Here is a 72,089-nt window from a genome sequence, read left to right on the forward strand (position 1 = left end):
GACAGTATTTCAACCAAGGAGTGAAGTGCATGACAAAAGCCATCAGGAGCAGGAAGTCTGGGACATTAAATCCTACAAGTAAAATTTTGCTCTTCTGGAGAGCCTTTACTCCCCTTGAGATACCATTTCTAGATTGCCAGACGTCTCCGAACGCCCTAGGACTGTGGGAGAACTGCACGTTCAGCATTACCTAATTTCCTCATAAATCACTCGCCTTTTAATCAGCTAAGTGGCTATCTGCTGAAGTTCCCTGATTTATGCGTATCTTTTGAGGGCTGAGGATGCGTCCAGATACTAAGTGATTAAATGTGGATGAAAATGGCACATCACCATAATAATGACAGAAAAGAGAGTCGTGACTAGGCAGACAGAAGACCTCAGAGCCAATGCAGACGGCGTCGTAAAAGGGCAGGCTCCAGAGCTGCAGGGAAAACGGCACGATCAGGCTGGTTTTTACATGAAAATCTTCCCAGCTCCTCTCACTAGACACGCACCTGCTGGCTCAGCAGCTCCAGGGGAACCGTAGCCCCTCAGAATTCAGTGTTTCAAGAGCCATGGGGGCTGCAAGCTGCCAAGCTGAAAGAAATCTTGGCATCTGTGTTCCCGCAAGCCACCAAACTCTGCCCTGCAAGAGAGGTTTCCACTTCTCTGAGAATTCTATCCTTCACCTGCTCATCAAAGCCAATCCCTGCTGAAGGCAGTCATCAGAATACCCTCTTTTAAAACAAAACACTTCGATTTAATAGGATATTACGGAGGTACTATAAAATGACAATGGTTTATGTCACAGGTCTCTGTAAGGAACACCTGTTAAAACGCCACCTGCTGGGCACACCACAGATAACACATACAAATTCTCCACGAGCCACTGGTCCCGGAAGGGTGAGAAATGTTAACTGCCTGTCCACAAGAGAACCTACTTTCAGAGCGCAAACAGTGAAAATGGCACCAGCAAAGACTGCTCTCCTTCCAATGTTACCACAGTCCAACTGCACAATTTATTACTTCTGTACGACACTAGAGAACAACTTAGCAGCCCTATTGTAACATTTAGGAGGGTTTTTTTAATGGTATGAATATCTACCAAAAAAAGATCGAAACATCAATACTGTTCTAATAGGCTGGAAAAGTATTTACAGGAGGTTCTCAATGTAAGAACGTATTGTGTTTCAAAAGCTTGTGTGTGAGCCGGATATCTGAAGACACATTTTCCATGGAAGTGTTATTATAGAGACCGGGAAGTGACAGTCTTCATGAACTAAATATTGAAGCCAGGACGCACAGCTTTGTGGTACCATTATTTAATTGCTGAATGTCATTCACAGCATTGCATCTCTGGAAGACCGAATTCTAAGTTTTAATTCAGGATACTAACGTGGGAATTCCTTTGCCCCTGCCTCTCCAGAGGGAGCAGGAGATGAGAAAAAACACCAGGTTTAGGGGGATGGGTGGAAAGGGCAGGGCAGGGCAGGGTAAGATAATACTGCCTAAAAGTATCTGCATAAAAACCCTTACTTTAGATCAGTCTCCCCTTAAATTCTCTAAACTGGGACCAAAGACAAAGTTCACTTAACAAATGCCCAAGAGGTGAGATGACCAAGGTCTAGAAAGATGAACAAAGGCCACAGTGGACCTGAAAGAGCTCAGCCCGTGGTGAAGAAGGGCAGGTAAACAGCAAGCGCTCAGTAAGTGCTACAAGAAGATATGAACAAGGGCCCCGGTAGCCTACAGGAGCAGAGGCCCGGCCTGGATGGCCTGAAAAAGGCTTCAGAGAAAGAGAGGACAGTTGAGCTAAACCTTAACAGACACGTGGGATGCTGTCACCGGAGATTCTCCATTTCACTGTCCCTACATACAGGTTTATGCCAAAGCAAGATATTTTAAAAAGGTTTTTTTTTATGTTTATTTACTTATTTTTTTAAAAAGTTTATTTATTTTTGACAGAGAAAGAGAGACAGACAGAGTGGGGAAGGGGCAGAGAGGGAGTGGGGAAGGGGCAGAGAGGGAGACACAGAATCTGAAGCAGGCTCCAGGCTCTGAGCTGTCAGCACAGAGCCCGACGCGGGGCTCAAACCCACGAACTGCAAGATCATGACCTGAGCTGAAGTCAGACGCTCAACCAACTGAGCCACCCAGGCGCCCCTGTTTATTTACTTATTTTGAGAGACAGAGAGAGAGAGAGAGAGAGAGAGAGAGAGAGAGAGAGAGAGAGAGAGAGAGAGAATCCAAGCAGGCTCCATGCTGTCAGCGCTGAGTCTGATGCAGGGCTCGAACCCACAACCCGCGATATCATAACGTGAGCCGAAATCAAGAGTCAGATGCTTAACCGACTGAGCCACCCAGGCACCCCCCAAAGAAGGATATTTTAAGAAATAATGTACTAATCAAACTGAAAGTCTTCCCCAAAGGACCAAACACTGTAACCTAAACTTGTCCACTCATTGGTAGCTGTGAATGGTACAGAGCAAAAACCATTAGTTTTAATCAGCTGCAGAGAATAAAAGTTTATTTCACTCAAAAAAGTAAAAAAAAAAAAAAAAAAAAAAATTAGAGGTGTCTGGGTGGCTCAGTCGGTTAAGCATCTGACTTTGGCTCAGGTCATGATCTTGAGGTTCACAGGTTCAAGCCCCATGTCGGGCTCTACGGTAGTGCTACAGAGCTGGCTTGGGATTCTCTCTCCCTTCTCCATTTGCACTTGCTCTCTCAAAATAAGTAAATAAATTTTTTAAATACATATTTAAAAAAATTTTAATTAAGATAATTCAATTTTAAAAAGATTATTCTGGCAAATGATCTGTGGGTTCACTCTGAACTTCCCTCCATCCCAACACAGCCCCAGATAGGTCTGCCACCTTACAGAAGACATGATCCTAAAATGTTGGGTGTGGAGAAATCTGGAATATATAGTTATTAAAAAAAATTTTTTAACATTTACTCATTTTGGAGAGACACAGAGAACAGAGCGTGAGTGGGGGAGGGGCAGAGAGAGGGGGAGACAGAATCCGAAGCAGGCTCCAGGCTCTGAGCTGTCAGCACAGAGACCGACGCGGGGCTCAAACCCACTGACAGTGAGATCATGACCCGAGCCGAAGTCGGACGCTCAACAGACTGAGCCACCCAGCCGCCCCTAATAAAGTCATTTAAAATCCAGAAGGGGAACTGGTTAATCAAAGAAACCACACAGTGAATGTATTTCCATGACATCAAAATCTTTTAATAACATGAACGTTTACCCTCAATTTCTTTATTACATTAGAAAAAAGTTTACATACACAGTTTTTGTAAAGTGGCATAGTGATAGTTGATGTCTCATGGCACGTTACAAACACTTGGTGAGAAATAGTGTGGCACCCTCTTTGAACAACGGAGAGAGGGTTCCTCAGTCTACTGTATGGACCCTTCTTTCCTACATCTACGATACTCACACTTGTATCTCAGGATTTCTCAAGGGCTACCCCACCCATGCCGCCATATGCAATGACCAGACCTCACTGTGGTATAAAGGCCACAAGGCTTGTGGACAACGACTGTCTCAGCGAGACAAAACCCAGAAGCCTCTAACTGTGGAAACCGACCCCAAACCACACCGACTCCCCCCAACTTCTGACTGCCCAGCCCAGCTGGACAGCCCACTTTCAGGCCCTGTCCTGAGGCTGGATCGTGCCTGGTTGTCTCCCCGCAATGCTCTCCCACCTGTGCCTCCGAGACCCCAGTACGGGGACACAGCTTGTCTCCCTGACACTAACAGGTATTGGTTCTCAAACAGAGACACGATCCCAGCCACCCTGTCTTCTGTTCTATTTTCATATTTCTACTTTTGATACATTATTTTGTATTCCTTTGTAAAATTTAACCACTGGATCCAGTCCAATGCTACGGGGCTCACTCCCCACCTACCAATTTTCCAAGTGTCCCCTCGGTGCTCAGCAGGCTCTGCTTGCCCCTGGCGACGGCTCCCGGCTTCCCAGGAAGCCTCAGGCGTGTGCGCCCCTTCTTGTCCAGCTACAAGGCGGCCGAGGAGGTCTCCTGCAGGTTCTCCTCGAGCTTCAGTCCTAGGTTGTCGATTCCGATGCTGGTGATGGGCGGCACGCTGCTCTCTGCTGGCTCGGCTGTGCGCGTGGGGGTGGAGCAGTAGAGGACGAACCCCACCATGATGACGGTGAAGGACAGGAGGTAGAGCCCCGAAAACTAGGAGGAGAACGGGCTACGGGTCGTGGTCTCTGACAAACACACGATGGCTGCCGCCCTTTGCCAACTGTGCTTTCAGGGTGACCCTCTCACAATCCTTTTTTCCTGAAAGTTGCCTAAGGAGACACTCGCTCATGCCCCAAACCCTCCAGTACAGATGCCGGTGATCGTACGCACTCTGGTGTGGGGGGCCGGGCCCCGGTGCCAGGCTGAGACCGGGTCGAGCAATGTTCCCCGTTGACTCAAGCCAACCCGGTGGTCCCCCCTCCCATTCATGTGGGAGGCCGGGCCCCGGCGCCAGGCTGAGACCGGGTCGAGCAACGTTCCCTGTTGACTCAAGCCAACCCGGTGGTTCCCCTCCCATTCCCCCACTTTCAAGGGCATACGAAAGCCTTGTCAAGGCTGAGAAAGTTAATTCCTGAAGCCTGTGGTCTGCAGGTGTTGGCAGTAATGCTACCTCCCTTTTTCTACCCCGAGTCAGATAGAAACAAACATGGGAATTGTGTTTTCCTAGCGATCTTATCAACAAGGTCTTGTGACCTGTCTAGAAAATGCACAAGAAACACAGAACTAAATGTTTTGGTGGGCAGCAATTATGTGAAACCTGTTTATTCTTAGAATGACCTAACCCATAAGAGTCTGGTTATAAAAGATTGTGTACAGCAACAATAAAGCCATCACTTGGGCCATCAGCCCAGGGGACCCTCCTGTTCCCAAACTTTCTCTTCTCTCTTTTTTTCTTGCATTCCCCTACCCTCAGGACCCTGACCTCGGTGTTTGTCGCGCCGGCCGCGACACTCTGGCCACAGCAGCTGGCGCCTCAGCCAAGGGGACCCTTGGATCTCTAGAGAATGGAAATTTTGCCTTGCTCTGTGATAGCCCAGCTGTACTCCCACCTTGCAACCAGTCCCACTCAGTGGAGAGAATCGAAAGTCAGCCTGGACACCATGAGAGAGTCAATTTCAGACCATAAGCACAATTTATAATACTGATGTGAAACAGAGGAAGATAGGACCTAAGATACAATGTGGATGTACAGATGTGACAAGTTCTCAACAACCCTTCATGTGTGAGAATGTGGTGAAATCCATTTTGGGGGCACCTGGGTGGCTCAGTCAGTTAAGCGTCTGACTCTTGATTTCGGCTCAGGTCGCGACCTCATGGTTTATGGGTTCAAGCCCCACATCAGGCTTTGTATTAATAGCTCAGAGCCTGGAGCCTGCTTCCGATTCTGTGTCTCCCTTGCTCTCTGCCCCACCCCTGTTCATCCTTTATCTCTCTCTCAAAAATAAATAAAAATAAACTTTAAAAAATGAAATAAAATCCACTTTGTTAAAATATAATAAATTATCTTGTCCCTGCAGGCAAGTGTTACATAATCAAATTTATGGTGGACTGAGCAGATTCAGATTTTTAGAGCTCGAAAGACCATTTCTCAGCAACACCTCCAACCCAAAGAAGTCACTGCTGTAAAGTGCAGGTGGACAAGCACAGGGAAGGGAGCCCCTACAGGAGGAATCCCCTACCCTCTCTGCTCCCAGAAGGACTGATTACAGCAAGAACCCGTTCTGACAGACACACCACCGAGACATGGAGTTCCTGGTGGCTTTCTCCAACCTGCCCCTCTCTGTTTAGGAAAACAACTACCCAGAGCAAAATGCAGTGAAGACACAACACTAATTCACTGTGTATTCTTACCAAAAATGGCCTGACATACCCCCAAAGTTTAAATAAATATGCACTCTGTATATTCACTCTTATTGGAGTTGAGGATCCATACAAAACGTCAAGTATTAAGGAAATTAACATTGTTTTTAACAGCACCAAAGATAAAACACAGAAAGAGAAAAGCTAAAGACTGACCAAGGATGGTGCAGTAAAACTTAGGGAAACTAGGCAGCACGATTTATGTGTAATTAAGTGCCTAGGACCATTTTTTTCCCTTGCAACAAGCGAACTCAACTTATGAATGGTCCTGCTAACCTGATTTTAAAGTTAAGAATGGGGTGTGCTATTTGCTCAAGCCAATAAATATTTTTAAACTAGCTGAGATTTCATAGTGTACCCCAAAGAGTTCTAATGTCTAAAAAGAGTTCTAATAAGGGGGTGACAAACAAAAACAATCAGAAAACACAACAGGTTGGGAAAGGAGATGAGGAGAAAGAATCTAGATACACTCCCAAAGGGGGAAGGAGGAACTAACCAGGGGTGTGAAATGAGCGTTAAGAGCATTGCTGCTCACCTCCAGCAGTGGGCTTCTGCCAGTCACCATTGGTTTCCACACGTTAATTTTTTAAAGGCTCTCGATTACTTCTTCCCCTTGAGCCTTTAGAACTCTTTAAGGAATGGAAGAGCCACAGCCCTCCGCAAAGTGCGGAAGCCTTCAAAGTCAATGACAATGATGCAAAGTCAGTGTTGATGTCAAGCTGAACAGCAGAACCTGGCTTTAGTTCTGGGATCCAATACTCAGCACGATCCTCAACACACAGCTGGTATTTAATAAATATTTGTTGGGGAGAAAATATTCAGAGTATATTAGGGAAAGTTAAAGCTATTTAGAGTACCCTAAACGTTTAAAGTCAGTGTTATAAAGCCAGTACTTACGTTCGTCTATAAAATGTTCACTGTTACTTGTGGGTAAATCTACATAACTTGGTCAAAACACATCCTCTTTAGTTTGGTGGTTTTAAATGTTTAGAAGAAAAAGTAACTTTTCCTTTTAAGAAGCAGGTGATCAAATGGAGACACTTCTCTTAGAGGGGAGAGACTCTGAGGAAATGGGGTTTCCTGAATTAGAGGCTCTTACCTTCACCTTTTTTCTTACTTTGAATTCTACCCTTTGTATCTGGATCTATGCAGGAAGTTTCTTGTAGCTCCTCTGGTCGGTAAGTATTTACTCAAGATCAATTCCAGAGGAGGCAAAATTTTTAAACTTTTTCAACTCTCTGATTTTTTAAAAAATCAGAGCCAAAGTGGGGCGCCTGGGGCTCAGCTGGTTAAGCATACAACCTCAGCTCAGATCGTGATCTCATGGTTTGTGGGTCTGGGCCCCGTGTCGAGCTCTGTGCTGACAGCTGAGAGCCTGGAGCCTGCTTGCTATTCTGTGTCTCCCTCTCTCTCTGCCCCTCCCCCACTCATGTTCTGTCTCTCTCTGCTGCCCTCTCTCAAAAATAAACATTAAATAAATTTTTTAATAAAAAATCAGAGCCAACATTATTTCAGATACTACAATTGTAAAAAAGTGGTAGTATATTGGGCTTATAATCCTGTCTTTAAAAACCGGTTCTACAACACTAGGTATCTTCTTTAAGTTCTGAATGGTTTTCCACCTCTGTAATTTACTCTGAAGATCACAGCAGATCTGCTCTTTGCTCTACAAGCCTCAAAACAGCCTTTGACCTAAACAACCAAGTCTGATCTAAGAGTGAGCTGCTAGACATGCAGGGACAAGAAACATACAGCAAAAGAACTGGGAAGGAATTTTAAAGTCTGCATGCTCCAATTTTGAGAATAACAATTTAAAGGTATGTGGTCAAAAAAATGGCTTTTTCATATAAAGTTAAGAGCAGTGAAAGAGGAAATATCTGCATGAAGGGAGCTTATAATAAGTAGTGCCAGGTGTATTTTCACTTCAAAGCTTTTATTTCTTTAACCTTACTTCTTCCTTCCCACTTGGGTATTATTTTACTTAGAAAATTTTACTTACTTGGGGCGCCTGGGTGGCACAGTCGGTTAAGCGTCCGACTTCAGCCAGGTCACGATCTCACGGTCCGTGAGTTCGAGCCCCGCGTCAGGCTCTGGGCTGATGGCTCGGAGCCTGGAGCCTGTTTCCGATTCTGTGTCTCCCTCTCTCTCTGCCCCTCCCCCGTTCATGCTCTGTCTCTCTCTGTCCCAAAAATAAATAAAAAACGTTGGAAAAAAAAAATTAAAAAAAAAAAAAATTTTACTTACTAAAAAGAAAAAAGTACAGGTGAGTGAAGTTGTATGTAACACATAACCTGCCAACTGCTAAGTTTAACTGCAAAACAGAAACACCATCACCTCCTAGTGGTAGCTATGTGAAATGCAAGCACAGCATCAAACTTTCTTGCCTCCCTCCCCAACAACTCACTCACTTTGAAGGCCTACTTGGTAGCCCTTAGCAATTGTTCTCATTAAAAAAAAAAAAAAAAATCTAGGCTTGTTAGATCACTTCTCCGATGCATTTTGACATGTTATTTTTTAATGATGCTACCAAGAAGCTATAAATACCCTTTCAGTTTTAGTTCAGGAATACCTTAACCAGCAAGTTTGTAAAGATAACAGCTAGCTCCTATTACATGTAACCTTGCAGGGCAAAAATGGTTTATGCTTCTTTAAGCAGAAATTTCTGAGAACGCACGGAACTAGGCTTTGTGAGTTCACAGCCAATTCCTGGGAATAGTGTAAATCTGTGCCAAGCAATTTCTGCCTGGATACAAAATTCTACAAGGACAAAGGACTGTAGTTGTTGTTCCCAAATGAAACTAAAATTATCAAGCAACAGCCAACATTCTAACTATTTGTTCAGATCGCTTGCTGTGATGGCAAGCTTGTCAACAGGCATCTACTGAAGGTACAACTAAAGAAAGACGGGTTTCTGATGCAGCAGTTCTCAAGCTCCCAAGACCTTCGAGGGGACCCAAGACCCTTTCAGAAGTCTGTAACATCAAAAGTCTTCTTATAATACTAATAAGATGCTACTTGCCTGGAGCGCAGGGGGACTTTCCAGTGAAATTCTTTTTTTTTTATGTTGATTCACTTTTTGCGAGAGAAACAGACCGAGCACAAGCAGGAGAGGGGCAGAGAGAGAGGGAGACACAGAATCGGAAGCAGGTTCCAGGCCCTGAGCTGTCAGCACAGAGCCTGACGCGGGGCTCAAACTCATAAATGGTGAGATCATGACCTGAGCCGAAGTTGGACACTTAACCGACTGAGCCACCCAGGCGCCCCTGTCAGTGAATTCTTGCCCCAAAAATGAGGTTTAATTTTGGATCTAAAATATTAAAGAAACCCGTTACTTCTTTTAGACCAAACAAGTGTTCCTATTTGCTTACCTTATAGCCAAACAGAAAGAGTCCAAAGAAAAGACTGTAGAGGTCGGCTGTCAGGATGCCCAAGTTCACAGAAGTGGCACTAGTGACCTGAATCACCAGCGGCATAAAGCTGTACAGGCAAAACATACAGAGGGCAAACGCCACAAACAGCAGGGCTGTGGGGGGACACAAAAGTGGAATATCGAATATCACAGGAAGAAATCAGAAGTCAAAGACACTCTGAAGGCTTGGCTGCCGTATAAAATTCCCTAACTGTTTAACATACTATCTACAAAGTCTCTTGTTAACACTCAGCATTGCCAATGAGGCATAGAAAGCTCTCAGGAAAAATATAATAATAAGACATGACATAGAGGAAGGACTTCAAAACTCCAACAGGGTGTTAGAGGGGGAAGGGCACAGAAACTTGCTCACAGTGGGACTGGTTCAACAGCTCCAGCCGCCCCAGGCAGAGAGATCTTGTGATAAAAGGTCAATAAAAGCAGAATAACGATCAAGAAGAAACACCCATTATCTTTTGTTCATCTCATTAAATTCAGTGTTCCCAGAAAGCACAGTATAACCATCCTCTATTGGACAGAGTGTGGGTGCTCACTATTTAGCTTTGCAACCGCCTCTTCAATCTCACCCCCATACCCGACACACACCCACACACACCCACTCACACCCTGGCAATCGAAGTTATTTAACTGAACTAAATTATCCAAGCCCGGCAAATGAACACAGCATTTTACGTACTGCTTATAACTTCTTTCCACCCATCATTAAATAAGGTTGGAGTCTTTCCTGTTTCACCACTGTTTTCTTCTACATTATTGATTAGTGCAGATGCCCAGGAATACCAGAGAGAAGCAATGGAAGGTGGTGGGTAATTACGCGCCATCAGATGATTCGGGTTAATGTTTCACAAATTACATCAAGCAGACAACCTTCACAAGAGCTTTGAGGACTCGTGATACAGATCTAATTGACAAGGAGTGTGACCGAAGGTCAGTCTTGCTCTGAATTCCTAGGACAGCAAAGCTATTCCTGAAGGTTAAGGTTAAGAATTAACTCCTGTGGAAGGTTCATTTACAAGTTCTCACGGAAAGCTCCCTGTAGACCACTGGAGCCCTCTGTGTACTGAATTACTCTGTGATTTTACAAAAATGACTAAATATTATGTAAATGAAGGTATTTATTTCTTGATGCGTGTTTTTGTCACTTAGAGGAAAAGGATACTGACCAAAAAAAGGATGAACATTTATGAACATACCGATTTTCCAGTCCCACTGAATGCTGGCAATATCCTTACATTCAACGATCGATCTAAGATTAAAACAAGAGGTCACAGTGAGATCTTACTCATTTTCACTTGTTTATAAGCATTTTAGTTGCTATACATCAGCTAAGGTGAAGAATTATGTTGATTCTTTTTTGAGGATTACATTGATTTTTAAATTTTGGTAAGTATGTTTAATAAAAATGACATAGAATAAAATCAAAGGGGCCCATAAACATGTTTTATGCCTGTAGAAGCAGTTTTCAAATAGTGGTCAGCTATAGAAGGAAAACATGACAGTGTGTCTTCCATTTGAATAGGGAGATAATAGTTTCTGGAAATCATTGAAAAAACAGTCTTTCTTGGTAATGCCCCAACCACACCGTAAGCAGAAATCCCAAGCATCATGCACACGTAAGAAAATGAGGCATAGGGGCGCCTGGGTGGCTCAGTCGGTTAAGCGTCCGACTTCGGCTCAGGTCATGATCTCGCAGTGTGTGAGTTCAAGCCCCACGTCGGGCTCTGTGCTGACAGCTCAGAGCCTGGAGCCTGCTTTAGATACTGTGTCTCCCCCACTCTCTGCCCCTCCTTTGCTCATGCTCTGTCTCTGTCTCAAAAATAATTAAAAACATCTAAAAAAAAGAAAGAAAATTAGGCATATTTTTTGCCATTTCTAGAATCTTCTAGGGGTGCTGGGTGGCTCAGTTGGTTAAGCATCCAGCTCTTGGTTTTGGCTCAGGTCATGATCTCACAGTCTTGAGTTCAAGCCCCACATTGGCCTCTGCGCTGACAGTGCAGAGCCTGCTTAGGATTCTCTCTCTCTCCCCCCCACTTTCTCTGTCCCTCCCTACCTGCTCTCTCTCTTTCAAAACTCATAAAAATAAACAAAAAAACAAAAGAGTCTCCTCATAGATAGTTAGCAAGTCACCGATTTCAAATCGGAATCTGGGCCAAATCAACAATGAACAGTAGTAGCTGGAGTGATCATGTATGATAAATGTGCTTCTTTGGTTTTTTGTTTTGTTTTGTTTTGTTTTAGTTTATTTTTGACAGAGACAGAGGGGGAACATGAGCTGGGGAGGGACAGAGAGAGAGGGAGACACAGAATCCGAAGCAGGCTCCAGGCTCCAAGCTGTCAGCACAGAACCTGACGCGAGGCTCAAACTCACGAAGCGTGAGATCATGACCTGGGCCGAAGTCGGACGCTCAACTGACTGAGCCACCCAGGCGCCCCTACTTCTTTGGTTTTTAAGGGAAATCTTACAGCTGTATGCCGCTGATAATGGTTCCAAATAGGCCCACCATTCCCAAAAACTCCTGCCTGCTCAGCTTCTTCACGATATACTCTTCACACACATTAGAAACAGCATAGAGAGAAGCTCCAAGAAGGACCAAGATGTCACCAATCAGCACGTCACTACCTGCAGGAAGACAAGGCACAAAACACAACACAGTGTCAATATAGGGGACCCTCGCTTGCTCGCTTCCAGCAGTTTATCTGGTTCACGTTCGTTTAAGTAAGCCTTTATGGAAGGACAAACCCTGATTTCTAAAAGTTTAAGGACCCTTCTTCTCAATTTCTGGCACAATTCTGCCGTGATTTTTCTCACAGTTCAACCCCTCAGGAGACTATAAGATCAGAAAATGGAGCCATAACGTAAGGCCTCAGGAAATGATTCTATGACAGGGAAATTGATGGAATTTATGGCAGGGGATTAACTGAAAACTACAGGGAAGGAAGCTACCCAGTCAAGGTTATTTTCTCTCAAAGGGCACAATAAAGTCACTCGGAGGTTGGGTGAATTCGACACCGTATTTAGATTTTATACCATCAATTGCCTGAACTTTGGCCCAAAGCATGTCCACGTCCACATGTTCTCATCCATGGAGCCACTGAAAAAGAGGTCAGTCATCCAGTGGACATGAAACTTCCTTTTGATAAAAAAACCCAACAATCTACAGTAGCTTTTCCAGTAAACTAATCTCAGTGTATGGGCTCAAAGATTAATTGTAAATATATCAACAACTGTCTCTCTCATGAGACGAAACAAAACTATTTATTGTGACAAAAAGGCACGAGCACCGTGCACAGGTAAGAACATAAAAAACTGCTTTGCAGGGGCACCTGGGTGGCTCAGTCGGTTAAGTGTCCGACTTGGCTCAGGTCATGATCTCAAGTTTATGGGTTCGAGCCCCACGTCAGGCTCTCTGCTGACAGCTCAGAGCCTGGAGCCTGCTTCAGATTCTGTGTCTCCCCCTCTCTCTGCCCCTACCCTGCTCGTGCTCACTCGCTCACTCTCTCTCTCTCTCAAAAATAAATAACATTAAAAAAAAAAAAGCTGCTTTGTGGAAGTGGTTACAACAGCAGAAGCAAATAGATCTCAAAATAAAAAACTTAAAAGACAGTTTATAACCAAGACACGTTTTCTGTCTTTTACCATATATCTTTGCAATATAAAAGCAAAAACACGAGGCGCCTGGGTGGCTCAGTTTAGAGTCCGGCTCTTGGTTTTGGCTCAGGTCATGATCCCAGGGCTGTGGGATCGAGCCCCGCGTTGGGCTCCTCATGGAGCATGGGGCCTGCGTGGGTTTCTCTCTCCTCTCCCTCTGCCCCTGCCCCCTACTCCCATTCTCTCTCTCAAAATAAATAAATTAAAAAAATTTTTTAAAAAAAGCAAAAATACAAGCAAAATTTTTTTCTGGGACGGAACCAGAAACAAAGTAGCACAGCCTCACCTGAATTGTCTTCTCTCCCTGCGAGTATGTCAGCACCGACCATCGTCCCCACGCCCAGCAGACAGACAGCTACAGCAATCAAGTGGATCACTCTGTATCTTGCATAAAGAACAAACCACGAGAGCGCCATCAACACAGGAATCCCAAAGCAGTCCAAAAGCTGCATGGAAAGAGAAACAAACAACTCAAACCATCTCTCCTCAGCTAAACGATGGAGTCAGCACCTAACTACTACCAGCTGTGTACATTTCGTGTGCATTTCACGGATTTACCCCATTGCCTGGACTCCCCAGTACCCGGGTTAGCTCATCTAACCTTCACGATTCTAGGAGACTGAAAATGCATTTCCCATTTCACAGAGCAGGAAAACCAAGGCGCAGAGAGGTCACGTGAGCTGCCCCAAATCCCACAGTCAGAAGCGGGAGAACCGGTTGCTGCCCCCAGGAATTCCTCCCAGCAGCCGGTGCTACCTCGACACTCCCGCCTGTGTTTACCCGTAAGTCCAGGAGGCAGAGCTGTGGGCCCTCGTGCACCCTCCACCCGAGGCAACAAATACTTTCGCCCCTCCCAGGTGGGAGACGCTACAAGAGAAGCTGGAGACGAAGGTGTGAGACACGGCCCTCAGGGGCACACAGAAAGCCAGACGCAGGTGGAATAAGTCATCACACAACCAGATACTTCAGTGCCTTTGGGCCAAGAGCTGCAGAGAAGTAGCAGGGATTGTCAGAAGGCCCCGAGACACCAGCGCCCTGAGCAAGTGTGCGGCCCCACCACGTGGGGCAACACCTGCTCCTGGCAAATCCTCTCGCTCATCTCCATCATCTACTCCTAAACACTTGCCACGCCTCTGATACTGCCGGGCGGAAAGGCAGGGGAGTGAACAGTGGCAAGATCCCAGCAAATCCAAAATCGGTGGCAAGATAAAGAAAAAATGGGGCATTTTATTCACTCGATTCTCGAGGTCACAGATTTTGCAGAGTGCATTCAAGGATAAAATACATGCCATACGCTAATAATACTCCTGAAACTGTTTTATTGCTCACTCTGTTTTTTGTTTTGTTTTGTTTTTAACCTTGTCGCTGATTCGCTCTGTAGCTCTCTGGTTTGGGACAAGGCAGGCCCCTAAATCTCCAGCAGCCTGTTTCATGCTGTCCACCGCTGTTTAGTGATTGCCTTTCACTGCAATGTCGTTACTGGAGGCGGACGCGCCGACATGGGAATGGGCACTGCGCCTTGTTATTTATTCCAGCTGCAGAACGCTAATCCCCTAAGTGCTTTACTGAGCCTGCCGGAACAACAAATCATTAAGCGATGCACATGGTAATAGCCCGTCCCAGAAGACACCAGCAGAATCCAGCCATGATGACTTAACAAAGTCTACACTAGAATTCCTTCAACAAAGAGTACAAAAGGTCACTCTCAAAAACTCTCACAGGAAACTCCCTATCCTGGAATCGTGTCTTCAAATCAAACTCATATTGGCTCTATTTTTTAACAATTTTTGGCGGCCATATAAGGGAGCTGCCCATGGGGTACAGCCACTGACCAGCCGCGTGCTCCCCAGCCGGTCCCCCTCTGCGTCAAAATATGAGAGGAAGAGAGCAGACCCAGATGATCTCACGGGTCCCTTCTTACCATAACGTCCCATGACTTCTCATCTGATACCTAGCACATATGGCCTTCTAACTACATCGATTCTCCTTTTCACAATGTACTCTTGGTGATGGAAATCTTCTCTTTGCTACTTTCAGTCCCAAGAGCCTCCCTATTTAATTTAATCTTTAAAAATTATTGGACAGCCACAGTAGACAAGGCACTATAAGTAAGACGCTGGGGGAAGCAGAGGTACAAAAATGAGTTAGATTTTATTAGAAATACCTTATTAAAGACGGAGCACAGAGGAGAACATGAGATTGAATCAGACCTTAGAGAATGGAGGATGGGGGCTTCAAAAAGCACTGTGTTCTAGAAAGAATAGAGCTGCACAATGCAGGAGAAGCTGGCTGAGGGTGGGGAACCAGCAGAGGTGGCTGTAAAGTGAGAGGAAGCACGAGTACCAAACTAGCCCATGGGGTGTCAATGGCCACGTCATGAGCACCATATTACATTACTGGTAATTACTACATTACTGGTCATAATTACAGAATCTTTTTAAATTTTTTTTAATGTTTATTTTTGAGAGAGAGAGAGAGACAGAGCACAAGCAGGGGAGGGCAGAGAGAGAGGGAGACACAGAATCTGAAGCAGGCTCCAGGCTCCCAGCTGTCAGTACAGAGCTTGTGGTGGGGCTCGAGTTCACGAACTGGGAGATCATGACCTGAGCCAAAGTCAGACACTTAACTGACAGAGCCACCCAGGCACCCCCGTAATTACAGAATCTTTGAAGGAATCCTTAGGGAGGAGGTTCAGAGACCATGTGGCCCAAACTCCCTTTCACCCAGGCCACAGATTTACTCAAGCAGAGACTTGGCTGGAAGGATCCCAGCGACACGCACCCTCCGCGGAGCTGGGAGCTGTAGCGGTCACATGCCCTTCTCGTACTGCACTCCTTGCGAGCACCGAAAAGCAAACACCTTTTGACAACCAAATGCTTACATTTTCCTAAGAGGCTAGAAGTGAAAGAAATTCTTTTCAGTGGTAAAGGACATGAACTTCAGTCAAAAAGACCCAACTGTAAGAGTTCCACTTAGCTGTGTTTAGACCTTGTACCATTTCAAAACTTGTCATCGTCAGTCGTCAAGAGATCAAAGTTTCTGGGAGCTCTAATCAAGTAATTAAATTGTGCCTGAAATTATAAGGATAAACGGGACTAGAAAAATGCCATCTTCCACACTCTCATACCCTCATTACCCATAGCTGAAAGCACACATAATCCTATTCATGATGAATTTCATTCTTTCAGTAACTCCTGGTCTTAATTGTTATGAAATCCTGGGTTTTTTACGTGCCTCCTGTGGTATCCGTCTTAACCCATATTTCCCCAAGCCAGTCAAAAGCCAAAAAGTCTGCTGAAGACAATCCTTAGCACAATTAGTACAATGTTACAGAACAGAAAACACTTAATAAGATGCATTCAGCATTTGGGGCGCCTGGGTGGCTCAGTCGGTTAAGCCTCCGACTTCAGCTCAGGTCACGATCTCACGGTCCGTGAGTTCGAGCCCCGCATTGGGCTCTGGGCTGATGGCTCAGAGCCTGGAGCCTGCTTCCGATTCTGTGTCTCCCTCTCTCTCTGTCCCTCCCCCGTTCATGCTCTGTCTCTCTCTGTCTCAAAAACAAATAAACGTTAAAAAAAAAAAAAATTAATGTATATTCACATGGGAAAAATACCAAATTTTCACCAATCCTTTTGTCTTCCAAGTGAAATAAGTCCAATTTCAGTTCAATTTTTTCCATGGTCCTAAAATGTGAAGACGAAATAAACACATCTCTGTATTTTAGGGGCAAATGGGTGGCTCAGTCAGCTAAGCTTCCGACTTGGACTCAGGTCATGATCTCACAGTTGGTGGGTTCGAGCCCCACGTCGGGCTCTGCGCTGACAGCTCAGAACCTGGAGGCTGCTTCGCATTCTGTGTCTCCCTCTCTCTGCCACTCCCCCACTCACGCTCTGTGTGTGTCTCTCTCTCTCTCAAAAATAAACATTAAAAAAAAAAAATCTCTGTATTTTAAATAGTGAGAAAACTGATGCATCAGAAAGTTATAAATCTAGGGGCACCTGGATGACTAAGTCAGTTGAGCATCTGGCTCAGGTCGTGATTTCACAGTCATGGCATCAAGCCCCACATCAGGTTCTGCAATGGGCGTGGAAGCCACTTGGTACTGACTCTCTCCCTCTTTCTCTCTCTCTCTCTCTCTCTCTCTCTCTCTCTCTATATATATATATATATATATATATATATATATACCTCTGCCCTTCCCCCACTTGCATGCACTCTCTCTCTCTCTCTCTCTCAAAAAAAAAAGTTACAAACCTATTAAACTGTGAAGCGTAAACCTGACCCCGGAGTCTCCCTTTATAAACTGTGTTGTTGTTCCCACTAGTGAGTCGGTGCCATCACGCAGCCTGTAAGTCTGCTAACATTAAGACAACTGAATCAGTCTTCCTCAACCCCACCAAGTGAAAAAGTACTGCTCTGCAGGAACACACTTCTTTCAATCCATCAAGAGTCAACCTAAAAAAGGAATAAGGAGCTCGCTTTTGCCTTTGGCCACGCAGGACGCTGAGTCTCTACCCCATGTGTCTACGAGGTTCCTTCCAACAAGTCCAATGGCCCCTTTGTCTTGAATATCTACTTTACTAGCAAACCTCCCAGTTTGCTGTGGCACACAAAAGTATACTCACTTTATGGGCCGTGTTCAAACAAACTTAAAACAACTCTTGTCAACATCACAGCATCAATTGCCAACTAAATATTTCTGCTTCCTTTGGCATCAACTGTTCTACTGGGGAGCAGCACTGGCAGGTTGGGAACTGATTAACTTGTATACGTTTTCACTGATTCCAGGAGATCTTACTCATTAGCATATATGCTCCCCTGAAAAACAGATAGCATCCACCCGTGTTTAGATTTCCTGCAAGGGAACAGGTTTTCAATAAAGTTGGCCTAGCAAACATGGCTTCAGCTTCTTTCCTTGAACTGAAAACTCCAAGCCGGTCAGAGACTGCCTCTTACCTGGACACTGGTTAGAGTCGTATACTGGTACGCTCTGACAATCAGGTAATTGGCTTCCACGTCCGCTAGTCCAAGCAGGACGTACTTCCACCATTTTCTCTTCAAGATGTGCAGAAGGTTATCACTACCTGGTGGAAAGAAATCTGGGTTGGCACATGTTGCTTGAAAGCGATACCATGGGGATGCCTGGGTGGCTCAGTCGGTCAAGCGTCCGGCTCTCGACTTCAGCTCAGGTCATGATCTGGTGGTTCACGAGTTCGAGCCCCACAGTGGGGTCTGCACTGACCCCTGCTAGGGGTCTCAGTCTCCCGTCTGCACTGACAGTGTGGAGTCTGCTTGGGAGTCTCAGTCTCCCTCTCTCTCTCTGCCCCTCCCCTGTGTGTGTGCTCTGTTTCTCTCGGTCTCTCAAAATAAATAAATAATACTTTTTTAAAGAAAGAAAAGAGGGCCGCCTGGATGGCTCAGTCAATTAAGCTTCCAACTTCGGCTCAGATCATGATTTCCTGGTTCATGAGTTCGAGCCCCACGTCGGGTTCTGTGCTGACAGCTCAGGGCCCAGAGCCTGCTTCAGATTCTGTGTCTCCCTCTCTCTGTCTCTGCTCCTCCCCGGCTTGTGCTCCCTCTCTTTCTCTCTCTCAGAAATGAATAAACATTAGAAAAAGAAAAGAAAAGGGGCGCCTGGGTGGCTCAGTCGGTTGGGCGGCCGACTTCGGCTCAGGTCGTGATCTCGCAGTCCATGAGTTCGAGCCCCGCGTCGGGCTCTGTGCTGACAGCTCAGAGCCTGGAGCCTGTTTCGGATTCTGTGTCTCCCTCTCTCTGACCCTCCCCTGTTCATGCTCTGTCTCTCTCTGTCTCGAAAATAAATGTTAAAAAAAAAAAAATTAAAAAAAAAAGAAAAAGAAAAGGAAAGAAAATATTACTATGCGTGTTCAATGTAGATATTAAAGAGTCGAAGCAAATGTTCATTATGTATTACGAATGTGGTGCTTCCTAATTTCCATTATTCATAACCTAAATGCCTACAGTAACTCAGCAGAGGCAGTTAGATTTTTTTCTGTTAGGAGACCCAGCCTAAGGTGTCATCATAGACAAGTGTTCAAAGAAAACACCAGAGAGAAAGTAAGTAGGAGAAAAGTGGTTAAATTTCCTTTCCTACTGTCACATAAATATAACATCCAGATATGGGCTTGGATGCTGCCATTGCTGATAAGCTACAGATTATCCTAGAAATGATATGTTTTCTTATAAATCCATTTGGTCATTTAATCTCTGCACTTGGTCATTCTTTTGGAAGAGATGTGCTTTCAAGAGAAAATTAAGTCAGTGATAAGTCTGGAAAAAAGACTTACATCATTGAAGAAACACCTTTTTTTATTGCCCAAATTCTACTTATTTAAGTTAACTGCAATTCACTTCTTTGGAGAATCTAGTAGGCAGGAGATACATACTTAGCACATACAGGAGAAGGCTTTACGATAAGATAATCTATAAGTGAGAATCATAACCAAAGAATTATCACCGAAGTCCAATTCGCAGGAACATCCGGAAATCAAAAAGTCAGTCCCACTCAACACGACATGGCTTGGAAGGTCCCTGCCATCACCCCTTGGGGGACCTCACTGACATATTTATGAATCATGCTAACTTCCTTCAAGAGTTCAGAACAGGGGCGCCTGGGTGGCGCAGTTGGTTAAGCGTCCGACTTCAGCCAGGTCACGATCTTGCGGTCCGTGAGTTCGAGCCCCGCGTCAGGCTCTGGGCTGATGGCTCGGAGCCTGGAGCCTGTTTCCGATTCTGTGTCTCCCTCTCTCTCTGCCCCTCCCCCGTTCATGCTATGTCTCTCTCTGTCCCAAAAATAAATAAAAAACGTTGAAAAAAAAAAAATTAAAAAAAAAAAAAAAAAAAAGAGTTCAGAACAGCTCACAGAGGAGTGGAGTCCTAGTAACCACGTGTCCAATTCTGTTTCCAACTCCTAACATTCTTGCCAAACCTGGTGCTCTCCCCTTGAAATGTTTCCCCCCCCCCCCACACTGGCTTCCATTTTCTTTCAAAAATAAGTCACCTATCCCAACACAGGAATACCACTGACCTATTAAGGTTCATATTACAAGAGGATTAGCAAACACCAGTGATTTCACGATGTGGCTTCAAATGCCAAAGATGGAAGGACAGCCCCCTCTTGGTCAGTCTGGGTTACCCCTCGTTTTCACATTCCTGGATTCAATCTCTTTTTGTTTTTTAGGTTTACTTATTTATTTTCAGAGAGACAGACACAGCACAAGTCGGGAAGGGCATAGCGAGAGGGAGAGAGAGAGAATCCCAAGCAGGCTCCATCCACACTGTCAGCACAGAGCATGATGCAGGGCTCGAACCCACAAAACTGAGAGATCGTGACCTGAGCCGATCATGACTAAGACGCTTAACCAACTGAGCCACCCAGACACCCCTCACGCTCTCCTCTTACGGGAAGGACAGAAGGACGTCTGTTATGACTAACAGCCCCTCGTGCACAGCATGGGCTCATGGGCAGGCTGCCTGGCTCGGAACCCGGCTCCACCAGTCACTACCTGTATGACTCACAACCAGCTATGGTGGGCTGTGTGACTCTGTTTCCTCATCTGCAAAGTAGGGATCACGGTAATACTCACTTTGCTTCCTTGGGAGGACTTAGTGACATAAAATGTAACAAAATGAGGCAAACAATTCAAATGATATCCGGCACAAGAGGTCAGTCAGAACCTTTCCCATTTTTTGCATAGCAGCTAGAAATCATAAATCTATAACGACTCTAAAACAACTTAACCAAGGGCACCTGGGTGGTCCAGTTGGTTAAGTGTCCGACTTCAGCTCAGGTCATGATCTCGTGGTTCATCGATTCGAGCCCTGCACTGGGCTCTGCGCTGACAGCTGAGAGCCTGCTTTGGATTCTGTGTCTCCCTCTCACTACTCCTCCCCCTTGCACTTTATCTCTCTCTCAAAAATAAACATTAGGGGCGCCTGGGTGGCGCAGTCGGTTAAGCGTCCGACTTCAGCCAGGTCACGATCTCGCGGTCCGTGAGTTTGAGCCCCGCGTCAGGCTCTGGGCTGATGGCTCGGAGCCTGGAGCCTGTTTCCGATTCTGTGTCTCCCTCTCTCTCTGCCCCTCCCCCGTTCATGCTATGTCTCTCTCTGTCCCAAAAATAAATAAAAAACGTTGAAAAAAACATTAAAAAAAAAATAAAACAACTTAACCAGCCAGTAATAAGGATGTTAATTCCTTCTCTCCCTCTCCCTCTCTCTCTGCCCCTCCCCACTTGTGCTGTCTCTTTTTTAATATTATTAAAAAATAAATATTTTTAAAAAAGGGGGGGGGGCACCTGAGTGGCTCAGGAGGTTAAGTGTCTGACTCCTGATTTTGGCTCAGGTCATGATCTCATGGCTCATGAGATCAAGCCCTACATCAGGCTGTCTGTCAGGAGGGGATTCTCTCTCTCTCCCTCTCTCTGCCCCTCCCCTGCTCTACTCTCTCTCTCTCAAAATAAACAAACATTAAAACAAAAAAAGATGTTAACTCCTTGCCAATTCCTTTGTTTTTCTCACAACATAGACTTGATCTACACACAATCCGTGCTCCCTCTAACATTCTCCACTTGGCTGGAAATGTGTATTTTGGAGAGTGAGGCTCTTTTTAAGGGTTTTTAATATCGTCTCTTAAATGTATCAACCACAGGGGAAAAAATAAAACCTGACTCTTAATGGAGCTTCCGCTTTTCCAATTTTATTCTTTTTTTTTTTAAGTAATCTCTACCTCCAACGTGAGGCTCAAACTCACAACCCCGAGATCAAGAGTCCCATGCTTTACCAACTGAGCCAGTCAGATGTCCCAGCACTTTTTCAAATTCCTTGACAACTTCTACTGGTACTGTCTGGTGCTCCCTGTTCTTAGCAATTTCACAGAGTTATACATAAATCTCCAATTGTTAATTTGCATACCATTCAGAGGTGCCCTCCTTTTCTAATAACTTGGATGAAAAATAGCTTCCTGTTCTTGGTTTTACCTCGCATTTTATTTCTTAAGTAATGAGAAGCCCAACATTTTTATAAAGATAACTGGCTGCAAAGGCCACTCTCACGTTGTACCGACCTGACTGGAATGCCAGCATCACCGTATAGAACAGAAGCAGCAGGCAATAGTTGATAAAGCTCTGAAGCATGGGCGTGTTGACTCTGTATATTTCTGCCAGGTACTGGCTGGTAATGGCCGTCCCGCATATACACAAGGACAACATCTGACCCAATGCAACTGTCTTCAAGACGTTCCTGGAAAATAAAGGAGAAACTCAGAATAACTTGCAAGTAAATTACACCTTATGTGCGCGTACCCGCACACACACACACACACATACTAAACACAAAGAAAAATGTGAATTATTCCAGGTGGTTCTTTATTTCACTTTTTGGCTTACTTCATGAACACAAAACCCAAAGTGTTGTATTTTAGGGGCACCTGGGTGGCTCAGTCTGTTGAGCGCCCGACTTCAGCTCAGGTCATGATCTCACGGTCCGTGGGTTCGAGCCCCGTATCAGGCTCTGTGCTGACAGCTCAGAGCCTGGAGCCTGTTTTGGATTCTGTGTCTCCCTCGCTCTCTCCACCCCTCTCCTGCTTGTGCTCTTTCTCTCTCTCTCAAAAATAAATAAACATTAAAAAAAATTTTTTTAAATAATAAAGCGTTGTATTTTAACAAACTACATCTTTCACTCTTTGACATTTCTGATTTCCCACATTTCTCATTCCCACAAAGGTACATATTCCCAAACTTCACTGATCATTTTAATGTTTTTTGTTTGTTTGTTTTTTAGACAGAAACAAAGCACAAACAGGAGAGGGGCAGAGAGAGACACACACACAGCATCCGAAGCAGGCTCCAGGCTCGGAGCTGTCAGCACCGAGCCTGACGTGGGGCTCGAACTTGTGAACTGTGAGATGATAACCTGAGCTGAAGTCGGATACTTAACCTGCTGAGCCGCCCAGGCACCCCTTCACTGATCATTTTAGAGATCATTTTGATTACTTTGCTGTGTCACATTCTATCTGAAGGGTGTGTGATTTTTTTAATGCAACTTTAACTCCAGTTTTAAATTCTTCCTATTCATTAAATGTTTACCATTTTTTCCTCCTTTCATTCTCCCAGAGACTTGACTTCTTCAACTAAGGCTTTCACTGTTGCCTGCACACTTGAATCACAGAGATTTAAAAAATTTTTTTTTCAATGTTTATTATTTTTGAGAGACAGAGAGCAAGCATGGAAGGGGCTGAGAGAGAGGGAGACACAGAATCCGAAGCAGGCTCCAGGCTCCGAGCTGTCAGCACGGAGCCCGACGCGGGGCTCGAACTCACGAACCGCGAGATCATGACCTGAGCTGAAGTCAGTCACCCAACCAACTGAGCCACTCAGGAGCCCCCCACAGAGATTTTTAAAATGCCAGCATCCAGCTGCACCTGGGACCCGCTGTGCCATCACGTCTGACAGTGGGTCCCAGGCACTGGTGACATTCCAAGCTCCCTGAGTGATTCCAGGGTGCAGCCAAGACTCGGAATCACTGCTCTCGAGGCTGGCACTTTGGATCCACAAAATAAGACCAGGTCTCTGCCTTTTGGTATTTAAAAAAAAAAGAGGCATCGTAACAACCAACTAAAGCCAGGTCAGTGTCGATGGAAAGTACAGAATGACATGAAAGGCGCCCCAGGGGGAGAACATACAGAACCCAGGGGCCCGTTAAACCTCCAGAGGAAGCACTGAAAATGATCTCGGGGTTTCCTTTCCAGAGTAGATGACTGGACACATACAAGGCGGCTGACCAGGTCAGGGAATACGGGATGAGAAGCAGGTGTGGGCAAGGGAAGGGGAGTGAGTTCCCTGGAAAAGCAGTAGACATGGAGGTGGCTGTACCATCCGAGGGAAAAACAGTAACAGGTTTGTGACAGGGGGACTCTTAAGAAGGCCCCTAGTGAGTCTCTGCTTCCTGGCAGTTTTGCCCCATGGAATCTCGTCTTGAGCGTGGGTAGGATCTGTGACTTGCTTCTAACCGTTAGAACACAGTAAAAGTAATGGGATATCATTCCCACCAACATATTCCACGAGGTCACAACTCCCACCTTGCAAGTCAACTCTTTTGCCCCTCCTCCTCACTAGCTCCGATGAAACGAGGTGCCACATACACAGACCCATGTGGCAAGGAGCTGAGGGTGCTGGGGCACAGAGGCCATCTGTCCACTGGTCTGCCATGAAAGGAATCCCGCCAACATGAACATGAGCCTGGAAGCGGACCCCTCCCCGCTGGAGGCTGCAGGGGGGTCCCCGGCCCCGGCCGACACTCTGACTGCAGGCTCGTGAGAGACCCCGGAACACAGGGCAGAGGTAAGCCACGCCCAGATGCCTGATCCACAAAAACTGTGACAGTAAGTGTATTATTTTAAGTCACTAAGTTTGTGGTAATTTGTTAAACAGTAATAGATAACAAACACCAAGTTTAAACTCTGGACTTCAGAAAGTTAGACCATAATCTGTTTTGTTCTCCACTACACATCCAGTGCCTGGCACTTCACTGTCACCCGATAAATATTTGTTGAACACACGTCAGTGGATAAAGATAGAATCATATGTGCCGAAATAGATGAACTGCAAGATCAGAGAAAGACTAGAAATTGTAAGAGTACTGTGAGGGGTCCCGAGGTGGCTCAGGGGGTTAAGCATCTGACTCTTGATTTGGGCTCAGGTCATCATCTCACAGTCGTGGGATCGAGCCCTGTGTCTGGACACTGCAAAGCCTGCTTAGATTCTCTCTCTCTCTCCCTCTCTGCCCCTCCCCTGCTCACGTGCCCTCTAAATAAAAAACAAACAAACAAAATTTTTAAAAAAGAGTACCACGATACAGAAGTGAAGAGTGGAAAACATTTTTAAGAGGAAGAGATCATCAATACCATAGTATCAAAAACTACAGAGAGAAGAAGCAGCATCATAGTTAAAGAGACACACAGCTGGATTGGCAAGCTGGAAGTTGCTTACACCTTTGAGAGAAAGCTTTTCCTCGTGGTAATGCCTACCGTCAGATTCCAGGGGGCAGAGTGAACAGAACATGAGCAAGTAAATGTACCAAGCATAAATAGCTGGGTTTTTTTAAATGATGAAAAGGAGAACAGGAATAAGGAAAGAGTTTGAAGAATAAGCAGCAATGTTGAAGAGACGGGTTTATCATCATCACCACCACCACCACCACCATCATCATCATCATCACCATCATCTTGCTAAAAGGACTGAGGAAGCTTAAATATGTCTGGCAGATGAGCAGAAGGCGCTACGAGTAAAAACCTGAAGACTGACAAAAAAGAAACTGAAGACAGATCACGAAGATAGCTCCTGGAAAGGTCAGGAAGCATGACTGAGAACACTGAAACTTTTGTTTAAAATGCACTCTATATAAATACTTCCTCCCAGAGTTGCTCTAAGTGAGGTAGCAAATACCAAAACTGCAGAAGATAGAATATCTGTTCTAAGGGTTTACAATTACAATGTATTTTTTTCCTGTGGAATGTTTGTTTCAGTAATTTGCAACTCATCTCCAACAATCCTAGTACAGGGCAGAAAGAGAAAGGGGAGGTTTGCTGGGAGAGTCGACCCTAAACACACTAGCAGAGCCTTGGCAGTGTATCAGGACAGGAAGGTAAAAAGTGAGTGGGCTCTCTCTGTGCCTCAGAGGTTCAGAGTCTGCCGGAGATAAGCAGGCATGTAAACTAGGAATTAGGGCCCAGCAAGACCAGGGCTATCACGGGCTAGTTTTAAAGACTTGAAGAATTCACCAGACAAGCATGGTCAGAAAACACATTGCAATTCTAAGCAGAAAGAGTGGTATATATACCAAGGCACCGAGCCCTAAAACAATATGGCCCATTCGAGTGGGCTGACTGCAAAGAGTGTTGGGACAGAAAAATGGCAGCAAATGAGGATAAAAAGTCAATCGCAGCCAGATCCAGAAGGGCCTTAGATGTAATAATGCTCTGAGGTCGGCATCGTAACTTGCTGGTGGTGAGGTCACTGAAATCTTCTGACGAGGAGGGCAGTAAAGTGACTAGAAAGGAAGGAATTGAGCATTCTTGGGTCCCTAAACATGTCACAGCACAGAGCACCCAAGCCTTACTCTTAATCCCTAACATGAAACCCAGTTACAGAGGGAAGTTGACAGAGAGAGGAGTCTGGAATCAGACCCAGTTTTCTAGATCAGACAACGGGATAGATCATAGTACAGTCAATCAAGACCCTAAACACAGCAGGAAAAGGCACATGTGGAAAGGAGAATAACTCCATTTCAAACATGCTGGATTCTGTTTCAACTATGAGACAGTCAAGGAAAAATATCCAGTAGGCAGTTTGGAGCTGGGAAAAAGGATGGGGTTGCAGAAATAAATGTGAGAACCAAGAGCATGGAGATGGTAACTGAAGGTGGGATATGAGTCATATTACTAAGACATGTCCCTAAAAAATGAAAACAGGGTGAAAAAAAAAAAAAAAACCACTCTGGGAAACAACAACACTAAGGGGCCAGAGGAGGAAGAGGAATTAGAGATGGGGATAAAAGGGCATGGCCAGAGAAGAGGGAGAGAAAAAGGAAGGAAGAACATTCTGGAAGCAGAAGACGGCATTTCAAGGAGGAGGTTCTCTACCATTGGGGCCACGGCAAATTTCTCTTAACTGCTCCACTCTCCACAAATCCAGTCCCTACTGGGTAGCAGGAGTTAATGTTCCAGCTGCTAACCTGATGGGATCCCTCCCACGCGTCCTGACACCTTTCTGTGGATCCCCTTTGCCCTTAGACGAAAGCCAAACTTGAAAATGGCCCACAGAGACACCCACCATCTGACCCCTGGCTTGCTGGCCTGTCTCATCTTCGACTCCTCTCTCACAGCTTTCATTCGCTCTATAGGGAAATCTCCATAGGATAGTTAACAAAGTATACTGTAGAGCCAACATGTATTTATGGATCTACCAGGGAGCTTAAAAACTAAAATACTGGCAATGTCAACATAGCCCCCTTGGGTTCTCCCCAGTGTCAGCTCTCTGGGGTAACTTCTTATTCCAGAACTTGGTATTTATCATTCCATGCATTTACATATATTTTAATATTTCTGTAAATATCCCTAAGCAATAAATAGTGTTGTTTTGCTTGTTTTTAAATTTTATAGAGACAGCATGATACGTAGGTATACTTTTGCAACCCGCTATTTTGATCAACACTGTCTGAGCGTCATCCAAGTTGGTACGTTAGTTCTGGTTCAGTCCTTTCTACATGATCATATCACTTTATCCGTTCCCTTCCTGATATTTAGGTTGTATCCCTGTGTGTGTGTGTGTGTGCGTGCGCACGTATTTTTATTTAAAAAAAGCCTCTACAAACATTCCTGTATATGCCTCCCGACGTACATATCTAAGAGTTTTCCTGGCATTCAGCAAATTGGTGCAAGTGGGCTCGTTGATGTGCCAAGACAGAATCTCCTCAGGATCGGGGTGCCTGGGGGGCTCAGTCGGTTATGCATCAGACTCTTGATCTCGGCTCAGGTCATGATTCCAGGGTCGTGGGAAGGAGCACTGCGTGCTGGGCTCTGTACTGACAGTATGGAGCCTGCTTGGGATTCTCTCTCTCCCTCTCTCTGCTCCTCCCCCACTCTCGTTCATATGCTCTCACTCTCTCTCTCAAAATAAAGAAATAAACATTAAAAAAAAAAAAGGCTCCTCAGGGACACCTGGGTGGCTCAGTCGGTCAAGCGTCCGACTTTGGTTCAGGTCATGATCTCACGGTCTGTGAGTTCGAGCCCCATGTCTGTGCTGACAGCTCAGAGCCTGGAACCTGCTTCGGATTCTGTCTCTCCCCCTCTCTCTGCCCCTCCCCCACTCGCACTCTGCCTCCGTCTCAAAAATAAATAAACATTAAAAAAAAAAAATCTCCTCAGGATGGCCCGATAGGAACTACTCAGAGTACCCTACAAATAGAATGACCTCCTATGTTTCAGGAAGTTTAAAGGAATCATTTGCTCTGGAGAAATACCTCACAGTGGAATTATTGCTCTTAGGGCAGAAGCATCTTCAGTTTTACTTGTTTTGCTTGAAGGTTCTTCAAAGGATTCTATTACTTCATGCAGAAATGTCGTCTACTCAGTTACTTTTCAGGTTAGGAACTGAAGGCACCCTCACCCTTTGAAGGGAAGAGTAAGATCAGTAACTGGCTAGATGGAAAGGCATCTTTTTTTTTTTTTTTAACATTTTTATTTATTTTTGAGAGAGAGAGAGACAGAGCATGAGCAGGGGAGGGGCAGAGAGAGAGAGGGAGACACAGAATCCGAAGCAGGCTCCAGGCTCTGAGCTGTCGGCACAGAGCCCGACGTGGGGCTCGAACTCATGGACTGTGAGATCATGACCTGAGCCGAAGTTGGACACTTAACCGATGGAGCCACCCAGGTGCCCCTGGAAAGGCATCTTTTTAAGGCTACTGAAGGACATTTTCATCCAGGTGAGTTCAGGACTTGCTCCCACAAAGGGCAGCATTCTTTCTAGGAAGACTCTCCCTATCACAGGCACATGAGGCGAAATAGGTCCAGGGGTTCTGACCTCTCCCTCTTGGGCTCACTTCTTTCTAAAGGAGACGCTGATTCTACATTTGAGGCCGCTCTATCCAAGACAAAAGAAATTTGCCAGTTGGTCCGTATAGAACATTAGGAGTCTACAGAAGTTAAGGGGCCAAAGCCAAAATGAGGAAAAGTGTATGCATTTCGTCGTGTCACTGTCCCCAGCCTCATACCTCCCCCTCTGGAATCATGTGAGGAAGGGTAGGTCAACAAAGAAATGGTTCCAATTTTCCTGCGTTTCAGCGTTCAACTGGTATCACTATAGCACACATTCTCAGCATAATCCTTACAAGCCCGAGAAGAGGGACTACCCTCCTGTTCCAAACGAGGAAAATGACACGAATTCACCCACAGTCATACAGGGAGTAGAAGGCAGAGGAAGTCAGGGCTCTCAGCTTTTAAAAGATTAGGGGTCCAGATGTGCTTAAAGAAAAAGACCCAGGGAAACCTCTCCTCCCCTCCCTGGAAGAAAGTCTCGGGAAGACAGGACTTTGGTGTTAATCCCTACTTTTTCTTACAGGGAAGAGACTGTGACCCAGAAGAAGGAAGTGTTTTGCCCCAGATGATACAGAAGCAGAATGGATGCCCAACTTTTCTGGTCATTAAATATCTGCTGTTCCCCCTGCAGCGCACAGGTCTCGGGATAATACGTGAGATCATCCCTCATAGTTGGTATCTTCTTATTTTCTGTATCTCTCTCTCCTCGCTCTCCTTCCCCCACATCCCTCTCTTCACCCTCCTTCACATCTCCATTATGATTTCAGAACAGAGCTTTTATTAGGAAACCCCGTCTCTGAAGGATCGCTGCACCCACCTTGCTGTCGGGAAAGGCGTCTAGCCCGATCTCTTTCCTACCAGTACGAACCCTCCTTCCCTGCACATCAGCGGGGAGCTGGGTGTCCAAAGTACAGGGCGCCAGAAGGCTAGTAAGTGGCCCATAACCTAACCAAAGCCAGAACATTTTTCACGTCCCACAATGGACTCAAAAGCAATTATAAATTTGAAATAAGTGAGAATAAGAAGTCTGGAAGCACTAAGCCCTGTTCACAAATTGACAGAATTCCTCTAGGAAGCTCACATCTGCAATCTAAAATAGCACAATTAAGCAAGCTGTCCTCCAACTATAAAGTATCACCATTTTCTAAAAAAAAAAAAAAAAAAAAAGAAAAGAAAGAAAAAGTCACAAATTGAGTACAGAGATTTAACGTTACAGGAATGCACTCCTCTTGGCTCCAAATCATAATGACCTCATCTATAATGGGAAAGCAAGAGAACGAGGGAGAGAGACAAGGAGGGAGAGGGAGAGAGATAGAGAGAGAGGCTGAAATGGGTGGAGGTTGAACAAAGGGGGAAAGAAAAGAAAAATACTCTGACTTGCAGAGAGATAGCAAAGGCCCCAAGACAAGTGCTGCTATGCCTTCACGCTGAACTGTCTGCGTTTCCCCACAAGGTCCTCATTCACATGAATTCTGAACTGAGCACAGGGACTCTCCAACCGGTAACAAAACCTGTTCCGTTCTGAGGGAAGCTGCCAGAGGCAACGTGCCTCTAACCATGGGATATGTCCTGTCACGAGTTTTCAAACGGAACCCCTCCTGTGGTGAACGTCAATGGCAGGATATGGTCCAACTCTAAGACATGTTTCCCCAGGTGGCTTCCGCGGTGGGAGCCAGGCCTCCAGAAAGCAGAGCAAACACGGCTCTCGATCCTTGGGGCGCAGGCGCGGGAAAGTGGGTGGAAAATTGACTGAATATGGTCCCTGCTGACCACATTACCATTTGAATGTATTGTGTGAATTTAAGAATACAAGGATTGAAAGAAAAGAAGAGTTTTAAAGTATTTTATTTCCCCTCTTCCTTCTTGCAGAAGACATAAGAATGCTTATCTTTATATTCCTCCCATTCCAAAATACAGATTCACGCACACACATGTTACTGACACTGTATCTTCTGTCTCCTCTTATTCATTTATTCAGTCAGTAAGCTCGTCAGTCATGGATTCACCAAAGTCTGTTGGGTGCCTAACACCTGCCAAGCAAAAGAGATTTAGAATTGAAAGGGCCAAGTGTTTCCTGGTCCCAGACCCTATCCTATCTTGACCAGGTCAGGGGGCTCACGCTCTGTGCCCTGAACAGACACCACATCCCTCTATTGTAGCACCTGCCACACTGTTTCTGATTCTTCTCCAACCAACACTATACTCCGACAGAACACGGACAGCGCATCCTCCATGGTTAACACAGTGCTTAATGGACATCCGCCATTTTTAAACATGCTAAGGAGCTTTTTGTCTGGTCCAGGAGCTAGACCTCCCAACACAACAACATGAGGAAGCGTCAGTGCCGAGCTGGGTGTGTGGCCAATGGGAAGAAAGGGTCCAGATTGCCCAGAGAAGGTTCACAGGGGATGAAACACTTGATTACGGACCAGAAAAGTGAGCAATTTCCAGGAAGATTCAGGAATGAAGAAAAAGCTATACGAGTTCTTGCCTACTTCAAACACCAGTTTTACATCAAATATACATGAGATGCAATGATTGGATTGATTCATTTCTTTAGCTCTTCTTGACTTGCCAAGTCAGACCAGTAGTCCTCCACTTGTGTATATTAAAAAAAAAAAAAAAAAAAAATCATTGGAGGATTAAAAACAAAACAAACAAACAAAAAAAGAAACACAACAAAAACCCTGACCTCAAACCAGCTGAATCAGATTCTCAGGAGGTGGGGTCCAGATATCCTCCTTGCAGAGCCCCCTCGGTGAGTCTGACATGCAAGGAGGATTACAAACCGCTGAGTTAGTCTCTCCCTTTTATTTGAAGAAAAAAAAGAATTCTTGGGGCGCCTGGGTGGCTCAGTCGGTTGAGTATCCGACTTCGGCTCAGGTCATGCATGGTCTCACAGCTCGTGAGTTCGAGCCCCAGGTCGGGCTCTGTGCTGACAGCTCAGAGCCTGGAGCCTGCTTCAGATTCTGTGTCTCCCTCTCTCTCTGCCCCTCACCTACTCGTATTCTCTGTCTCTCTCAAAAATAAACAAACATTTAAAAACATTTTTTAATAAAATAAAATTTAATTTAATTTAAAAAAAGAAGAGTTCCAAACGACTCATAAAATGCATTGTCGGAATGCAAATGTCACGTTTTCCTTCACTTTATGTCTCAATCAATCTCTGCTGCTGCACTGCACATTGTCAGCTAACGGCCGGATTTCATGAACAGGGCTAAAAGACTTGCACGGAGCACAGCTTCCTTGGGGAGATTTTAAAACCCACCCCTCTGTATTTACCTGCCATCTGGTATTTACCTGCCACCTTGTACCATATTTACCTAGTACAGAACAGTAACTTCCAGCCCTTCTATAAAACTCCTGTTACAAATCTGAAAAGAAATACCCATTCAGACCAAATCTTCTCATTTAGCATCTAGATTAGCCAGTGTCTATTACGAGAGCATTTTAAAGTATACTGCAGCAGGCTAGAAAATTAGTAAGTAGTCGTTATTTACACAGCCTCAATGACAGGTTATATTCTTCCTATGTCTACATTTCTATGATTCAAAAATTTAGCCATTTGTGTATCGTCTAATTCTAATTAAGGCACAAGGAGCCAGCGCTTTGGAAGAACCCCCGTTCTCGTGCGAAAAGGCGTCACCAAGATCACAAAAGCCAAATTTCAAAGACTGGAAAGTGTACTAGTACACATCATTACCTCGAAGGCAAGCAAGGAACCACTAGATTACGTCCTACTTCAGGTAGCAGAGCTCTAGAATGGTGGGTGCTTCCCATTCTGAGGTCTCTCAGCTCTAGGAACCCAGGGAACGAATGGCAGTCGTCTGGTCGGAATCTGGTTTTGACATTTCAAAAGACTGAACGGTACTTCTGACCACTGCTGGCAAGAATGCAAAATGACTCGGTCGTTACTGGGGGACATGACAGGGAGGGCATTTCTAGCAATTTCACTTCTAGGGGTCTGTCGCAAAGATACTCTGGCAAAAACACAAAAGGCGTGCATACAGGCTCTTCACTGTGGTGCTATCTGTAACGGTAAAAGACTAACGGAAAACCCTAAATGTCTAACAACAGGGAGCCAGCCAATAAACACAAAGGAGTGGTGTATTGCTATAAAAAGTGAGGTAAGCATCTCTGTAAACTGTCCTACACTGACCACCAGGACAGCCTTTAAAAAGAAGCAAATGTGGAGGACAAAGGGTATGAAATGCTAACGTTTACTTCTATCTGTTATTTTTAAGTGTAAAGATAAAACACAAACTGTTTTCAAAGCTATCTATAGGTCAGGAAAGACAGCAAACTAAAATATAATGTCTAATACACCTTGCTTTATAGATCTGTCTTAGGAGCCTTGTAAATGTTTTAGATTATAATCACAGAGCAAAAACTGAAGTTTCAAAAAGCCATACCTAAAATAAAAACCAAAATGTTACATGACTTAAGAATGTTTTAAGTTGATAGCAAAACCAAGTAGAGAGGAATTATTTCAACTGACTTAAAAAAAAAATTTTTTTTTAAGTTTATATATTTTGAGAGAGAGTGGGTGGAGGCAGAGAGAAAGAGGGAAAGAGAGAATCTCAGGCAGGCTCTGCACTTGTCAGCAAGGAGCCTGACGCGGGGCTCAAACCCAAAAACCTTGAGATCATGACCTGAGCTGAAATCAAGAGTTGGACGCTTAACCTACTGAGGCACCCAGGTGCCCCTCAAGTGACTTTAAAACACACTGATTTGACAGTACATCCCTAATGGAATCTACCAAAGAAACAACAAGAACTCTAAAATATCTCAAACTGTTTGGAGGTACTACTGACATTAATTTGAGGTTGCGTGTATATACTATGAAATAAAGCAGGAAAAAATTATACTGGTGTATCGATTTATAGTATAGGAAAAAGGAGATGAAGATATAAGACTAAATAGGGTAGACTAAAAACCCTTATAGTTCTGAACGTTACTGAACGCCAGAATTAACTCATAAGGCATTTTATATTTTTTAAAAATGTGTAATCCTATCCCTGTCCCCGGAAAAGCCAGTCGAAAACAATGACTGACCAGCAATCATGAAAACTCTTAGAGCCTGGATATGGCAACTAGATAACGATTTCCCAGAAAAAAGAACTAGGAATCCCTGGAGAATGGTTGATTTCTGACCTGGGGCTAGAAATGTAAAAAATCAGTCTGGAAAACCTTATCGCACCAGATGTCAAGGTGGTGATCAAAAGACTGCTGGAGTCGTGACAAAAAGACAATCCGTAAATCAATAAAAAAAACTGCAAAGGATTGAGATGCCTCAAATATGTTTAAACCCATGAGTTAGTAAGCAATGATTAAAATTTTTAAAAACAAAACTCACTGGTCATCTTTGAAGGATGCTAGGAAATCAACAGCCCATTATTTTGAAAACTGATACAGACAGAGGAAGCAAACATTCACCCCGCCCTTTCTACACAAATGATGCCTCAGGGTAATGAGTGGATGACAGTTTGTTTTTTTTGAAATATGTGGATAATTAAAAACAGAATGACAGAAATACAATGGCTTACAACTCCTAATAAAATAATGAATCGAGGCAATAAACATCAATAGCTCCTCCCTATGGCAAGCTACAATACCTATGAAATATCCCTGCCAGAAAAAAACAGGACCACAAGGTGTTTAATGGGATCTGTGGACCAGGTCAATGAAAATATTATGGAGAATCTATGGATTTGATGGGAAAAAAAATACATCCTGATTTTCAGTAGCATTTAACTGAATGTTAACATTCCCTCCAATTATAAACACAGGCAACAAACTATAGTAGTATCTAAGACTGGGACGCCAACGCATCACAAGCATTCACTGATCGTTCGACCGCTGTTGCTGAAATTCAAAATATCACTTACATTCATCACTACTCCAAAATTATTATAGTTAGATACCCATTGTGAGATCTCTTAATGTGTTCTTTTCATTTTTTATTTTACTTTTTTAAAGGGAACCCGAGCAGGGGATGGTAAAGAGAGAGAGAAAGAAAGGATCCCAAACAGATTCTGCACTGAGCGTGGAGCTCGATCCCACGACCCTGGGATCATGACCTGAGCCAAAATCAAGACTCAGCCACTCAACCAATGAGCCACCCAGGAACCCCTAATGTGTTATTTAAAAGAAACATACAGAGGCACCTGGGTGGCTCACTTGGTTAAGCTACCAACTTTGGTTCAGGTCATGATCTAACCATCTTATGGGTTCGAGCCCCATGTCGGGCTCTGTGCTGACAGTTCAGTGCCTGGAACCTGCTTCAGATTCTGTGTCTCCCTCTCTCTGCCCCTCCCCTGCTGGCACTCTGTCTCTGTCTCTCTCTCTCTCTCCCAAAAATAAACAAACATTTAAAAAAGTCTTTAAAAGAAATGTATTTTTTTAATATATGAAATTTATTGTCAAATTAGTTTCCATACAACACCCAGTGCTCATCCCAATAGATGCCCTCTTCAATGCCCATCACCTACTCTCCCCTCCCTCCCACCCCCCACCAACCCTCACTTGTTCTCAGTTTTTTGTTTTGTTTTGTTTTGTTTTTAATATATGAAATTTATTGTCAAATTGGTTTCCATACAACACCCAGTGCTCATCTCAAAACATGCCCTCTTCAATACCCATCACCTACCCTACCCTCCCTCCCACCCCCCATCAACCCTCAGTTTGTTCTCAATTTTTAAGAGTCTCTTATGCTTTGGCTCTCTCCCACTCTAACCTCTTTTTTTTTTTCCTTCCCTCCCCCATGGGTTTCTGTTAAGTTTCTCAGGATCCACATAAGAGTGAAACCATATGGTATCTGTCTTTCTCTCTATGACTTATTTCAGTTAGCATAAAAAAAAAATATTTTTTAAAAAGAAACATTAACATATATCACAGTGTGTTTTTATTTTTAATTTTTTAATGCTTTTATTTATTTTTGAGAAGAAGAGAGAGAGAGAGAGCAAGCACAAGTGTAACAAGGGCAGAGAGAGGGGGAGACACAGAATCCAAAGCAGGCTCCAGGCTCTGAGCTGTCAGCACATAGCCTGATGTGGGGCTCGAACCCAAGAACTCTGAGATCATGACCTGAGCCAAAGTTGGATGCTCAACCGACTGAGCCACCCAGGTGCCCCTCACGATGTGTTTTTAATAGTTTAATACCCAAATAGATGTAACTGGTTTCCATTATAATCCTACATATGTTATTTTATGCATTTAAAAACATTTTTTTATTTATTTACTTTAGAATTTTTTAATATTTATTTATTTTTGAGAAAGAGAGAGAGCATACAAACGCACATAGGTGAGTAGGGGAGGGACAGAGAGAGGCAGGGGAACAGAAGATCCCAAGCAGGATCTGTGCTGACAGCAGAAAGCCCGACACAGGGCTCAAAGTCACAAACTGTGAGATCATGACCGGGACCAAAGTGGGATGTTCAAACAACCAAGCCACTCAGGAGTCCCTAAAAACATATTGAGAAGGAAATATTGTAAACCCACCAGAAAGATACAGTCAGCAAAACCCAGGATGTGGTCACCTCTACATGACAAACTGTTTCTCCAGAAATACACTGCAAGAAAAAAAGACCAAGAGGAAGCCTACAGAAGAAAGAGATGTCAACAAAGCAACCTGTTGAAATGGATGGACTTACACACATCTTGATGTGAAGAAACTATTTTAAAAATTATGTGATAGCTGGGAAATTTGAACATGGACTAGATATTGGATATTAAGGAGTTATTGTTAACTTTTAGGTGGAACAATATATGACTATGCTTTTTAAGCCCTTATCTTTTAGACAGTAATACTGAAATATTTATTCATGAAGTTGTAAGATGCCTGAGATTTACTTTCAGATAACCTAAAAGGGAGGAAGTGGAGAGGTATAAGTGAAAACAAGATGAGCTGATAAGTATCGCAAATGGGTGACAGGCAAAAACAAACTCAAAATGGATAAAAGATCTAAATGTAAGACCTGAAACCATAAAAATCCTAGAGGAGGACATAGGCAATAAGCTCTCCGACACCAGCTTCAGCAACATTTTTCTAAATAGGCCTATATGTCTCTTCACGCAAAGGAAATAAAAGCAAAAATAAACTGTTGGTACTACAAAATAAAAGACTTTTACACAGCACAGGAAACAATCAACAAAACTAAAAGGTACCTTAATGAGAGAAAATATTTGCAAATAACATATCTGATAAAGGGTTAGTGTCCAAAACATATAAAGAACTTATACCATTCAACACCAAACAAACAAACAAAACAAATAATCTAATTTAAAAATGGGCAGAAGTGGGGTGCCTGGGTGGCTGAGTCAGTGGAGTGTCTGACTTTGGCTCAGGTCATGATCTCACAGTTCATGGGTTCGAGCCCCATGTTGGGCTCTGTGATGACAGCTCTGAGCCTGGAGCCTGCTTCAGATTCTGTGTCTCCTTCTCTCTCTACCCCTCCCCTGCTCATGCTCTATCCCTCAAAAATAAATAAAACATTCAAGAAAAAATGGGCAGAAGACATGAACAGTCATTTCTCCGGAGAAGACATCCAGATGGCCAAGAGACACATGAAAAGGTGCTCCACATCACTCATCACCAGGGAAATACAAATCAAAACCACAATGTGATACCACCTCACACCTGTCAGAATGGCTACAATCAAAAACACAAGAAATAACAAGTGTTATGGAGAGAAAGGAACCCTCTTGCCCTGTTGTGGGGAATGCAAACTGGTGCAGCCACTCTGGAAAACAGTATGGATGGTCCTCAAAAAGTTAGAAGTAGAACTACCCTACGATCCAGTAATTGCACTACTGGGTATTTGCCCCAAAAAATACAAAAACACAAATTCAAAGGGATACATGCACCCTTATGTTTATAGCAGCATTAGTCATAATAGCCAGGTTATGGAAGCAGCCCAAGTGTCCATCAATTGCTGAATGGATAAAGAAATTATACGTATATATATACATGTATATATATATAATATTAGCCATAAAACAGAATGAAATCTTGCCATATGTAACAACACAGATGGAGCTAGAGAGTATAATACCAAGCGAAATAAAACACAGAAAAACAAATACTATATGATTTCACTCATATGTGGCATTTAAGACACAAAACAAATGAGCAAACGGGAAAAGAGAGAGAGAGAAACCAAAAAACAGACTCTCGACTATAGAGAACAAACTGACGGTTACCAGAAGGGTGGTAAGTCAGGGGATGGGTGAAGGAGGTGATAGGGATTAAGGAGAGCACTTGTCACGATGAGCACCAGGTGATATAACACTGTGTGTTAACCATACTGGAATTAAAAAGTAATTTAAAAAGGGGTGGCTCAGTGGATTAAATATCTGACTTCGGCTCAGGTCATGATCTCGCGGTTCATGGGTTTGAGCCCCATGTCAGGCTCTTTGCTGACAGTTCAGAGCCTGGAGACTGCTTTGGATTCTGTGTCTCCCTCTCTCTCTCTCTGCCCCTCTCTGCTCCCACTCTCTCTCTCTCTCTCAAAAATAAACATTTAAAAATTTTTTAAAAAGTAATTTAAAAAAAGAAAATAGGTAATAGGTACATCACAGCAGGCAATCATCTCTACTTCTATTTCAATGTTCCCATAATGAAGTTTTTTTCTAAGCATAACAGAAACCCTACATTATCCATGATAAGGCTGTGCAGACTCACCAAAACATCACATGTATTTGCTTACAGCTATAATTACTCCAACCAAGGGTGCTAACACTCATTCTCTCTTGCTAACAGAAGCTTTGGTGTCTGATTAAAAGGGAAAGATAATAAATTCATTATTACTTTTAAAAGTGCGAAGTAAAGGAGTTTCAAAAATCTTTCAAAATACAGAATTCGGGAAAAATAATAAGTTTATAATGGAGAAAAACCCTGAAGATTGCTGACCTAATAAAAAATATGTCATACTATATTCTATTTAGTATATGTGTTTGGCTCCCCGGGTAGGTTGTAGGCTCCTAAAAGGCAGAAACAATGATGTTTTCATTTTTATCGAGTATGTGAATCACTATGGGCTGGCTGAACTGTTACAGAGGTGAAAAAGGCCACCAGAGGAAGAGCCCTTTCTGAAGCCTCTCTCAGGCTCTCTGCAGCAGGGGGTGGGTGGGGAGGTGGGGACTATAATGGACTACAAAAAAAAAAAAAAAAAAAAAAAAAAAAGCAATCATTCTGCGATGTAACTTGGAAATGCATCAACCCAAGTATCAGCGGAAAGCATTCAACTTGAAAACGAAAATGTAAAATGAGCTGCAATGCATACTGAAATGGATGGAGTGATAGTGCTCGGTGCTGCTGGACGATATAAATTCTAGAAAAAGCAAGCTTGGCAAGTTATCCATTTCTCCAGTCCTGCAGAGGAGCAAGAGTGCCCTGATCTTTTAACAAGTCATTCATGGGGTGCGTGAGCGGCTCAGTCAGTTAAGCATCCGACTTTGGCTCAGGTCATGATCTCAAGGTTCATGGGTTTCAGCCCCGCATCGGGCTCTGTGCTGACAGCTCAGAGCCTGGAGCCTGCTTCGGATTCTGTCTCCCTCTCTCTCTCTGCCCCTCCCCTGGTCGTGCTCTGTCTCCCTTTCTCTCAGAAATAAAAGAACATTAAAAAAATTATTAACAAGTTGTTCATAATTGGAAGGCAGATGCCAAGAGTGTAAACAGAAGCATGGGTGTCACGAAGGTGGACGGCGGTGGTTTGGCAGACAAGTAATTTCTTTTGTCGTTGTTCAAGATTCACCAAACAACTTCAGACCTCCCATTTCCTAAGTAGACTTTTCTGTTGGGAGAGTCCTCCCGGCAGCAGCTATCCAAATGACAGCAACAATTCTCATGATAAGTTTAATACATTTATTTTCAGGCATAAATGTCAGTTTGAACAGCAAGAAACATTTTATGTAGAGCACGGTGACCACCCCTCCCCCCCAGTGATTTTCCAGACATAGAAAACTGGAATATTCCACCAAGGGACAGAGGTTCAGATGTCAGCTTTCTGATCTACAGTGCCAGAAGCATGTGCCAAAACCACAGTCTGGTACTTAATGAAGTAAAGAAGCAAGCTCTTCCAAAAATCGCCCCATAAATTATTGTAACACCCATCACATTTCTTATATTTATGATTATTATACAGAACAATGGAACAGGACACTTCTGAAATTACCAAAACATTTTCCCTCTACTTATCTTCACAGTATGTCCTATGGAACATCTTAGACTAGAGGGGAGGCGGGGCTAACTGATTCTCCAGTGTTCTGTAACAATTCAACAGAAGTTGAGAGAAGAACAAACCTAGTGTGGGTCTAAATGCAGCAAGGCACCCATCCAATTACACCCAGTCACTTTATAATTCAGGACGGGGCGCTTGGGTGGCTCAGTCGGTCAAGCATCCTACTTCGGCTCGGGTCATGATCTCATGGTTTGTGAGTTCGAGCTCTGTATCAGGCTCTGTGCTGACTCTCTGTGCTTCAGAGTCTATGTCTCCCTCTCTGGCTGCCCCACCCTTGCTCATACTCTGTGTCTCACTCTCTCAAAAAATGAATAAATGTAAAAAAAAAATTTAATTGTAATTCAGGATGTTGTCACCCAGTATGAACTTCAACCTCTGGACCTCCCAACGCTGCTCATTCCCGGAACTGTTTCATTTTATTCTGACTCTGTGGGAACAAGGGCGGGATACTAGTGGAAGGGGTAAGAAGTCAGTGACTAGAATGATTGATAGGTCAAACTGCTTGGTTGAATCTTAAAATTAACAGAGAATTTAGGTAGGACTATGGGACATTTTTTTGATTTTTTCTTCTTTACCCCTTTTGTATGTATCGAATTTTCTAACAAGGAGAAATCTATTTTTTCAAATCTGTGTTCCTTCTTAAAAGAACCAGGAAAGTGAAGGGACCAGAAGCAAGCACAAAGAATAACATTAGAACACTTCTTGGGGGCACCTGAGTGGCTGAGTCAGTTAAGCATGTGACTTCAGCTCAGATCATGATCTCCAGGTTCGTAAGGTCAAGCCCCACGTCGGGCTCTTTGCTGACAGATCGGAGCCTGGAGCCTACTTCAGATTCTGTATCTCCCCCTCTCTCTCTGCCCCTCCCTGCTTGTGCTTTGTCTCTCTCCCTCTCTCAAACATAAACATTAAAAAAGGTGGTTTTTTTTTAATTTGGGAAAAAAAAAAAAAAAAGACTTCCTGACTCCTCGTTTTGAATCCTTGTGCTAATCTGGACCCAGAGCTCACCTTCTCTCTTTTGTTTCTCCCCCAACCTCCTCATGACCTGTGATTCTTTGTTGACAATTCAGGGTTTCCAAACTGCTGACTTAATGCTCCCTGGATTTGCCAACGGGGCATCCATCATTATCAAATATTATTTATTTATTACATTCATGCTAATGGACAGCATCCGAATACCTGACTGTATGCCTTCCACGGTGCCTCGCAATTTACAAACCTTTTCTGTACCCTATCGTATTTAATTGTTGATCCACCGGAAAGTGCTGTTGGGTTACAGATGAAGAAATGGAGGCTGGGAGAGGTGAAATGGGTCACCCAACAGATGTTGTCCAAAAGGGGCAGAATCAGGTACAAAATACAAACCCCCAGCATAAGTAAAGTGCATTTGCTAAGCCGACTATGTCCCCTTCTACATGATTCTGTTAAAATAACTTCAAAACAGAGGGCCCATTCCTTTTTTTCCCTCTCTCTAACCAATTTGATGAAAATGAGTGAAGCTGCAAAAATACAGGATCATGTGACTGCCATCTCTGTTTTAAATGTCTGGCCTTTTATCTGATCGTTGAACATGACTTCAATATTATATTTTCCTATATATATTTAAAACGGATAATACATTCCTTAATAACTGCAGACTGGTTATCACAGAACTAAGTCAGTTACTATAGAATTATAATTATTTTGTATTTTACTTGGAATTTTGCGTGCAAATATATCCTAACACATTCTGATCACTTATCAACTGGCTGAGCCATCCAGGCGCCCCTTGACTTTTGTTTTTTAAATGTCTATTTTTGAGAGAGAGAAAAAGCACAAGAGAGGGAGGGATTCAGGGGGGGGGGGGGGGACAGAGAGTCCGAAGCAGGATCCTCACTGATAGCAGCAAACCTGACATGGGGCTTGAATTCACGAACCTCAAGATCATGACCTGAGCCGAAGTCAGATGCTCAACCGAGAGCCACCCAGGCGTCCCTGCAATACCTGTGAACTTTAATCATCACGATATCATTCCACAGCCAATAAGAGAAAGCTACCAATATCAAATCCTCTGGAAAATTAGAGTTTGGCAGAAAATCAAACAGATGCTAGTTGAAGGGGCCAGCACTCATTGCCCTGATTGGTTACTGAACCTTAAAACACACACACACACACACACACACACACGGAAGTATGCAGAGAGAGAGAGACAGAGAACAGCCACTTGAAGTATTTGAAGGTAACCACACCTATGGACTGGACAGAGCACACCCGGAAAACCGCAGCCTGGTCTGAGAGAGCTGGTCTGTCTCAAAAATGATCAAGTCAAGTTTCTCTCTGCGTCCGTCCTGACGAGAGGGGACAGCCCTTGCAGTGGTATACCACCCCGGGACTTCTACCTAGACACCAGAGAATTCTGGGAGAAGTCTGGTCTACTCGATGGAAACACTCCAACCTGGCAGGCAACCTCAACAACCCACAGTGACCTACTTTTATGACCGCCTTCTTAATGGCATCCAGTTCAATTCAGCAAATATCTGTTACCACCTAGCAGGTTCCTGATACTGCCAGCCTCCGGGAGAACAGAAATTACCGGCCCTGCCTTCATCAAATTCACAATACAGCAGGGAAGACAAACACCAAAGAAGCAGTCTGATTTATTTCCTTTAGCATAATACCCTCTAGGTCCACCCATTTTGTCAAAAATGGTACGATGGATGGGACCTAACCTAATCTGAGATTTCTTAGGAGGCTTTACTCATGAAGTGGTATTTCATCTGATACCTGATGAATAAAGACAAGCCGTTTGGGTCAAGAGAAAGGCTTTAATAGGAATGCTGAACCAGCAGAGGGAACGACTCACTTTGTCAATAACCCGCCTTAACTGGAGCTCCTAGACGGAGCTCATCCAAAGGAATGAGCAGCTACCGAATCTCTTTCAAACAGATCACGCAACTTAAAAAGAGTCTAGCAATTCTTGGTTGATTACTTCAAACACTGACCACGTGCAAAAGTTGTGGGTTAGGAGTTGAGAAAAGATTTCCTTGACGTTTTATGAATTACTGTTTACATTTTCACCAGCATCTAGGTGGTCTTTGAGCTCCACTTTCTTTTGTTGTTGTTATTGTTGTTAAATGTTTATTTATTTATTTTTGAAAGAGACAGAGAGAGAGGGAGAGAGAAAGCAGGGGAGGGGCAGACAGAGGAGACAGAGAACCCCACGCAGGCTCCGGGCCATCGGCACAGAGCTTGACGTGGGGCTCGATCTCATGAACCGCGCCCAAGATCATGACCTGAGCGGAAATCAAGAGTCAGACGCTTAACTGACGGAGCCTCTGCTTCCTCATCGGAAACACTTTTAGATTCTACACCAATGTGGTAGGGAGAACAATGGCTCCTCAAAAGTGCCCACGCCCTAGTCTCCTGGAACCTGTGAATGGGTCATCTTACATGCTGCCATGTAATAAGAAATATACACTTTAATCTTGGCTCCCCACCAAAGCTCTTCCCTCAGTGATAAGAAAGAAGCATCTTCTGTCTTCAGAACCAGCCCGTTTCAATCACACCCCAGTTTATGTTAATGAGGTGACTTTTGGAAAGCTCTTAAGGGGGTGGGGAGCTGGTTACCAAGGGAACCAATTTATGATTAAAGGTGTGTAAGCTTGAGCCCCACCGGAGGGAGAGAGGGGGCTTGAGGTTGAGTTAATCACGAATGACCAATGATTTAATCACCTGTGCCTATACGATGATGTCTTCCATAAAAATCCTAACCGAAGGACTGAGACCTCCCAGGTTGGTGGACATAGTGATGTGCTGGGAGGGTGAAAGGGTGAAGTTCCACGCCCTTTCCCCTCGCGCATTCCTTGCCCTACGCATCTCTTCTATCTGGCTGTTCGTGAGTTGTATCTTTTAATGATAAACCGGTAGTTTAATAAATAAGCTGTTTTCCTGAGTTCTGTGAGCCACTCCAGCAAATTACTGAACCTGAGCCGGGGGGTCATGAGAACCCCCTGTACAAGGCGACAGCCTGGGACTCACAACTGGTGTCTAAAAAGCGGGGTCTATGGGGCACCTGGGTGGCTCAGTCAGTTAAGCGTCCGACTTCGGCTCAGGTCATGATCTCGCGGTTTGTGAATTTGAGCTGCGTGTGGGGCTCCGTGCTGACAGCTCAGAGTCTGGATCCTGCTTCGGAGTCTGTGTCTCCCTCTCTCTCTGCCCCTCCCCCTCTCTCACTCTATCTCTTTCTCTCAAAAATAAAACGTTAATTAAAAAGTTAAAAATAAATAAATAAATAATAAAGACGGGGGGGGGGGGGGGGGGAGGGGGTGTCAGGAGCCAGGAGAGGGCAGTCTTGAGGGACTGAGCCCTTAACCTGTGGGGTCTGTGCTAACTCCAGGTAGTTAGTGTCATAACTGAATGGTGAGACACCCAGTTTCGGTCTGGAGAATTGGAGAATTGGTGGATGTAGGGAAAACCCGCACACATTTGTGGTCAGAAGAAGTGAGTGTAGGAAAACACAGGTTTTTCCTTTTACGTGGTGAAAGGGCCTTTGCAGTTGTGACGACCGTTTGGCGGGGGTGGGGGGAACTTCATCCTGGAGTATCCGGCGAGGCCCCATCCGATCACAGAAGTCCTTAAAGGGAGAACCTTGCCCGGCTGCAGTCAGGAGACATGACCACAGAAGCAAAGTCAGCCGGTCAGAGACACAGGCAGCATTGCCGGCTTTGACGATGGAGAGGGCACCAGGAGCCACAGAGTGCAGGCCACCTCCAGAAGCAGAAAAGGGCAACAATCCATTCTCTCCAGAACTCCCAAAAGAGAATACAAGGTCCCTGCCAAATGCCTCGATTTTAGCCCAGTGAGACCCCGCGTCAGATGTGTGTCCTACAGAACTGGCAGACAATAAACATGTTGTTTAAAACCACTAAGTTTGAGGGGCACCCGGTGGCTCAGGCAGTTAAGCATCGGACTTCAGCTCAGGTCATGATCTCGCGGTTTGTGTATGTGAGCCCCGCGTCAGGTTCTCTGCTGACAGCTCAGAGCCTGGAGCCTGCTTCGGATTCTGTGTCTCCCTCTCTCTCTCTGTCCCTCCCCAACTCATGCTCTGTCTCTTGTCTCTCTCAAAAATAAACAAACATTTAAAAAAATTTAAACCACTAAGTTTGTGGTAATTTGACAGCAATAGAAGAGTAATACACTAGGTCAGCAATGGGTATGATACCTTAAAATAACACGTGAATCATAATGTTCTCACTATTTATATTCATCTCAATGAATTCCCTTAGTAACAAGATAGTTACAGCAAATAAACAGGAATCTCTTAAACAACTGCAGACAAAGCTGATCAGGAGCCTTCCTGGATTAAACCACTTTCATCATTTGCCAAGGAGAAAATAAATCCATGTCACCAAGCCACAAACTACTGAACTAGTTTTATGCAAACCAGCAAAAGTAAAAATTGTAAATTAAGTGATCTCTTCTTGAACATTGTCCTACATGACTCTTAAATAGTCAAGAACACAGGGGAAACATTAATACCCTCTATGCCATAAAAGGACGGGAAACTAGTGGGTAACAGTCACTGTATTAAGCTCTAACATATATTTACATATATATATTTTTTTTTTAACATTTTTTATTTATTTTTGGGACAGAGAGAGACAGAGCATGAACGGGGGAGGGGCAGAGAGAGAGGGAGACACAGAATCGGAAACAGGCTCCAGGCTCCGAGCCATCAGCCCAGAGCCCGACGCGGGGCTCGAACTCACGGACCGCGAGATCGTGACCTGGCTGAAGTCGGACGCCTAACCGACTGCGCCACCCAGGCGCCCCTATATTTTTTAATCTTTATTTATTTTTGAGAGAGAGAGAGAGAGAGAGAGAGAGCACTCGCGCGCTAGTGGGGGAGGGGCAGGGACAGGGGCGACAGAGGATCCAAAGCAGGTTCTGAGCTGACAGCAGAAAGAGTCCAATTCAGGGCTCAAACTCACTAAGCTCTTGTGTATATTAACTTAGTGGATTTTCATAAACCCTAAAATGCAGATGTCATTTTGCCAACATTCCAGGGTCTTTTAGCAAGGTTCATAGGATAAACAAATAACAGCACTGGATTAACATCCAAATAAGATTCTTGGGGCCCCTGGGTGGCTCAGTTGGCTGGGCCTCTGACTTTAGCTCAGGTCATGATCTCGCAGTTTGTGAGCTCGAGCCCCGTGTCAGGCTCTGTGCAGACAGCTCAGAGCCTGGAGCCTGCTTTGGATTCTGTGTCTCCCTCTCTCTGTCCCTCCCCCGATGACACTCTGTCTCTCTCTCTCTCAAAAGTAAATAAACGTTAAATAAAAATTAAAAGATTCTAAAGCCTGTGTTCTTTCTATTCTGTTACGCCAAGAAAATAACTGTGGGAAGAAAGTAAGAAATGTGCTCAGTTCCAGAATGCCGACCTCTCAAACCCTATGGCATTTGGGTTGTAGCCGTCTTTCCCCCACTTTCCATACTCTGTCTGGAGTGTTTTATATGTCTGTTGCATTTGCTTCGCTAGATTATAAATGCAGAAACTATGTCAGGGATATTTTTGTGCCCCCACCCATATATGTATCTATACAATATCTAATAATGTTACTATTACTGTTCTTGTTACTACTGTAACTATTATTGTTACCATTGTTACTATCTACAGTGAAAATAGAGGCCAGAGTGGCTCAGTCAGTTAAGCATCCAACTTCAGCTCAGGTCATAATCTCACAGCTCGTGAGTTTGAGCCCTGCATCGGGCTCTATGCCGACAGCTCAGAGCCCGGAGCCTGCTTCGGGTTCTGTGTCTCCCTCTCTCTCTGCCCCTCCCTCACTAACGTTTTTCCTCTCTCTCCTCTCTCTCTCTCTCTCTCTCTCAAAAATAAATAAATATTAAAAAAAAAAATTTTAAGCAGTGAAAATAGTATCTACCAGATTGAGCATGCCCTATCAGTGTACCAAGCACTGGCCCAACAATTTCAAATTTCACTGTCCTAATTCATGCAATCCTGCCAACAATCCTATGAGGTAGATGCTATGGTTAGTGCCAACTGTAAAGAAACTGAGGCCCAGAGATCGCACAACGTGCCCAATGTCACACAGCTAGCAAATCGTAGAAGCTGGAGAGCAATCCGGGCAGTGTGCCACTGTCCCCCAGGAAGTACAACTTCCAACTATTAGGGCCTCAAACACCTTTCCCATTATCCTAACAAAGGTGAGGCAGCTTCATAAAAATAAGCGTGTGTCACGTGGCACAGTAAGTGCTTATGTATGTTACTCCACTTAAATCTCACAAAACCTCTCCCGAGATAGGGACTGTGTGGACAGCTGTCCCAGTGAGAAACTCGCCCAAGGTCAGAAACTCAGTAATCTGTACTTTTCCCATCCCACGCATGGCCTCCCTCAGAATAAAATAAGTCCTGTAATACTGAATAGTCTGACACCATGCAAGGAGATCAAGTGACACAAATTAACCCTGCATCTCTGACAGTAGGCACTGATGAGCACAACCCACTTGATGACACGTTCAACGATTATTTGAATAAGGGGTGTTCTAATGAAAACGAGAGAGGGCAGGGGCAGCGGGGTGGCTCAGTCGGTTGAGCGTCCGACTTTGACTCAGGTCACGATCTCGCGGTTCCGGGAGTTCGAGCCCCGCGTCGGGCTCTGTGCTGACAGCTCAGAGCCTGGAGCCTGTTTCAGATTCTGTGTCTTCCTCTCTCTCTGCCCCCCACTTAATACTTTGTGTCCCTCTCTCTTTCTCTGCCCTTCCCCCACTCGTGCTCTCTCTCCCTGTCTCCCCCACTCTCTTTCTCAAAAATAAACATTAGAAAAATTTTTAAAAAGGGGTGCCTGGGTGGCTCAGTCGGTTGAGCATCCGACTTCAGCTCAGGTCATGATCTCTCAGTTCATGAGTTCAAGCCCCATGTCAGGCTCTGTGCTGACAGCTCAGAGCCAGGAGACTGCTTTGGATTCTGTCTCTCTCTCTCTCTCTCTCTCTGTCTCTCTCAAAAATAAACTTTAAAAAAAAATTTTTTTTTTAAAAGAAAACAAGGGACGACATAATACCTCTCTATTCAACAGCCTCCCTCTGTTCTCTGATCTGTGATCGGTTGAAATGAGAAAAGTGTGAAACACGTCTATAAATCACCTAGTTTTCCGATACATGTCCGAAGAGGACCGTGAGTCCTGCAGCCTAGATGCGGGGAGGGGGCAGCGTTAAACTGTGGTCAACATGGGGCGGACTGGCCTCTTCGCTCCAGGACCCTCCCCACCCCCAGACGCCTCTGAGAATTCTATGAGGGACACCAGTGGGAACACACTCCAGAGGCGAGGAACGGGAGTTGAGAAGGGCCAGCATGGTGGGTGCAAGGAGGGGTAGAGTAGGTTCTGAAGGACGAGCTGAGCGTGGGGTAATGAGTGAGCCGTGTTTCAAGAGCCTGGATGATGAGAGGTTAGCACACACCGCCCTCTCCCCACCCACCCCAGTCTGGCACAGGCACGGAAGAAAACAGACTAACCCTGTTCTCAACAAGCAGCCAAGAAGTCACAGCCCATAAAACTTGAAATTCCTACTGCTTCCTGCCCACGGAGGCCAAATCACAAATTTCGAAGGGCTGTTTTTTCAACTGCTGTAAAATCTAAATGAGCCTTCCTGTGGATCATCAAAACAGAAATACCGTTTTCAAAAGCGAAGGGTTTTGCTTATTTCTGTGTGTGGTTTAAACTGTCAAATGTGATCCCGAGGTCAAGACAATCAAGCAGTCTGTAGTTCAAAGCAGGAAATCAACAGCCAGTCAAAGCGCAGACAGAAAATCCCAGTGTGGCTGGCTTCCCGACTCCAGCTGTGTCCCTGCCCTCCGTGGTTTGGCACTTTAACCTCCTCCAGTTCCGTAAAGTAATAAATCCTGTTTCACCCACACCCGTGGTGAGCCGGGTTTCTCACGAATACACTCATCCAACACCAACCGGGCACCAGAAAACAGCAGCCTAAGCCTGATCTAAGAAAGTTCCTGGCATTTGGCCTGCAGGGAAGGAGAGGCGGGGGCGGCAGGGAGATTTCCTGTGAGCCCGTCAGCATTCCTCGGGGCTCACACCAGAAAAACTCACTCGCCTCCTTCCTCAGCTTCTACTGCTCCTGATGAAACCCAACCAACTCTCAAGCTTTTCACTAGAACTGCCTCTTAATATTAAGCAAGGAGAAGTAAATTACCATTAGCAAGAAACCCGATACAAGCTCCAACTTCTTGAGCTCTCAAGGGGGATCCTTAAACTCCATGTAAACTGCACTGTGTACAGGGCCAACGGGTTAGTACAAAAGCAACGTGCAAAACCTGGTTCTTCCAAAGACAACACGGGTATCTCTTCCTAGTGGAAACACGTGAGGCCAGCAGACAGAGACCCACCTGCATTAGCGATCAGGAATACGCAAATCAGAGATACTCTTTCCATTCATCTAACTGTCAAAACTTTAGAAGTCTAATAATACCAGGTGTTAGAAAGGATGCATGTTTCACAGGATTTCTCCTACTTGGCAGGAGGGAATGTAAAGAGATACCACTACCCTTGTTTGTTTAAGTTTACTTATTTTGAGAGAAAGCGCACATGTGAGTGTAGGGGGGAGGGGGGCAGAGAGAGAGAGGGGAGAGAGAATCCCAAGCAGGCTCTGCACTGTCAGTGCAGAGCCCAATGTGGGGCTTGAACTCACAAACCGTGAGATCGTGACCTGAGTCAAAACCGAGTCGGACGCTTAATGGACTGAGCCACCCAGGCACCCCGGTACCACCACTTTGGAAAAACAGTCTGGCATTCTGTGAAGTTGAACAGTTAGTTACATACCCCAAATCTAGCTATTCCCCACCAAGATGCTCCATAGCGCACCAAGTGTGTGTATAAAAGAAATGCTTAGGGGCGCCTGGGTGGCTCAGTCGGATGAGCGTCCGACTTCGGCTCAGGTCATGATCTTGCGGTTTGTGAGTTTGAGCACCGCATCGGGCTCTGTGCTAACAGCTCAGAGTCTGGAGCCTGCTTCAGATTCTGTCTCCCTCTCTCTCTGCTCATACCCTATCTCTCTCTGTCTCAAAAATAAATATTTAAAAAAAAAAAAAGAAAAAAAAAAAAAGAAATGCTTATCTGTGATTGATAGGGGACCTGAAGAAAAATGTTCCTGGAAGTCCTGTTCACTACAGGAAAAAACTTGAAAAAAACACAAATGTCCATTAACTGAATTAATAAAGTACGGCATATTCACAGCAAAAAATATTATAGAGAGTCAAAGGGAAGGTTTTTGCAGCATTAGGCGATAGCATGCGTGAATCTTGGCAGTGTGATACAGAAGGGGAAATAAATCCCAACAGGTTAGCTATAGCATGATATCCTTTTAATAAAGTAAAAAGAAATGATAATGAACACATACTTTTTAGAAACACACAGAGGTACAAAACTGTAAAAGAGAGAGAGAGAGAGAGAGAGAGAGAGAGCAAGGGAATGGTGAGATTATCTCTGGCTGGGGAAGGAGAGTGGGAGAGGTGTGACCAGGTAAGTTACCATCACAGATTCTGGTTTTAGGGCTGCTGATGGGTTTGCAGAACGTACTGCACAAAAATAGTAGTTCGGCCATTCGTGGGCCCACCGTGACCGTGTGTCGTGAGCCAGGGATTATGATTACTCCACCTCCATGCAGCTGGAGGCTAAAATATAAACTAAATGAGGGGCGCGTGGCTGGCTCAGTGGGTGGAGCATGCGACTCTTGATCTCAGGGGCATGAGTTTAAGCCCCACGTTGGGTATAGAGGCTACTTAAAAAAATAAAATAGGGGCGCCTGGGTGGTTCAGTCAGTTTAGCGTCCGCCTCCGGCTTTCAGCTCAGGTCATGATCTCAGGGTTGTGGCTTTGAGCCCTACATCAGGCTCTGTGCTGACAACATGGAGCCTGGTTGGGATTCTCTGTCCCAATCTCTCTCTCTCTCTGCCCACGCCCCACGCATTCTCTCTGTCTCTCAAAGTAAATAAATAAGTAAATAAATAAGTAGCTTTTAAACTTTTAAAAATATACAATAAAATACAATAAAATAAAAAATAAATTAAGTGGGGTGCCTGGATGGCTCAGTTAAGTATCTGACTCATGGTTTCAGCTCACGTCAGGATCTCCCAGTTTTGAGTTCAAGCCCATGTCAGGCTCTATGCTAATAGAGCAAGGCCTACTTCAGATTCTCTCTCTCTCCCTCCCTCCCTCTCTGCCTCCCCCCACCTGAAAAAAAAAAAAATATATATATATATAAATATATATATAATTAATTAAATGATGCTTCAGGAAGACGTATTATATTATATATCCTGTGACTTTATGTACTCTCTGGCACCCCTGGGGATATAAATAGCAAAAAGCTTGAGGGGGTGGGGGAACCGTGCTAACTGTCCAAGGTCTTTTTTTTGTTTGTTTGCTCCCCAACTGACAAGAGGCAGGGTAGTTCAGTGGTTAGGAGCACGGGCTCTGGGGCCAGACTGCCTTGTGGGGGAGGAGGTGCAAGCTAGTTGCAGTCCTTACTACTATGTGACTATGACTGTTGGGGAAAATACTTGACCTCTCTGTGAATCCGCTCCCACGTATGTCAAAGGGGGCTGGCAATGACAGCATTATAATGCTCACCACAGAAAATCACTGTAAGGATTACACGAGTTAATCCACCCTGAGATTCTGGAAGACTGAGATTGGTCTGTCTTTTATTATTATTTAAAAAAAAAAAATTTTTTTTAACATTTATTCGTTTTTGAAAGACAGAGGCAGAGCGTGAGCAGAGGAGGGGCAGAGGGGGAGACACAGAATCCGCAGCAGGCTCTAGGCCGTCAGCACAGAGCCCAACGCGGGGCTCGAACTCACGGGCCGCGAGATCGTGACCTGAGCCGAAGTCGGACGCTTAACCGACTGAGCCACCCAGACACCCCTCTTATATACACAAGCAATTACTTTGGGAGGCAATTTGCTTTTTCCACAGATGTGACTACCGTTCAAAGCATCTCTGAAAACTCTTCAAAAATAGCCTAATTTAATTTCTTCATCGGATTTACCAAATCTTGTTGAAAAAAGGTTATTATTACTGCTCCTAGAAACCAACTGCTACCATTTCAGTTCAAAGCCAGGCACAAACTAAGTAGCAGAGGTACTTCAAAGATGAACTAACATCTAGGGGCGCCTGGGCAGCTCAGCTGGTTAAGCATCTGACTCTTGACCTTGGCTCAGGTCATGATCTCACGGTTTGTGAGTTCGAGTTCGAGCCCCGCGTCACTCTGTGCTGACATCTCAGACCTGCTTGGGATTCCCACTCCCTCCCTCTCTGTTCCTCCCTACTCGCACACTCTCTCTCAAAATCAATAAACATTAAAAACAAAAAACAAAAAACAAAAACAGGGGCACCTGGATGGCTCAGTTGGTTAAGTGTTGGACTTTGGCTCAAGTCATAATCTCGAGTTTCTTTGGGAGTTCAAGCCCTGCATCAGGCTGTCTGCTGTCATCACAGAGCCTGGAGCCTGCTTCTGATCCTCTGTCGCCCTCTCTCTGCCCCTCCCCCACCCATGCTCTGTCTGTCTGTCTCTCTCTGTCTCAAAAATAAACATTAAAAAAAGTTTTTTTAAGAATTCTTAAAAATTTTGTTTAAATTTTTTTCAAGGCATTGTCCCAGGCTGGTGATGATTACCTATTATGTCATGATATGGTAAATGCAAGGAGTTAGGACAGAAGGCACCTAAGCCAAGATGTGTGTGAAGAGAGACAAGGGAAAAGGACCACCTGACTCAATGTCCACACTCTGGAAGCAGCCATAAGAGGTCGGACAGGGAAAGCATCCACCAGGGAAGCTACAGGTAAAGGTGCAGACTAAGGCGTGTGCAGGGGAAGCAGAGGCTTGTTGCTGTCCCCGGAACACCAGGGAGGTGATGTTCTGGGAGGTGGCCCAGTACGGGGAGTCTTGAAGTTCGCCTCGAGAAGCCTGGACCTCACAAAAGGACCAATATCGCATGACTGCACTTACGTGCGGGATCTAGAATAGCCGAGTTCACAGAGACAGAAAGGACAATGGTGCTTACGGGGGCTGAGGGACAGGGGGGCGCAGAGCTAGTGTTCAAGACATACAGAGTTTCTGTATGGGATGATGACTAAATTCTGGAACTGGACAGCGGTGATGGCTGCCCAATATGGTGAATGCACTTGACGTCACTGAATTGTACACTTAACATGATTCAATTGGTAAATTTCATGTTACATATATTTTACCACAATGAAAACGACTAAAAATACAATAGTTGTGTTCAGGTAAAAGAGGACGGCGGGCAGGGAAGATGAGGAGGGATGGGACAAACGGCCACAGCTAGAGCTCTACCCAGTCACCCGTAGCGCTCAGACCTCCCGTAGCTCCAGAACCCTGTCCCCAAGCATCTGGCTTAAAAGTCCGACTACAAGGCAGGCAGACCGACACACCCGGCGGGTGCCAGACACCGGCCCGGAAGCCCACGGTTCCTATTTCCCAACTTGCCCCCATAATGGACCCTGAGGAACCTCCAGGGAACCCCAAGAGCGTCCCCGTGTTTGCAGACCCGGTGCAGGTCCGAAGCTTCAGCCTGAACACAACACAGGGGGATTTCTGAAACGGTAAAGCAGGTCTGGTCGTCAGAGGCCAATGAAACTGCCACGGCCCACGTCTCACCAGCCATGCGCGCTTGGGCAAGTTACTCGCCTGCCATCAAAAGGACCAAAAATACCTGTATAGGACAGCCTATGACCTGACTGACGAAGGTGAGGAAGACGTCCGATAAGGGGTGAGTTCTTCTGTGCCGGCAGCTCCCGACAGTCTCTGGTTTTATCTGACGTCATCTGGCTCCTGCACGGGGATGGGACTGCGGCACGAAGAGGCACAAATGGAAGCTACAGGGACACGGTGACAACAGGGACCGAAGGGGAGAGGGGGACTCCAGGAATGTTCTGCAAGTGCTGTCGAGATGGGGAGTAAGCCCTGGCAGTCAGCTCATATTTCTCCAAAGCAACCCGGAGAAAGGAGCAGAGACAAGAGGAACACAAACGTTGTCTGCAAGTGGTCTGCCAAGGGAGAGGGCTACAGCCGGGGGCGGAGAACAGGCGGAGGCCACTCAGGGCGCCTGGGAGAGAAGCTGGCGCAGTCCACCCAGACCTCTGTCCCACGCTGCACGGGGACAATTACTGCCTGTCCCTTGCCCAACGCCCTGCACTATTGAGAGGTTCATAAAAAGGCTCAGGCTGTCCAGCCAAAACTCATTCCTCCACCCACCCCTCCCAACTCTCAGGGCTAATGGGCCACAACCTCAAGAGGCCACCTCCTTCTTCCCCCAGAGCAGCTGCTGATAAAGCCGAGGTCACAGAACAGCCTGCAGGGCACGAGAGAATCGCAACCAGCAGGATTCCGTGAGGCCCACGGACTCTCCATCCTGGGGCTCATCCCCTCTCTTCTACTTAAAGTCACCTGGAGGGACTCACACCTGAGGCCGGCCTCTAGCTCTTCCCCAGGACATGAGGGGACACGTAGGGGCACACTCACCACAGTTTGTGGAGGCCAGGAGCAGAAAACTACTAGGGTGAGGCCACCACTGGAGGACCTCGCAGTCACAGAATACTCTACGGCAATTAGTTAGAAACAATAGGGCTAAATCAGAGGTTCTCATCCAAGGGGGATTCTGTCCCCCCCAGGAGACATTTGACAATGTCTGGGAAGATTATTGATCGTCACAACTCAGAGGTGGGGTGGGGGGAGGCTATGCTGGCCTCTAGCGGGTAGAGACCAGAGGTTGCTGCTACACCCTACAGCGTACAGGACGGTCCCCCAACAAAGAATTATTCCACCTAAAATGTCAATAAGGCTGATTGAGAAACAACAAAACAGATGAACACAACATGACTACGTTATAAACATACAGCCCTGAACGGAAATGTATCTTATTTTATTTTATTTTATTTTATTTTATTTTATTTTATTTTATTTTATTTGAGACAGAGAGAGAGGGCGTGCGTGAGCAGGGAGAGAGGGGCAGAGAGAGACAGAATCCCAAGCAGGCGGATGTCAATTAAATAATCTCACAGATGAAAGTGCAAAAGGAAGGAGATATTTGAGACTGGTATGATCTAGAGTTTCCTAATCCCACACTTGCACAGGCCACAAAAAGCCCCTCGACTTACACCTCTGCTTAAATAACACCACGGAACAATACCCTCCGGCAGAGCGGCAGACCAGCCTAAGACTGTGCCGTGCACGCAGTGAGCACTCAGTAGATGTCTGTTGAGTGAATACATGAAGGAGGTGCGGTTCGTTCAAAAATTCCCGGGCCTGGGGCACCTAGGTGGCTCTGTCATTTCAGCATCCGACTCAGGTCATGATTTCACGGTTGTGGGATCGAGCCCCGAGCTGGGCTCCTTGCTGAGCATGGAGCCTGCTTGAGATTCTCTCTCCTTCTTCCTCTGCCCCTCCCCACCTCGCGCGTGCACACACACACACTATCTCTCTCTCTCTCTGAGATTAAAAAAAAAAAAAAATCTGGGCCTTGACCTTTGAAACAAAGAACGTGAACAGAAAGGAGGAGCCACAGGTCCAAGCCCTTGGCTGCACAATCAGAGGTGTGCTCGTGTTCACTGACCGACCTGCCTTTCCTTACATTCTCTGGGACCTCCAAGCCTGGACTGCCCTTCCTGCCCTCGTTCACCTGGAAAACCCTTATTCCCGCTTCACATTCCTGATCACCTTCCCTGCCAAGCTTCCCAGCCCCACCTCACCCTGGGGAGCTCTATTTCCCCCTCCTTTGTGCCTTCTGTACTATGTGCTCGCCTCTACCACACGTGTCATAACCTCTTACCAGAACTCGATTTCTCTTGGAAACACACACTAAATCCTATTCAAGTCTGCGGGCCACAGAGTAGTCTAGAACCTGGAACATCACAGACGCTCTAGGATGGGCAAAGGAAAGAACACGTGAACACATGTCCTGCACTGTGCTACAAAAACAATGGGATAAAGTCTGTGCCCTCGAAAACCTTACCAACTTCGACAATAAATAAATGAAAAGATGTAGAAAAATTAGTAAGAATTAAAAACTAGAATTCTAACGGTGCCTGGGGTGGCTCAGACGGTTCAGTGTCCGACTTCGGCTCAGGTCATGATCTCACAGTTCTGTGAGTTAGCGCCCCACATCGGGCTCTGGGCTGTCAGCGTGGAGCCTGCTTGGGATTCTCACTCTCCCTTTCCCCCATGCATTCTCTCTCTCAAACATATTTAAAAAAAAAAAGAAAAGAAAACTATAATTCTACATCAACACAATACTTAAAAATAATAAATTACTGTACCAAAAAGTCTCTTAGTATAATCCATCAGACATCCTCACAAAATTCAAAAATAAAAGACTAGAAATAAACACAAAATATAAAGATATAGTTAGTGGAATGTAAATGTTTCTGATCTTTTTATTTTTTTAAATTTTTTGAATTTTTAAATCTATTTTTGAGAGAGACAGCATGCGTGCAAGCACACAGGTGGGGGAGGGATGAAGGGAGAGAGAGACACAGAGACAGAGAGAAGGAGAGAGAATCTCAAGCAGGCTCCATGTTCAGTGTGGAACCAGACGTGGGGCTTGATCCTACAACCCTGGGATCATGACCCAAGCCGAAATCAAGAGTCAGACGTTCAATCATCTGAGGCACCCAAGTGCCCCTGGTCTTCTTTTTATATGTGTCTGCATATTGTATTTAAAATGAATGTAAACTCATTTTTCATCAGAATAAAATTCTGAAAATAAATATAACCCAAAAAAAAGCTTACCATCTATTTAATGGGAAAAGGATAAGTAAGTGAAATAATATTTAACGGTTTTTGCGACAGATGTAAACTTGATAGTCATTATAAAAACCATGCTTTTTTTTTCATACATGAATTAGACTGTAGGTGTTAGGGTGTAAGTTGCTAAATATATACAATTAAATAAATATCCTCAGGTACTCCTGGAAACCCATATCCCATCACACTATTTGTCTTTGAGTTAACAGCAATAAATGACAAAAGCTTAAATTACAAGCAGAGTCCACTTGGAAACATACAGTGCTTCTCATCATGAATGCCTGGCACATAGTAAGTCCTCAATAAACTGTCATCAAATGAGTGATCTGACATTCTTAACCAAAGGAAAAAAAGTATCTATTAGTGAGGTAAGTATATCAGGAGTTGGGGTTACCTAGAATACATGCCTCTCATAATGATAACAGGCCCCAAATGTTTCTCCTGTGTTCAGTACCCAGTTGCCAAAAAGGCTATTCTTGCCCCTTTTTTGTAAAAGGAGTAGAAAAGAATCGTGTCCCTCTACATACAAACTATCTCTCCTTGTACTATCCACCCACTCACCAGCCTCTGCCCATCCCCATGGTTCCGTGGCCAAGGTTAGGGATCTGCGAAGCCAAACTCAAATTTGGGAGGTGAGTTTTAATACTGAGAGTTTAAAATATTGAGTATAAGGAGTACCGGATATCTGGTAAACGGCACTTTTCTGATTGCTGGATCAGACAAGGAAAAACTACAAACCAGAATCCAAGGTGTCTGGACGGTTGCCAGAGGTAGGAATGAAAACCTTCATGAACAAGAGTTCTGCCAACTGAAAAAAAGCTTCCAGACCAATATCCTTGGAATAAAGACGGATAAAGGGGAGAGTGCAGTGAGTGTGGCAGAACGGAAGGGAAGCCTCTAGAACCCTGTCATCCTTCTTCCATTCACTCACTGATGTGGTAGGGTTGTGGGAGGTAGAAAAAGGGAAAAGACTTAATTCCTGCTGTTAAGGATCGCGTCCATCAGGAATATGAGATGGCCACAAACAGCTTTCACACAAGGAAGAAAGTAAAAATCCATAAAGGAGACACAAAAAAGTGTGTTCAGAGATAGAAGAAATCTCATCTTTCTATCTAAATATGAGATTTCTTCTATTTCTTCTAAATATGAGAGGGGAGGATGCACTCTCCCCTTTATCCGTCTTTATTCCAAAGATCTTGGGCTGGAAGCTTTTTTTTTTTTTTTTTTTTTGGTTGGCAGAACTCTTTTGTTCATGAAGGTTTTCATTCCTACCTCTGGCAACCATCCAGACACCTTGGATTCTGGTTTGCAATGTTTCCTAGTCTGATCCAGTACATTAGATACTCCTGACTACAACATACCAGGATTTTGAAAATATTAGAATGTTAGGAGGAAAAAAAGAAATGATTTCCTTGCTAATAATTTCCTTGCTAAAGGATTAGAACATTCGGAGAAAAAAAAAAAAAAGAAATCATCGCTAAGCCTTGTCATTACATCTCGCTCAATGGGTACCCATCTGGCGTACTGTCTGCCCATCCCCCGGGCCTCTGGCACCTCGGGGTACGCCACCCCATTTCCCAGCCCCCAGGAACGGAGGGCTAATGGTGGCTAACGACTGACCGATACAGAGCAGTACCCTGAACCAGGCCGTGGGCCCAGCCACGTAATCCTCACATTCTCCCAACAAGGTGGGAACTGTTACTATCCCCATTTTACAAACAGGAAAACGGGACAGAGACAGGTGAAGCGACTTCCCCAAAGTCAGCCGGCTGGGAAGCGGCAAGCGGCACCGACGGGATCAGAGTGCAGAAGAACCGGGCCCTGAGCCATTCCCCTACCCTGCCTCCCAGCTGAGAGCCTGTGGACGTGCGTGAGGACATACACAGCTGGACGATCCAAGGCGATTTGGGCCCGACTTTGCACAGGCATCTATTGCGAACTACACTCATTTCCACGACGAAAATGCACACACCATTCTCGACCCGGTTTTGAAAACGAGTTTTCACAATCTTCAACGGGAAATGTGCTTTGTTCATCTGAAGACAAGTAAATAAATAAAGGCAAAAGCCTGTTTCACGAGGAGCCGGGGGCCAGAAGTTGTTACGGCCCAGTCTGACCCGGGCTTGCGGGCACCACCCTTTCCTGGCCATCCCATGGCCTCCGGCAAACGGCTTAGCCTCCTTTGTCCACCAGCAGAGTGGCTGTGGGAAGAGTGCCACCTCATAAAGTGGTCGAGATGACATGACAGCGTCCATAGAAACGGCTGAGCCCAGCACCCCAACCCAGCGGATACTCGGTGAACGTGCGAGTCCAGAAGGCACGGCCTCCCTCCAGCAACCCCATCCCAGGCGCTGCCGGTCCCTAAGCACATTCCTGCTTCCCGCAGAGCACGGCGACCCCGGCGGCGGCTCGGGGGGGGGGGGGGGGGGGGGACGCCGGGAGGGCCGTGCACCCCGCTCAGGCCCAGGAAGGAGGCAGGCTGCGCACGACCTCGCGGCGGCACCGCGAAACTTAGCCCTGACTCCTCACTTGGGTGAACTCCCCGGTCAGGGGAGAGGATCGCGGGCCGGGTCCGACGCGCTCGGGCGGCCGAAAGAACGCGGGCTCGCCCACCTGCCGCGCCGGAGGCTGGACACCCCTCCTTCGCAACATCCCCGGGGCGTCCGGCCCCGGCCCGCCGCGCAGGGGAGGTAGCTGGGCACCGGGGAGCGACCCAGCCGCGCCCACGCGGCCGACTTCCCCCAAATCGTCTCGCTCACAAGCCCACGATTTCCAAGAGGGCGCCGAGGGAGGAGCGCGCGGCGCTTCACAAAGCCAGGTGGGCGGCCGCGTCCCGGCCGCACGTGCCGAGCCGCCGGGACCCGGACCGGCCCCCGAGTCCGCGCGGCCGCCGCCTCCGCGCCTCCGCGCCTCCGCCCGCCCCCCGCCACCCCGGCCACGTGTGCCGGGCAGCCACGTGCGCGCAGGGGCCCCGGCCGCCCCCGGCAGCCCCACCCCTGCCCCGGCTGCCCCCGTCTCCCCCCTCCCCCACGCACCAGGTGAAAAGCTGGCTTTTGAGCCCGCTCAGCAGGCTGCACGGCACCCCTGCTGCCCCGCCCCCGCCCCCGGCACACCCCACCGCCCCCCGGGCACCCCGCACTCACCAGATAAAAAGCTGGCTTTTGAGCCCGTGCAGCAGGCTACCCAGCCCGCCCCCCCCCCCACTGCCCGCGGGCACCCTCGCCCCTGCGAGGCACTACCCCCCCCCGGCACTACACCACCCCCCCGCCCCGCACTCACCAGGTGAAGAGCTGGCGTTTGAGCCCGCGCAGCAAGCTGCCCAGCCCCCCCGCTGCCCCCGGGGCGCGCGGCTGCGGGGCAGCGGGTCCCGCCGGCGAGGCCGCCTCCATGCGGTCCCCTGCAGTCTGGGCGCCCGGAACCCCCCGACGTGCCGGGGCGGGGGAAAACCGTAGGGGGCGGTGCCTGGGCGGCCGGCGGGATCCGACCCAGTGCCCGCCCGCGCGCGCGCTCGCTCGCTCGCGTGCCTCCCTCGTCGGGCTGGCTGGGCGCCTCCCCTGTCAGGCCCGCGCGGCCGGACCGGACATTTGCAGATCAGCGCCTGGCGCCCCCGGGGGAGCTGCGGGTCGCGGGGCGCTGTCTGCCCCCGCCCCGGCAGAGGAGCCACGGCGACGGGTGGCCCCTAATATGCATGTCAGGGTCTTACGGTTCCCTGTCGCGAACCGGCACGGGAGGCGGTGCAAGGCTGTGCCCCCGCGCCCTGACCTCGGGGGCCGTGACTTAGCAGCCGCCTGAACTTTGCCAACTGGAAAGGAGCGGCTGGCCCCACCCCCTGACCGCGCGGCCTCCTCCCTCTGACTAATTTATGAAAGATACGTCCTATCCAATCTAAAAGAACTGAAGACGCTTTAGTGCTGTTCGTCTCCACACAAAACCTGGGTGAAATCCCAGGGGGATCGGGGCGACGCGTCCCTTCGGCGCTCCTCCTTCCTCTCCGGTGGGTTGGGTGCGCTGACCTGTCCCGCAGGTGCCACCCGCTGGCGCGCACTCTGGGCGCCCGCGCTTGGACCACGCCTTGCGAGGCCTCTGTGGACCCAGGAGGACCGAGCTTCTGCGCTCGGGAAGCTCCTGACACCCACCCCCACCCTACCCCCCACCCTCCCCACCCTACCCCCCACCTCCCCACCCTACCCTCCACCTCCCCCTACACACACACACACCACCCCCCACCCCCCGGCAGGAGAGGCCCGCGGGTCAGGCAGAAAGGGGAAGATGGGAGACGAGAGAAAATGTGTCTTTATAGACGGGTGTTTCCTAACCACCTCCCTCCTGGGCGACGGGGCAGCGGGGGAGGAGGGTCTGAAGAAGGAGCAAGAGAGAGGTAAATTCAAACGAGCTGGCGGTTCTGTAAGAAAGTTCTAAGAAAGAACATAGATTTTGAAAACTGAAATGTAGCTTTAGGAATCCCAAGTTTAGCATCTTACAGGAACCCCAAAGTTGAAACGAACTTATTTTGTAATTGTTGAAGAACATGGTCATCCGTAGAGGGATGACCGCACATCACGGTACAACAGCATATGGAAAAGAGCTCTACCAGGACCTGGGAGGATGTTCTCTAGCTATTTTTGAGCGGAAAAAAGTAAGGTATAGAGAAGTATGTTTAATGTGATCTCATTTTTGTAAAGCAAACAACCCGTTACACCTTATACATTGACAGGGTTTAATTTTACTTGATCCGTGTACTCCTGGAATATAGTAAGAAATGCCCCCACACTTTTGTATTCTCAGAAGTGGCATATTGCAAAGAAACACACTTCCCATTCGACTTAGGCAAGACCCAAAAATGCTCTCGTTCCCCTAGGACAAAGCCAGACGCAGAACCTACCAAATGGCTAAATTCCTCTTCTTCCTCCAAGCCTAGGAACTTTAACCCACATTAGTCTGAGCCAGCTTGTAACCCACATTAAAGGGTCCCCCCCTCCCGCCCCCCCCCCCACCCTGCCCAGTTCCCAATATGGCTGCCTCAGGGTAAAAAGTCCTCAGATCTGCTATTCAATCGAGCCACCTTTTCATTGCACTTTCTTCCAGGGCAAGAGTCCCCTTCCCACTCCAATAATTCTTTCAAGTCAAGTCTCTTATCTAAATCAGATTTGGTTGTGGTTTGTTTGTTTTTTAAATGTTTATTTTAAAGAGAGAGAGAGAGAGAGAGAGCACGGGTTGAGTGGGGGGGAGAGGCAGAGAGAGAGATGGGGAGAAAGGAGCTGAAGTGGGCTCTGTGCTGACAGCAGAGAGCCTGACTCTGGGGCTTAAACCCACAAACCGTGAGATCATGGCCTGAGCTGAAGCAGGATGCTCACCGACTGAGCCACCCAGGTGCTCCCTTTTTGTTTTTGTTTTTTTAAGATTTTATTTTCAAGTAATGTCCACATCCAATGTGGGGCTCGAAGTCACAACCCTGAGATCAAGTCCCATGCTCCACTGACTGAGCCAGCCAGGTGCCCCAGATATGTTTTTTTATTTGACAATATATATACATATAGTTATGTGAGCATAGAGAAAAGTGTAGGACACATGTCAACACAAGTAGCCTTAGAAAAGTTAAGGGATACAGAAAAAAATTTTTAAGCCTGTGCTTTAAAAAAATACTCCAGCATGTATGACATGTCCCTTTTATTTTTTTTTCAATTTTTTTAAACTATATTTATTTATTTTGAGAAAGAGCACAAGCAGGGGAGGGGCAGACAGAGAAGGATACAGAGAATCCCAAGTAGGCTCTGGGCGGTCAACACAGAGCCTGATGTGGGACTTGAACTCATAAAACCATGAGATCATGATCTGAGCTGAAACCAAGGGTCAGACATTTAACTGACTGAGCCGCCCAAGGATGATGATATAGTCGCTTTTATATATAAGTGTTGTGTCTAAATATATGAGATTAAAAGGTAGATTTAGATGTTGTGGTAGGCTGAATAATATCCCCCTCCCAAAATAACCAGTTCCTAATCCCTAGAAGCTGAGAATGTTGCTTTGTATATGTGGTGTCTCTCCTGATCAGATGGGGGCTCCCAAATGTGAGGTGACCCGATTGAGTAGGAGCCAGTGTGATAGGCCAGTGAAAAGATTCACCCAAAGTAAAACAAGGGAGATAGAAGTTTAGTGTATACTCTACAAGGGAACTTTGGGCCAGGACAACACAGGAGACCCTGTCTGCCACAGGCAGTGGGGTGAGGGCTGTATTTAAAGGGAGAAGATGAAGAAGTATGGGGAGGTTCAAATTTTCCTTTTTCGGTACCTGCGTCTAGGTGAAAGTAACCCATTGGTCAGGTAGGGCTTACAGATATTTTGAGGTGGGTCGCCTAATGGGCCGTTTGTATTTGGCCAGGGGGTTGATAAGTTGATATGGGCCCTTTCCACATTCCATCGCTCCAGCCTGTTGCCTAAACCTCACCTCTACAATATGGTAAAAAAAAAAAAAAAAAAAAAATGCAGATGTGATTCAATGCTGTATCTCGAGATGTGGAAATTACCCTGAATTATCTGGTGAGTTTTAATTAATCACGGGCATCCTTATGAGACAGAAGCAGATGGAGGTTTACAGAAGAGAAACTGACACTGTGATACAGGCGGAGATTGGGAAACTGCGCTTTGAAAACCCACAAACCAAGAAGTCAAGGCAGCCACTGTGAGCTCAGAGCCTCAAGAAGGAAGTAGCCTTATGGGTAGGCCAATAAAACAGATTTCGAACTTCTGGCCTCCAGAGCTGGCAGAGAATAACCTTGTGTAGTTTTAAGCCACTGCATCGGTGGCGATTCATTATAGCTGCCACAGGAAACAAATGCAGATTGTACACCCGCTAACTTGTAGGGATCGTGATACACTGTCAAGCGAAAAAAGCAAGTTGCAGATTTGCAGAATAATTGTATAATAAGATTCTGTTTTAGTAAACACCACCAACGAAGTAACTAAATATCTTCACATATACATATACATTTTTATGCATGTATATATGCTTGCTTGTATCTATATGAGCAAGAAGGTGTGGGAGAATATATACCAGGCCATTGATTTAAGTCATGGGAGTTATGAGGGGGGAGGGTGGGGGGAGAGGTGGAGAAGGGGGATAAGGGAGTGGCATTATATGTCTTCATTTTGTGTTCTTACTGTGGGCCTATGCTACTTCTGCAACTTGAAAAATATTCAACTAAGACGTTTTGTCCACAGGTCATGTCAATCCTAATTAACATATTAGGCTCAATGTATCACCCCCACGGAAAAATGAGGTCAGGAAATACAGTCAACCATTGATGTGGATTCTGAAGTTATGGACAAAGTTATGGGGCACCTGGCTAGCTCAGTCGGTTGAGTGTCTGACTCTTGATTTCAGCTCAGGTCATGATCCCAGGGTTGTGTGGGATCAAGCCCTGGGTCAGACTCTGAGCTAAGCGTGGAACCTGCTTAAGATCCTCCCTCTCTCTCTCTCTCTCTCTCTCTCTCTCTCTTTCTCCCTCCCCCCTCCCCCTCTGCCCTTCTCCCCAACTCATGCTCTTTCCCTCAAAAAAAAACAAATAAATAAATAATGAAGTTATGGACAAAGTTCTACTTATTTTCTAAACAAAAAACCTTCCTCAAAGAGTAGCAATAGTAGTTGCTGGGGCGCCTGGGGGGCTCAGTCGGTTAAGCGTCTGACTTCCGCTCAGGTCATGATCTCGCAGTTTGTGTGTTCGAGCCCCACATCGGGCTCTGTGCTGACAGCTCGGAGCCTGGAGCCTGCTTTGGATTCTACGTCTCCCTCTCTCTGCCCCTCCTCCTCTCACACACACTCTCTCTCTCTCTCTCTCTCTCTCTCTCTCTCTCAAAGATAAATAAACATTTTTTAAAATTTACAAAAAAAACTTATATGAAAAAATAGTAGTATTGCTCTCAAATGAGCTCATCCCCTGACTGAAGATTATTGATCAGACTACATTATTTTGGTTTCAGGATTAAAATATATTGAGCGGATCTGTGGGCATCAATCCACAAGGTTTTGTCAAAGGAAATTTACTGGAAAAAAAATTACTTAGTGGTTGGGAAATTCTGCACACAATAGCCCTTGCTTCCTACAAGCACCAAAAAACAACTACCTCTTATTGAGTACCTACGGTGTGCCAGACCCTTCGTATACATTTTCAGTTCTGTTCCAATTATCTATTGTATATATCAAATCACCCAAAATATTAGTGGCTTTAGACAATAATCATTTTGTTATCTCTTGTGGTTTCTGTGGGTCAGACATTTAAGAAGTTCGGGGGCAGGCGGCTCTTGCTTATGGCCTTTCATGCAGTTGCAGTCAGAAGGCAGCTGAAGCAGGAAGGTGGGGGTGTCGAGGGGTGGTGGGGCTGGAGCATCCAGGGACTGACCAGACTCACTCTTCACTGAGTTCTGTGTCGTCTCCTGTTGTGGGCTAAAATTGGGCTTCCTCACAGCCTGGTAACTTTGAGGTAGTTAGTCTGAGTATATGGCAGGTGGTTCCTCCCACCTCTAAGCTAGTGTCCCCAGAGAAAGGAAAAGCCAAAACGTTGTTAATGTCCTCCAGCCAAAGGCCACCAAGAATATACACATAGTTAAACAAGCTGAGCTTATTACTCCTTGCAGCGAGGGAGAAAGACCTCTGGGAGAACCACTGGCTGTCTCTGTAAGAGGATGTTAGAAAGAATAGGCTTGGGGCTCTGTTTGAATGATTTGAGGAAGGATGTAAGGAAGGAAGGATTTATTCTGGGTTGAATGCTGTCAGACTGGATGCAATTCTGATTGGCATCTCAATCAATAAATGTTGGGGCACCTGGATGGCTCAGTCGGTTAAGCATCCACCTCTTGATTTTGGCTCAGGTCATGATGTCACGGTTTGTGAGATCGAGCCCCACGTCAGGCTCTGTATTGGGCTCTGTGCTGGGTATGTGGAGCCTGCTTTAGATTCTCTCTCTCTGCCCCTTCCCCACTCAAAGGCAGCTGTTCATGCACTCATGCACACACACAGACTCTCTCTCTCTCTCTCTCAAAATAAATACACATTAAAAAAACTACATCTTACGTATAAAGAGGGCACAACAGTGTGGGGACAAAACCGCAGTTGCTAAAGAGGCAGCAGCCATTCATTTTGACCAAGAGAGAAGGGAGTTGGTGTTTTGTGGGTGGCACAGTGATCCTGTTTTTTGCTTAGATAAAATTATGAACTGGCATTGCTCTGTCTCATTTTATCATGGTCTCAGAATAATCTTTTCTTTGGACGGTACTCTGTGAGATTGTTTATGTCCAATAACAGAAAAAAATGGCCTAGCTATGAGTGCCAGGCCAGCTTCGAATGTTAAAGACTGCCTTTTTCTTTTCTTTTCTTTTCTTTTCTTTTCTTTTCTTTTCTTTTCTTTGTATCTCCTTTTATACCCAAGCATCAAAAGTCACATGGGATCACCTTCATTATAATCACAAGGCCATCTAGGGGCACCTGAGTGGCTCAGTCAGTTAAGCATCAAACTTCAGTTCAGGTCATGATCTCGCAGTTCATGAGTTCAAGTCCCACATTGGGCTCTGCACTCACAGTGTGGAGCCTGTTTGGGATTCTCTCTCTCTCTCTCTCTCTCTCTCTCTCTGTCTCTCTGTCTCTCTCTCTGTCTCTCTCTCTCTGCTGCTATCCCACTCTCTCTCTCAAAATAAATAAACTTTAAAACAAAATTTAAAAAAAATCACAAGGCCATCTAGATGCAAGGGGAGGGAACACAGACCTGTTCTGGATTGAATGTTTGTGTCCCTCCAAAATTCGTATGTTGAAATCCAATCCCCAGTGCGATGGTATTTGGAGGTGGGGTCTTTGGGAGGTAACTTAGGTCATGAGAGTGGAGCCCTCGTAAACAGAGGTCATGCAGCTGGTTCCCTTTTTCTCTGCCACGTGAGGATACAGTGAGAAGTGAGCACCTATAGCCCAGAAGAGGGCTCTCACCGGAACCTGACATGTTGGCACCTGGGTCTCAGGCTAGCAGCTTACCAGCTTCCAAAACAGAGAAATAAGTGTTTGCTGTTTAAGGCACATGGTCTATGGTAATTTGTTAAAGCAGCTCGAATAGACTGAGACAACCCCCACCTCTCCACGGGAGATGTGTCATGGGGAAGCCTGAGGAGAGAGAGCTTGTGGGATGGGAGATTTTGCTGCAAACATCTTTGGAAAGTAGAGTCAGCCACAAATCCTTTCCAAAATGCTAGGTTTATTAGCTCTTATTCGCTTATTAGCACTATTTTTTCAGAATAGTAACCGACCCTGACATCAAGGTCACCAGGCTGCTTCTCCAATTTAACTGACAAGCACCGATGAGCTTCTTTCTCAATATCTTTTTCTCCTTCTTTGTAAAAATAACTATAAATAAACATATTTTTAATTCTCACCACATACAACATACTGAATAATAAAAGCTGTTATGTTCATATCCATATTATCATTCTCATCAATAAAAAACCATAAGACTGTAATTCTCAGTATATTACCCAAAGCAATCTACACATTTCATGCAATCCCTATCAAAATAACACCAGCATTTTTCACAGAACTAGAACAAACAATCCCAGAATTTGTATGGAACCACAAAGACCCTGAATAGCCAAAGAAATCCTGAAAAAGACAAGTTGGAGGCATCACAATTCCCCAGACTTCAAGCTATATTACAAAGCTGTGGTCATCAAGACAGTATGGTACTGGCACAAAAACAGACGCATATATCAATGGAACAGAATAGAAAACCCAGAAATGGACACACAACTATATGGTCAACTAATCATTAACAAAGCAGGAAAGAAAATCCAAAGGAAAAAAGACAGTCTCTTCAACAAAAGATGTTGGGAAAACTGGACAGTAGCATGCAGAAGAATGAAGCTGGACCACTTTCTTACACCAACACAAAAATAAATTCAAAATGGATGAAAGACCTAAATGTGAGTAAGGAAACCATCAAAATCCTACAGGGGAACACAGGCAGCAAGCTCTTTGACCTCGGCCACAGCAACTTCTTAATAGATACATCTCCAAAGGCAAGGGAAACATAAGCAAACATGAACTATTGGGACCCCCATCAAGATAAAAAGCTTTTGCACAGTGACGGCAAAAAATCAACAAAACTGAAAGGCAGCCTATGGAATGGGTAGAGATATTTGCAAATGACATATCTGATGAATGGCTAGTATCCAAAACCTATAAAGGGCTCATCAAACTCAACACCCAAAAAACAAATGATCCAGGTAGGAAATAGACAGAAGACATGAATAGACACTTCCAAAGAAGACATCCAGATGGCCAACAGGCACATGAAAACATGCTCCACATCACTCATCATCAGGGAAATGCAAATCAAAACCACAATGAGATACCACCTCACACCTGTCAGAATGACTAAAATTAGCAACTCGGGCAACAACAGGTGTTGGCGAGGATGCATAGAAAGTGCAACCCTCTTACACTGTTGGTGGGAATGCAAACTGATGCAGCCACTCTGGAAAACAGTATGGCGGTTCCTCAAAAAGTTAAAAACAGAACCACCCTATGACTCAGCAATTGTACTACTAGATATTTACCTGAAGGATATAAAAACAAAAATTTGAAGGGGCACAGGCACCTCGATGTTTAAACCAGCATTATCAACAATAGCCTAGAGGTGCCTGGGTGGCTCAGGTGGTTAAGTGTCCAGCTCTTGATTGGACAGGATCTCACAGTTAGTGAGACTGAGCCCTGAATCGGGCTCCACACTGACAGCTTGGGATTCTCTCTCCCTCTCTCTCTCTGCCCCTCCCCCGTGCTTGCTCTCTCTCTCCATCTCAAAATAAATAAATAAACTTTTAAAAACAAACAAACAAAAGTAATAGCCAAACTATGGAAAGAGCCCAAATGTCCATTGGTTGATGAATGGATAAAAAGGATATATATCACATAATACTCAGGCATCAAAAAGAATGAAATCTTGACATTTGCAATGACATGGATCGAACTAGAGTGCATTATGCTAAGCGAAATAAGTCCAGCAGAGAAAGACAAATACCATATGATTTCACTCATATGTGGAAATTAAGAAACAAATCAGATGGACCACCTGGGTGGCTCAGTTGGTAAAATGCCCAGCTCTTGATTTCAGCTCAGGTCATGATACTGAGATTCACGGGATTGAACCCCAAACTCAATAGATTCTCTCTCTCTCTGCCCCTCCTCACCTGTAAACAAACAAACAAATGCACATTTCTTACAAATCTTTGAATCAAGGGGCGCCTGGGTGGCTCAGTCACTTAAGTGTCCAACTTTGGCTCAGGTCATGATCTCATAGCTCGTGAGTTCGAGCCCTGCGTCAGACTCTGTGCTGACAGCTGGGAGCCTGGAGCCTGCTTCCGATTCAGTGTCTCCCTCGCTCTCTTCCCCTCCCCTGCTCACGCTCTGTCTCTCATTCTCAAAATTAAAAAATAAACAACAAAAAAAAAATCTTTGAATCCTTGGGGTGCCTGACTGGCTCAGTTGGTGGAGCGTGCAACTCTTGATCTCAGGGTTTGTGGGTTCAAGCCCCACATTGGGTGTAGAGATTACTTAAAAAAATAAAAATAAAAATAAATAAAAATCTTTGAATCCAGAACCAATGTTTAAGGTAAAGTCATTTAATAAAATGTAAATGGGAACTTTTCAAATGTAATATGTATTTAACTTCCTCTTAAAGCCCTTATATAAAGGGGCGCCTGGGTGGCGCAGTCGGTTAAGCGTCCGACTTCAGCCAGGTCACGATCTTGCAGTCTGTGAGTTCGAGCCCCGCGTCAGGCTCTGGGCTGATGGCTCGGAGCCTGGAGCCTGTTTCCGATTCTGTGTCTCCCTCTCTCTCTGCCCCTCCCCCTCCCCCGTTCATGCTCTGTCTCTCTCTGTCCCAAAAATAAATAAAAAACGTTGAAAAAAAAATTAAAAAAAAAAAAAAAAGCCCTTATATAAAAAAGCTTATTTTAATACAATGGAATAAGGGCGCCTGGGTGGCTCAGTCGGTTAAGCGTCTGACTTCGGCTCAGGTCACAATCTCGCCGTCCGTGAGTTCGAGCCCCGTGTCCGGCTCTGTGCTGACAGCTCGGAGCCTGGAGCCTGTTTCAGATTCTGTGTCTCCCTCTCTCTGACCCTCCCCCGTTCATGCTCTGTATCTCTCTGTCTCAAAAATAAATAAATGTCAAAAAAAAAATTAAAAAAAAAATACGGAATATTATTCATCGATAACAAAGGAAATCCTGCCATTTGCAACAACATGGATAAACCTTGAGGGCATTGTGCTAAGTGAAATAAGTCAGAAAAAGACAAATATTGCCTACCTCACTTGTATGTGGAATCTAAAAAAGGTGAACTCCTAAGAAACAGAGTAGAATGGTGGTTACCAGGGGCTTCAGGGTTAGGGAAACGGGGAGATGTTGGCCAGACTACAACTTTTTTTTTTAATTTTTAAAAATTTTTTAACATTTATTTATTTTTGAGAGACAGAGAGACAGAGCATGAGTGGGGGAGGGGCAGAGAGAGAGGGAGACACAGAATCTGAAGCAGGCTCCAGGCTCCAGGCTCCAGGCTCCAGGCTCTGAGCTGCCAGCACAGGGCCCGATGTGGGGCTTGAACTCATGAACTGCGAGATCAGAAACCTGAGCCAAAGTTGGACGCTTAACCGACTGAGCCACCCAGGTGCCCATCAGACTACTAACTTCCACTTCTGAGATGAATAAGTTCTGGGGACCTAATGTACAGCATGGTGACAGCAGTTAACCATACTGAATTGTCAACTTGAAATCTGCTAAGACAACAGATCTTAAATGTTCTCACTACCCCCCCCGCCACACACACACAAAACAAAAAGGAAATAACTACGCCAAGTGATGGATATGTTAAGTAACCTTAATGTCATAATCACTTTACTATGTATGTGGACGTCAAATCATCATATCATACACCTTAAACTTACACAGTGTTATTTGTCAATTATACCTCAATAAAGCTGGAGGGGGGAAAAACCCTTAAAGATCCTGTTGGGCACTTGGGTGGCTCAGCCGGTTAAGCATCCGACTTCAGCTCAGGTCACGATCTCACAGTCCGTGAGTTCGAGCCCCGTGCTGGGCTCTGTGCTAATAGCTTGGAGCCTGGAGCCTGCTTCGGATTCTGTGTCTCCCTCTCGCTCTGCCCCTCCCCTGCTCACGCTCTGTCTCTCTCTGTCTCAAAAATAAATAAATAAATTTTTTAAAAAGATCCCGTTTCTAGCATCCTATTAAATAAGTCTATTGCCACTATACTTGAGGCCCACAAAGACAAAGAGTGTCTTATTCGAGCTAAGCCTCCTTTATTTTCTCTTTCACAGGTGTTCTAAGAAGATTGCTGTCAAGCTATCTTCGATTTGAATGGCCGGGAGTACACAAGCTGCCCGAAACGAAAATGTCAGAATTATTTATCATTAAACAGAGTGAATCAATAATGCTGTGTGCTTAGAAGGCAGGTTTGAAGAATTCACATTAAAACCATTATCTTATTATAGAGAATATTGTAAATCAATCAACCAGGTATTGGTTGAATGCAAATTATGTGCACACCACAGTTCTCGGTATGATCAGCATTATTCGAGACATGAAAACTACTTTTACCTTTTCTTCTGGTTTCCTTCTTTCCCTCCACAAACATTTTTAGAACATCTGCTATAATCAGGGAGCCATGTAGGAGGCAAGGGAAATGTAATAATAAATGACACTTGGTCTTGCCCTCAAGTTGTCTAAAATTCAATACAGAAGATCTGTACACAACAGAGGACTTTATCATCCAGGCAAGGAGAGGAGGCTTTGAAATAGGAGCATCTTTTCGGGATTATTTCTAAGGGTCAGCCATCCCCTACGTCATGCCCTCTTTTCTGCTCCGTACCAGAAGATTTCTCTTCCCTTCACCTCTTCCAGGTGCTACTGCCCTTTTTCCTGAGATCACCCAACCTCTGAAATAAGGAGTTAAGGATTAACGAAAAGGAAACAGACGTGGAGTTGAACAACAGCAACAAAATAAAAAAAAGAAAGGGAAAATCATCTGGAGAAACTGAAAGTTTGTAATTACCCCTCTCGCTATTTCTTACTGTCTAGTTCCATGGTTTCAAGTACGACCCATAGGCTGATGACTCCCAAACTCTTTATCTCCAGTGTGGGATCCCCCCGAGGTGCAATTCATACATATGACTGTGTACCTGAGATTGCCACTAGGAAAGCTTAAAGACGTCTAGAACACGGCCCAGACAAAACCCTTCTTTCCCCGTTTCCTGTTTTCTTTGCCATTCACTCCAATCCCAGGATTTAGCATCTCAGTGTATCAGTTCTCAAGCTGAGAAATTGAGGGGTCATACTTGATTCCTCCTTTTCTCTCATCCTCCCCATGCAATCCAAGAGCAAATCTTTTACTTCCACT

At 45.4% G+C, this 72,089-nt stretch overlaps 1 protein-coding gene across 1 annotated transcript; it reads right to left on the minus strand.

Annotated features, from left to right (window-relative positions):
* Positions 1-3,188: 3,188 nt before the first annotated feature.
* On the minus strand, positions 3,189-60,036 carry SLC35F2 (solute carrier family 35 member F2). Its single transcript, XM_058690370.1, has 9 exons — positions 59,927-60,036; positions 59,261-59,785; positions 22,054-22,229; positions 17,931-18,058; positions 13,261-13,420; positions 11,789-11,945; positions 10,519-10,571; positions 9,264-9,418; positions 3,189-4,188 (listed from the first exon to the last, which is right to left on the minus strand). Exons 1-9 carry the CDS (start codon positions 60,034-60,036, stop codon positions 4,003-4,005), a joined length of 1,650 nt encoding a protein of 549 aa, XP_058546353.1. The 3' UTR covers positions 3,189-4,002.
* Between the last annotated feature and the right edge of the window lie 12,053 nt (positions 60,037-72,089).

Source organism: Neofelis nebulosa, chromosome 10, assembly GCF_028018385.1.
Source record: "Neofelis nebulosa isolate mNeoNeb1 chromosome 10, mNeoNeb1.pri, whole genome shotgun sequence".
NCBI classification, from domain to species: Eukaryota; Metazoa; Chordata; class Mammalia; order Carnivora; family Felidae; genus Neofelis; species Neofelis nebulosa.

Excerpts from the sequence above, each read along its gene's own strand:
- SLC35F2 (XM_058690370.1), bottom strand. The coding sequence starts at position 60,036 with ATGGAGGCGGCCTCGCCGGCGGGACCCGCTGCCCCGCAGCCGCGCGCC. Across the intron at positions 13,421-17,930 it reads CGACTCTAACCAGTGTCCAG|CTTTTGGACTGCTTTGGGAT; the intron begins GTAAGAGGCAGT and ends CTTTCCATGCAG. Across the intron at positions 4,189-9,263 it reads TCTTTCTGTTTGGCTATAAG|TTTTCGGGGCTCTACCTCCT; the intron begins GTAAGCAAATAG and ends TTCTCCTCCTAG.